The following is a 72,089-nucleotide window of genomic DNA, read 5'->3' as shown; positions in this document are numbered from 1 at the left end:
TACTCAACACTTGTTTTGCACAGTCTGTTTAAAAAAAAATTGCATCATATCCCATTTGACGATTGTGCAACACAGGGTGGATACCTAAGCTGAAAGTTAAGTAAGTCTGAGCTCTGGGCACCTTTGCAATTTAGACATCCATTTATACCCAAATGGAAAATAGCCAGCTGTTCTCAGTTTGAAAAAAAATGTGTAGAAAGCCAATGAAAATAGACCCCAATGTTCCTTGAATGTATAAAATACACGTAGAAAATTTCCCATCCTCATTTTTTTTCAGGTACTAGCTGTATTACATTCATGTGATACATATAAATGAGATTAGTTCTTGATCTTAAGGAGCTAAATTCCTCCTAACACTACTGGTTCACTCAGGGCTGTCTTTTAGTACAAAGGGTACCATGGAATTGCCTACTCTAAGTTCAAATCTTGGTGCTGCCCCTTACTAGTTAGATGACCTTGGAGAAATGGCCTAATCTCTCTGAGTGTGATTTGTTTCATCTTGAAGGTGAGGGTGATAATATTTAAGTCAGAAATTAATGGAGAATGGCTGTAAAGTGCTGGGACTACAGCCTGGCAAACAATGGGGATCAGTACATATTCATTTCCCTTCCAACTCTCAATCTTTTCCATCCTTAAATTTCTCACTATAATCAGTGCCTTTCCACACTCACTAGTGGACATCACTCCAGCCCAGAATAGACACTAGTACTGGTATGTGGGCCAAAGGTGCAGAGAAGAGTCAGGCTTGGGCACTGCCTTCATGGTGCTCACAGTTTGCAAGGGAACCAGGTGCATCTTCAAAGTGATTCCTATAAAGGCAGATGGCAATGCACACTGAGGCAGGTCTCCATGAGAGTGGGAAATATCCAGAGAGAGGGGAAAAGGAGAGATTCTTCTAAACTGAGAGATCCTAGAAATCCCTGTGCAAGAGCTGGGCTTGCATCTGATGGTATACTATGAGCAAGGCACGGTCTGAGGGAATCTGAGTCGTGTTTCTAAAAACAAAATACTCAGCTCACAATCTATTTTGCACAAGTGTTGCTCTACTAGGTGTTTCTATAAACCTGGCGTGTCATTTACCTCATTTACCCTCTGTAAGCTTCCATTTCCTCAGTCCCTAAAAAAAGGCAGAGACTCCATGCTTCTTGATGATGTGTTCTGGGGGGAGATTGGGCAGTGGAAGGGGATGAAACAGGCAGGAGGAGGTTAAGGCTGAATGACATAACTGGTGTGCGGGTTTGTCCAACTTGAAATCTTACGTGAATGTGAGAGATTGTTATGGTGCATAATTATGCACATGATGCAAAGAAAGTGGGTTTTCAATTAGATGAAGGACCCAGTGTTTCTTGCAGCTTCGACATGGGCACTTCAAATAAAAAGGGTGCTTTTTTACTGAGATCAGGGGAGAAACTGAGGCAGTCCCCAGCCTGGAAGTTTCCACAAGCAATGGAAGAGCATCACTCAGCCACCAGCTCGTTGCCTCACACAGAACAGCCTCTATTACACTCTCAAATGTCTTTGGCATGAGAAACACACACACATACTCTCAAAGGGCAAATGCCATGCAAATGACACATTTTCCCACAAGATGTGGGATTTATTGTGGCTGGGATAGGCCTGAAGGCTCGGGCTATCACCAAACTGGAACATTTCAGCAGAGTGGAGTCTTTCATTCCTGAAGTGAGTTCAGAGATAGGAACACAGTTTTTTAAAAAATTGTTGTACAACAAATAAACCTGAGATGAAGCCTCCATTAAAATAACCTGGCACCACCTAGAAACAGAATCTTTGGTACGGTTCCAACAATGGTAGTACTTTGAGGACTGGATGAAACTTTAAACCCAAAGTTAGTTTAGTAATTGTATTTCCCGAAACAGTAGAAGAAGGCTGTTATTGGACTTTGAAAGTTGAACCTGAGAATTTCAGGTGCAATTGTTATAGAAAGAATAATTCTGATGAAAGTAAGATAATTATTTGGGGGTACTTATTCATTTATTCCTTTGACCCAGTAATTTCATTCTGGGGCTTTCTTGAGAATGTTCTCAAAATTGTGAAAGTTGTAAGAATGCCCTCATAACTGAAATGGTGCAGCATATTTTCATGCAGCACTTGAAAAAATAGATACAAATTATATCTGTGATAAATATGTTGTTATATAATGAGAAAATTTTAAAACTTTCTATTTTGGACTAGTTTGAGTCTTACAGAGAAGTTGCAAAGAGAGTGCAGAGAGCTACCACATACCTGCCAACCAGCGTCCCAAATATTAATGTATTATGTAATGATGGTACAATTAACAAATTGTGATCAAATCCAGGAAGTTAATGTTTCCAAACTAGAGTTTAATTGAATTCCACTTGTTTTTCCAAGAATGAATGTATTCTGTTCCAGGATCCTATCCAGAATCCCACTTTGCATAAAGCTGTTATTTTTCCTTAATCTCTTCCAAGTAGAAGTTTCTCAGTCTTTCCTTGTCTTTTATGATAAGGAAAAACATTCATGGTGTAAGCTGGCTGAGGAAAGCAGGACACTGAAGGGTATATACACACACACACACACACACACACACACACACACACACAGATATACACACAGGCACACACAAACAGATATACACACAGACACACATTGGCACACACACATACACACACAGAGACACAAACACATAGACACACATGCAGACACACAGACACACACACAGACACCGACACACTACGATCTCACCTACACAGAGAGAGATAAGAGCGAAAATATATCAGGAAGAAATACTCAAAATATTAACAGTCCTTAGCTTATCTCTGAGTGAGGGTTTATAGGTAATTATTTCCCTGCTGCTTTTGCTTCCTCTATTTTTAAAAATATAGTTTCAAAAATGATATTTAAAACCAGAAGGGAAGAAACTCACAGAACATAAAACAAGAAGGCTAAGGCGAAGAATTTTACGATGCCAAAGGGTTTGTTCTCCCATTTAATGTGACTGAATGATAAGTCATTGTGTTTATAGGCATGAACAAAGTACCCAGACAGGAGTGGTTCAGAGGTACGAGGTAGTGAGTCCCCTCATCTAGACTATCAGAAATACAAAAGCTCTCTGGAGAAGATGAACACGGAAAGACTCCATCTGAACTGATCTTGATGGAAGGAGGAGCCATTGTCAAGGAATGGACCTCCCCTTCCCTGTCTGAAGTCCCCCTGCGAAATTTTGATGGGGATGCCACATGGACCTGGCAGAATAAAGACTGAAGAAGCATATTCACTGCAGTCACCTTCTGTTCAAAGGTTCTAGGAACAGAAGACAGATGTGCCTGATAACAGCTCACAAGGGCCACATAGGATACTGCACACTTGGCTGACTCTTCATCTTGGCTATTTTTGTCACCACTAGCTTGTCATCAAAGTGAATGACAGCAGAGTCCTGAAAAAGAAGAGTCCCTAGTCTTTGCAGGTAGAAAGGAAGAGGAGCTCCGATGAGAGGGGCCCACTCAATTCACAGCTTGGGAGAAGGGACCTTAGGAAAAGAGGCTGGGAAAGCAGTCTCTGGTGCCTGTGGCCATAGAACAAAGGACACCGGAGGAGGTCTGCCTGGCTGGACCCCAGAGGAGACTGCATGGTGAACAGAAAGCACCTGCTCTTTTGAGTCTATAGAACTTGGATTTGGATTTTTTTTACCCACATGTAATAACATTTACCATTTATTGAGCACCTACTATGTTCTTGACTTCAATGTTAAATCTGTAACTACATTGGGGAATAGGTAATACAAATCCTTTTTACCCACAAGGAATATGAGACTCTTACAGGGTCTGTAGCCTTGAATTTTGTAATCTGAGATTCCATTTCCTCCTTTGTATGATGGGAATAACAATCCCTGTCCCCCAAAGCTGTTGGGATTAAATGAACCACATAGAAAAAATAGTGAACACATTTCCAAAAACCCAGTAGGTTCTTTGCTGCCCAGATCTTTTGGTGATGCTGTGTCTGGACATTTAGCCTGGAGTGTGATCTGGTTTAGATTTTTTAAATTTAAGCCCAGAAACCCAAGAACCTGCCAGGGACAGAAACTCCTTTTGGAATCTTCCTGAAATGCAAACAGTTTAAAGGTCACTGAAAACTTCAGCCAGTATATATTTATATTTGTCTCGTAAACTCTTGAGGAGAATTTTCCAGCAGACGGTGGTGTCTCAGGAGACTTCTTGTCGAGGCTCCTGTAACTCATTTTTTGTTTTTTTTGGCTTCTGCTTCTTGAAAGGAAAAGGGAACTCAGTGAAAAATGTTAAACAAGGCCAAAGATATAAATGCATACAAAAATCACTAAATAAAATGTTTGAAAGCATTGCTGCAGGGGGATTTCTCAGTCATTGGTGCCAAGCAGAAGACTAGCTTTAGTACCCATGAATGTTCTCCCTCCAGACTTCCGAGAGCTCCAGGCATCTAGAATGTTTCCCTACAGACATGTGGTTGGGGGGTAAGAAGTGGGTTAATCATGTGATCTCCATGAAAATGCTTTAGCAGGTTAATGTGGGGTGTCTACAGACTTCTGTACCACTTCATCCTTCTGTAGAGATAATATAAAAATGCACAGGTTGAAACTCACAGAGTGATGGAGATTCATCTCTTACCAGTTGTATGCTTCCTTATTTATTTATTTTTACTTAGAGTAAAATTAAATTAAAAAAATTTTTTTAGCTCAGTATTCTATGAGTTTAACACTAAGATATTGATTCATGTAACCATCACCACGATCAGAACATAGAACATTTCCATCACTCCAACCTATTTCTTCATGTTATTCCTTTGAGGTCACACCCTCCCCTCCCCTTAAACCCTGGCAACTACTGATCTGCTCTCCATCATTTCAGATTTGTCTTTTTGAGAAAGTCATATAAATGGAATCATACAATATATGACCTTTAGAGATTAATTTCTTGCATGCAGCATAATGCCTTCGAGATTCATCCAAGTTGTCCATATCAATAGTGTATTCCTTCTTAATTGCTATAATCCCCCTGTTATGGACTGAATATTTGTGTCCCTCCCCAAAATCATGTGTAGAAGTCCCAACCCCCAGTGTGAATCTACTTGGAGATAGAGCCAGTAAGGAGGCAATAAAAGTTAAATGAGGTTATCAGGATGGGGTCTTCAGGGCCGGTGACATTATAAGATGAGGACACATGGATTGCCCATGCTCCAAATAAAGGCCTTGTGAAGACACATCCAGAAGGCAATGATCTGCAATCCAGGAAGAGAGCTCTCACCCAGAACTGCACTGGTCAGCACCTTGATCTTGGACTTCCCAGTCTCTAGAACTGTGAGAAATATATATCTTTTCTGTCATCCCATCTGTGCTATTTTATTATGGTAGCTGGAATAAACTAATGCATCCTTCAACTTCATTCTTTTTCAAAACGGTTTTGATTAATTTCTTTGCATTGCCATATGAATTTAGAATTCTGTTGGGATTTTGATTCTGATTGGTATTGCATTCGGTCTAGATTACTAGTTTTAGGAAAATCGACATTTTTACTATGTTGAGAATTGCTATCTGTGAACATTGTATGTCTCTCCAATTGCTTAGGTTTTCTTTGATTTTTTTTTATCAGCATTTTGAGGTATGTAGAAGAATACAGATCCTTACAAATTTTGCTAAATTTATATGTAAGTATTTTATTTGTTAATGCTATGATAAATGGTGTCGATGTTTTAATTTTGATTTCCCTATGTTTATTGCTAGTGTGGAGAAATATTTTTTCCCTGTGTGACAATCATGCATTCTGTGAACTTATCTAACCTACTTATTAGTTGTAGGAGTTTTCCTATAAATTTTCTGCAGATTCTATGAAATTTTCTATGTAGACATTTGTGTATTCTGAGAATAGGAACAGTTTTATTTCTTCCTTTCTAATCTCTGTCTTTTACTTCTTTTTTTGGCCTTAGGGTACTGAATATGTCCTTCGGGATAATTGAATATGAATGGTGAGAGTGGATTCTTCTCTATCATAGGGATAAAGCATTTAGATTTTCACCATTAAGTATGATGTTAGCTGTAGGTTATTTTAGATGCCTTTTTATCAGATTTAGGAAGTTTCCTTCTAGTTTGCTAAGAGTTTTTACATGAATGGGCGCTGAATTTTCTCCAATTATTTTTCTGCATCAAATAATATGATCGTGTGATTTTCTTCCTTATGTTGATAATTTTCAAAAGTAACCCAGCCTTAAATTCCAAGGATAAACCTTAATTTGTTGTGGCATATGATATATATATATACATGTATATATACATATATATATATATATATATATATATATATAGCTGAATTTGTTTTACTAAGTTTTTTAATGATTTTTCTGCATTCATATTCTTGAGGAATATTGGTTTGTAATTTTCTAGTATTACCATTTATATTTTTGATATCAAGGCAATGTTGGTCTCATTAATTGAGAAGTGTTCCTTTTCTATTTACTTAAAGAGACTGTACAATTGCTGTTATTTTTTCTTTATTTTATTATTATTAGCCTTTTTTTACATCTCATGCTAACATTTATTTTCTGTTATTTATTTTTCAGCCTTATTGAAGTATGACTGACAAAATTTTATAAATTTAGGTTGTACAAGATGATTTTAACTATACAGTGTGATAATTTAATATACATATACATTGGAGATTATTATTTATTTATTTATTTTTAATAAAAGCTGTATATGTTCAAGGTGTACTACTTAATGTTTTGATATACATGTATTACTAAAATGACTACTACAGTTAAGCTAATCACCATATCCATCTTCTTTCATAGTTACCATGTATGTGTGTGTGTGTGTGTGTGTGTGTGTGTGTGTGTGTGTGTGTGTGTGTCTGGTGAGAGCACCTGAAATCTGTTCTCTTAGCAAGTTTCCAGTATATAATACAATATTATTAACTATAGTCATTATGCTGAATTTTGTCTTTAAATGTTTGGTAGAATTCAGGTGTTATGGATTGAGTAATTAATAATTGTTAATAGCATTGTATAACTAACATTATCTCTCACAGGACACCAAAGGGCACTTCATATATCAAGACTCATTATGTTGACTGAATAAATGAATGAACAAATATGTCAATAGCTCAAATCTTCTCCCAGCAATTGCCAAATGCCATTTCCTTCTGATCTGTTGAGAGTCTGTCAGACTTGTTAGTATTAAGATAATACCCACCTTAGGTCTGAATATCTACAATATGCCTCATGGTTTATGGACCACTTACAGGTAATGTAACCATTATTATTGGGTTGTAGTCTACCATCTTGTCATTTGCTTTCTGTTTTTTCCTTTGGCTTATTTCCTTCCTGTCTTCTTTTGGCTTTGTCCAGTATTTCTTAGTGTTACACTTTGGCTTTTCAGTATGTATTTTTTTTTTATTATTTTGTTATTTGTTTCCCAGTAGTTGTTCTGAGTCCAGCACTATGTATCCTTAAACTTACTGTAATTACAGTCAATACTGTACTTCTATGTACCCTAAACTTGGTACCTGACTCTTCCAACTCCCAAGGTTTTGATGCACACTTTACATTTCCCAAAAGTATAACATTGAAAAGTATGGCACCACTTAGCACCCTCCCTTGATTATTGTCATATCACTGGTTTTCAGAGGCTGACTAAAATGTGCATAAGTTTAGTTCTTTTTTTAACATTTATTCTGCTTGAGGTTTATTGAAATTATTGAATCTCTGTAGCAGTGTTGTTTGTTTTATTTTGTTTTGTTTTTATTTTCATCAAATTTAGGAATTTTCTGTCTTTATTTCTTTATATATGTTTTCTTCCCCAATCTCTCACTTTGTCCTTTGGGTACTCCAATTATACATATGTTAGGTGTTATTATATTAACCCATGGGCCCTTGAGGATCTTCTAATTTCATTCATTTTCACCCTCTCTCTGTCCTTCAAATTTCATGATTTCTTTTGATCAATCTTCAAATTATCTGGCCCTTACTTCTGCTCACCCATGTGCTGTTAGACCTATAACTGAATTATTTGTTTCAATTTTTGTATTTTTCACTTTTAGTATTTCCATTTTGTTCTTTTATAATAGTTTCCATATGTCTTCCAAGTTTTCTTATCTGCTATTCATTAAGGTCCTTTGCTTCATTCTTTGAATATATTTTTATTTAGTTCATTAAACATATTTATAATTGTTGCTTATACATGTTAAGTTCAACATCTGAGACATCTTGGATTTGGTTTATATAGACTGCTTTTTATTTCTTAACTGTGAATTACATTTTTTGTTTCTTTGTATGCCTAGTGATTTTTGATTGACTAGTGGAAATGATGAATAACAGCTTGTAAAAACTGTAGATTCAATTATCCATGCCTGAAATGTTGATTCTTATTTTAGAATGAAGTTAAATTGCTGGATAATCATCTCAAATATGTGTACTCCTGTTTTTACACTTTATTAGTGAATATCTGTGCTAAGAACAAGGTATATCCAAGCCCATTTAGCTTGGCAGGACTTAACCTCTTAATTCTGTCTTACCTAGATATCCTTTTGGGACATTGTTTTGGGCTTTTTTAGGGTGAGTCTTGAGTAAATCTTACTCCAGGTCATGATCCTTCCTTCCTCTTAAGACCCTTTACATGTTCAGTAACTTTTTATTTATTAGGTGATTCAACTAATGCCTTTAGTTGGATTCTCAATTGTATGTGTTCTCCACTTTATGAAGCAAAGGATTCTTTCTCAAATAAAGGATTTCTATTTGCTTTCCAAAGGATGTCTCCCTTCTCCCCTTCTTCTAGTCTGGCATTTTAAACCCAGATGCCAGCTTTTCCATAAGTTGGAAAGGGAATATTTGCAAAAATATTAATAGGCTTCTGAAACGTTTCTTTGCAAAGCAATATCTGGGAAAAATTTTTTAAATGTTTTTATATGTTTATATTTAATTGGAATTTGGGTGACTATTTTTAGAATTCAATCTTTTTTGGTCTTTTAAAAATAAGATATATCATACATGCAAAATAATATATCTTGCATGCATGTTCAGTTAAAAATGATAAAATGAGCACTCATGTTCTCACCATTGGGCATTAAAAATACTGTCATAATCCTTAAATCCTCTATTTATCCCTCTGCAACTGCATCTCATTCCCTTCCACTAAGAGTTAAACACTAAACTGATCATTTTGTAAAATCATTCCATTTTTAAAAATAGTTATACCATATAATATTTTATTTCTAAGTAATATATTGTTTGGTTTTGCATATACTTGACCTTCACATAATGGAACTTATTGTATATATCCTTCTTTTTGTCCCTGAATTCTTAACTTATGAGATTCCTCTATTTTTTTTCTTTTTTTTTTTTTCAATTTTTATTGGAGTAGAGTAGATTTACAATGTTGTGTTAGTTTCCGGTGTACAGCAAAGTGAATCAGTTATACATATATATATGTATATATTCACTCTATTTTAGATTCTTTTCCCATATAGACCATTACAGAGTATTGAGTAGAGTTCCCTGTGCTATGCAGTAGGTCCTTATTAGTTATCTATTTCATATATAGTAGTGTGTATATGTCAATCCCAATCTCCCAATTTATCCCTCCCCCCTCTTACCCCCTGATAGCCATAAACTTGTTTTCTACATCTGTAACTCCATTTCTGTTTTGTAGATAAGTTCATTTGTACCTTTCATTTAGACTCCACATGTAAGAGATATCATATGATATTTGTCTTTCTCTGTCTGACTTACTTCACTCAGCAATCTCTAGGTCCATCCATGTTGCTGCACATGGCATTATTTTATTCTTTTTTATGGCTGAGTAATATTCTGTTTTATATATGTATCACATCTTCTTTATCCATTTCTCTATTGATGGACATGTAGGTTGTATCCATGTCCTGACTATTGTAAATTTATCTATTTTAATGTATATAGTTATGCACTCACCTATTTTCACTGATGTACAATATTTGATCATATAAATATACTATTCTTTATTCATTCTACTATTGATGGAAATCTGTGTCTTTTTGAGATTTTCTGCTCTTATGTAAAATGCATTTTCTGAATTGATAATATTTTATTTCTATTTTAATATGAAATATTGTTGATTATATTAATGGATTTTTTAAATGTTAAAACACTTTTACATTCTTGGGATATAACCAAATTGTTTATTGTAAATTACTTATTATTTAAGCATTTCTGAATTCAGTGACAATGTAAATTTTAGAATTTCTGCCTCTTGGTCCATGAGTACAATTGCCTTGCAATGTTTCTTTTTTGAAGTATTCTCTGATTTTGATATTATGGTAGACAAAATTCTAAAAATGTCCCTAAAATACCATTTCCTAATCCCTGGAACCTGTGAGTATGAGATATCACTGCTATGATTATTTCATGTTTTATGTCATACTGATTTTAAAATAAGATTATCCAGGTGGTTCTAATCTAATTGTATGAGCCCTTTTAAAAGCAGAGAGTTTTCTCTAGCTGGATGAAGAAGAATAAGTTAGAGAGATTGAAAGCACGAAGGGCATTTGACTCATCATTTTTGCTCGAAGATGGAAGGGAACATGTGAAAAAGAATACAGGTAGACTCAAGGACATGAGAGAAAGACACTCTCAGACAACCACCAGCAAGGGAAATTGGGACCTCATTCTACAACCTGTAGAAATTGAATTCTGTCAACCACCTGAATGATCTTAAAAGTGGATTTTTCTTAGAGCCTCCAGATGAGGACGCAAACCAGCCAACATCTTGATTTCAGCATTGTGATATGCTGAACATAAAACACAGCAGAGCCTGTGTGGACTAAGACTTACACAACGGTGAACTAATAAATTGATTGTTTTAAGCAATTAAGTTTGTGATAATTTGTTACGTAGCAATAGAAAACAAATACAAGTATCAAGGATACAATAATCTCATTAAATGAGTTGTGAGGTCTTTGATTTTCAATTCTCCAGAAGACTTTGGAATTTGCTGTCACTTCAATGTTTAGTAAAATTTGCCAGAGTCCATGCCTTTTAACTAGAGACTATAGCCCATTTATTATATATCTATCAAATTAATTATAAGTTTGATTTTGTTTCTACCATTTTATATTGTGACTTCTATTTGCCTCTCTTTAACTCAATATCTTTTTTCTCTCTCTTTTTTTAACTCCTTTTGAATTGATTGAGGTTTTAAAATATTCCCTTCATTTTATCTGTTTCCTTTGACTAACTTTGAAGTTACATACTGTATCCCTTCTTTTGCCATTATCCTAGAAATTTGAGCTTTTATATTTAATTTTAAAATATCCAAATGTAACCAATATTCACTATTCCTAAAATACAAGGATTTTAGACCATGGGGCAGAAACAGTACTCACCAAACATTCTAATTCTCACCCTTATATTCCCAAGCCTCCTTTGCAGATATTTGGAGGCAAAGTGACTACTTTTGGCCAATAGACAAAGGACAGAAGAGATATATGTCACCTCAGTGGTTAGACAGTTAAAAGCCCTCTTCTTCTGACCCAGGACCTTGGCTTGGAAGCTACTTGGAGGCTTTCCAGGTCTTTACAGACCACACAGCTGGTGTGAATTTTGTGCAGACTGACTGATTCTAAGCCCTTGTGAGTCTTAGCTAGTAGTTTAGGAAATGCATAGGGCTATTTTTTCCACCCAGGGCTGAGGAGGGACCTGGTGATTATTCCTAAGTTTCTCTCTATTGGGGTGGGAGTGGTTACTATTTCATCCCTTAAGAGTATTAGCTTTTGGGGGGGTTCTGTTTTTGTCCAGGCTCAGGATTTGTTCTCTTGTCTTTGTGCACATTTGTGGCCATTGAAACCCAAGCACTAACCCACCAGGGCTTGGGAAATACTGCCAGGGTAAATACCAGCTCTAAAGAGTTCCAGAAAGTAACCAGAAAGGTTACTTTCTGGTTTTGAGCTTCTCCTAATCTCTGGACTTTGAGCATTTCTCCTTTTTCTTACCAGCTCAGCCATCTATTTGAGAAATTTTTTCGTAATATTTTCACCTGAGATTTATTTATTTTATACAAAAAGGAGTCTTCTAGAGATATTGACTACCCTATTGCCCAATATGAGGCAGGTATCAAGAATCTCTATTTTTTTTTTTGCCTAATTACAAACAACAGAAGGTAATTAATGTCTTCTAAAACATATTTTTAAAAGCAAAAGAAGTACCAAGAATGGTCATTTACTGGAAGAGAAGTGGTGACGTTTATGGTGTTGGGTGTGTGAATGCCTATGTTTGTAATATCCATAGTGAGATATATTTATAAAAAAATTAACTCAATCCAAAAACCATTTAAGGCCATTGCTATGCTCATGATATTAAGTTGAAAGGTAACAAATTACTTGCAATTCCCCACTGCTTTTTGGCCTCATGTTTCTGAACATCTATTCCTTTGGCTTATAATCTCTTCCTTTGCTATTATCTCTTTAATTATGCAATGAATATCTAGTGTGTACCACCCAGTGGCTGATAGTTTGCACCACCAGGGATAACTGCTGAATAAGCAAGAGATTACTGGGGGTCATCACAATTAAAATAATAGTATGTGACATGTGCCAGGCATGGTAGTCATGATTTTCAGTTATTTTCTTTAATTCTTCTCAAAACAAAATCCATTAGGTAGACGTAGGTACTATTGCTTTAACTAGAGGAAACGAAGTCTTCAAGAGGTTAAACAACTTGCCCAATGCCACAAAGTTAGTAAGTACCAATGATGGGATTTGAGGTTGTGTGTCTTGAAACCAATGCCTATAACTCTCAGCTGTGGGGCTGCCTCTCTCAGCCCCATTCCGGAGGTTGGAGAGCATCACTCTACTATGACCCAAGCAAGCCTGCCCCACCAGAAGCTGAGGCTTTCAGGATAATGCCAGAGGATAAAACCATGATGACACACTATTGGGAATATTTTTTATAGAATATTAGAAAATATATTTTTCTTTTCTTGAAACTCTTAGCTTCCCAAAATTTACTGTCAATTAACATTTATTGGCTCCCAAATGGGAACAGAAGCAGATAACCATGATATGGTTGGAGCTTATCTTGTAGGCTCCAACCTTTGTGACTTTGGGCTAGTCACAGTGACAGAAGCTATTCCTAGGCAGACAACCTGGGTTAAAAATCCAGCCCTCACAGTGGTTTGCGGGATCCAGGGCAAATCCTACTATCTTTCTCTATTCACGTCTATGAAATAAAAGGCTGATCTTTATGTATGGGGCAGTTAAGGCAATAAAGGAGAATTGTACAACACTTAGGAGAGTGCCTGGCACATAGGAGATCTTCTTAATTGGTTGCTTTTTTATTATTAGTTCCTGATTTTTGTATTCATCAAGACTTTAGTGGAAGAATGGGATAGTATTTGTGTTTAAAATCAAATAAAAAAAAGGTAAAAGTGATTATTTGCTTATTCAATATTCATTTATCCAATTTTCATCAAGAACTTACTACATACAAGTATAGAATTATTTGAGTTATGACACTGGCTTTTAAGTAAAGAAAACATGAGATAAAGAAGCTTAACTTTGGATATTTACTCTGAAAAATGGGGGGAAAGATTTGAATACCATTTCACCCTACCCTGAGGGAGGGGCTGAGCGGCCTTGTAGGCTGATTAGATACGAATTCTCAAGGAGCAGGGTGTCAGGCTGGCTGGACATTTCTGAGCTAGGCCAACCTGGAAAATAAGGAGACCTTAACCTTGAAAGAGAGGAGGTGTAGGAGTAACAATGATTTTTTTTTTCCCCTGGAAGAAGCTGATGAGTTCAGATTTAGACCTGAAGACTGTGAAAAATCGAGGCATCTCTCAACATGATTTGCCATTGCAAAATTAAATTGTAAGTGAATAAATAAAGTACATTATGCCTTTATAAGAAGAAACTAAACTAGATTTATTAATTGTCCAATCTAAACTTCCAACAGTCAAAAAAGACTAATAAAATGATGGCATAATTAATTGTATTTCTTTGTATGGGAGACAGTGCACAGAGCAAAAAGAAAAGAAAAAGATCACAAATTTATCCTCTCACACTGACTTGCTATGTGAGTTTAGTATTGAGATCATTTGCCCTTGCTATCCCATTTTCCTTTAATACTAAAATGTGGATGATAATACTTATGAGAATATTTTGAGGATTGAACTAAAATCCAAGTTAAAAACATCTGATGTAGTGCCTGGTGCTGGTCTCCATAAATGACAGCCATGGTTATGTTTCTGTACATATAGTTATCTACTTGCCAATCTACTTAATCTATTAGTCTTACTTTATGTACAGTACAGAGGATGTAAATTCGGTGTGGGCAGCGATTGTGTTGGCTTCCTTCAACACTGTATTCCCAGCATACAGCACCTGACAGAGGAGGCTCTCAATAAGTATGAATGTTGATAATAAAGCACAAGTGTTGGGCGCGATGGAGAATGGAGTAGCGATTAGTTCAGGGCCAGATGTTGATCCACGGGGGTTTTTCACAGTGACTCTCAAGGCCCGAGTGGGGACCCTAGGTGGGGAAGGTGCTCTGCTTCTGCACATGCGCCCAAAGTAGCCCATGGCTTTGGCTGCTGCCACCACCCGCCTTCCTGAAAGCATAAAAGGAGTCACCTGTCATGAAGCTGACATGATAAAAAGCAACATGAACAGACAGAAAGAAATGAAGTCCTTGGCAACCCCACGGAGCCACTAGATCAGCCTTCTCCAGAAGCCCTACTTACTTCTATCTTTTTAGGTCCCATTAACTCCCATAACAGCTGGAGCTGAATTTTCTGTTATTTCCAGCCAAATACACCCTAGATGATATCCCTATTGACCTGGAATTTTCTCACCTTTTAAAATGGGAAGAATGATGTTTACTATAACATAGATTATATGTTCATTTGTATCACTCCACTACTGCCCCATTCACGTTGTTTTACAAACCACCCCTAAATCTCAGTCATTTATCCGTAAACTTCTGTTCTTGTGCTCATAAGTCTGCAGGTCATTATCAGCTTAGGTGATTTAGGATGGGCTTAGTGGGGTATAAGACTGCCCTAGAGTGTATGGACAGCAGACAAATATTTTGCGCAGGGCCCTGAGTAGATAAACACTTGGAGTCACTGTAAGTCAGTGTGTGAGTACCATTCTGGCAGCCCAGTCACACGTTCCACGAAAGAAACATGGCACTTCCCCGAGAGCGTGCCTGTGTCCAGGGGCACAACTGACTGTGCAGCTCTGCTTCCGAGCACAGTTGCCTGGGTTTGCTTCTAGGCTGTGGGATGGAGGCCTGCTAGTATTGGTTCATTTTGGTCCCAGACTAAACAAGGAGTTCAGTCTAGAAAAGGAGTCAATCACATGAACATACAACTACAATAAAATGAATCTGTGCTAATAATAATTTACTGAGCAGGTAGCATAGCCAGAATCTTGCCTTAATTTATTTAATCTACTCAAAAGTTCTATGAGGCATCATTTACCCAAAGCTGACACAGCTAGTTAGTGGCACGAGATTCAAAACCAGAAACGTCCCTCTAGAATCTTCAAGCGCCATTGCCATGGTGTGTGTATAATGAAAATAGCACCAAGCAAAAATTTGGATGGGAAAGTAAATTGTCAACTATTAAAAGCCCCGTATAGAAGCCAATTGTTATTTTTATTGTCTTTCATCTATTCCTCCAAATAGATTAGTAGAAGGTCAAAGTTGGAAAATGTCTTAGAGAGAGTCTGGTCCACTCATCAGACATTTTGTAAATAAGGAAACTGAGGCCCAGAGAGGAGGAGAGACTGCCTTCGTCATGCAGCTGGTTAATGTTCTCATCTCCAAGCCCAGGGCTCCAGTGGCTGTAACAAATACATTTCTAGAAGATGTCATGCCACCTGCACTGAGAGTTTGGGTTGACGCTGTGGAAAGAGATGCGGTCCAACTGCCCAGTAATGTGGCCCTGGGCATACAGGACAAATGTGCATTTATCGGCCTTTGGCTATCTAGAACCATACTGTAGACATAAGACCATTGGCTCTCCAGGCTTCAGTACCCTGCCGACCAGCCACACATCTCTGAGTCAGTACCACGGGAGTGGGGCTGAAAGGTATTAGGTAACAGAAACTGGGCCATCTAACCCACTCAGTCCATACTAATAATGGCTTTTGGAGATATTTTTTGCATGCTCAAAGATTGCTAGAGTGCAGTGGTTTTCAAATTTTTGGATGTCAGAATGCTTTCTCACTCTTTAAAATTATTAAGAATCTCAAAGGCCTTCTGTTTGTATGAGTTATGTCTATTAATACTTATATTAGAAATTAAAACTGAGGAAGTTAAAATATGTGTATAATTCATGCAAATATAACTATAATAAGTCAATTACTTATTGACATAACATTTTTTTTTAAAACATTAATTAATTTATTTTTGGCTGTGTTGGGTCTTCGTTTCTGTGTGAGGGCTTTCTCTAGTTGCGGCAAGCGGGGGCCACTTTTCATCGCGGTGCGCGGGACTCTCACTATCGCGGCCTCTCTTGTTGCGGAGCACAGGCTCCAGACGCACAGGCTCAGTAGTTGTGGCTCACGGGCCTAGTAGCTCCACGGCATGTGGGATCTTTCCAGACCAGGGCTCGAACCTGTGTCCCCTGCATTAGCAGACAGACTCTCAACCACTGCGCCACCAGGGAAGCCCAGACATAACATATTTTAATAAAATAACTATTTTTAAAATAAAATACTTAGTAGAGAGAGATTGTTTTACACCTTTTGTAAATCTCTTTAATGTCTGGATTCTCATATCTGCTTTTGCCTTCAATCTGATGTGTTGTATTGTTTTGACTCTGGTACATGAAGTAACAAAAGATCACTTACGTGGTTTCAGATTCTGCATTACAACAACTGCTTAAGAAACTACAGCGTGTCGAGTTTTAGTATAGTATCAAGGGTGTGTTTGGGAAAGAGTGAGAAGGTACAAGGTCATTGTTGTTTCGTCTCTGCCATCAATAAGGTTAATAGAGGCTGTGTGCATTACGGGGTTTCCCCAGACCTCTGGACAGTTGTACAAGCCACAGGTGATGTCAGAACTAATATGTCTCGAACACAATGAGACAACCTCCATCGACCTCGACAAAGAACTCTCGGGACAGCTGTCTATGTCCCTTCTCAGAATCTCCCTGCCCTGTGCAGAGCAGCGGTCCCTATTCAGCGCTGGGGGTGGGCGGGAAGGAGTGGGTGGGTGGTGATCGAGAGGCAAAGGCAGGTCACAGAGCCCTGCAGTGAACGACCACGGAAGGTTTGAGGGTATAATCCTAAATCAACTCACACACAAGAGTGTCCTCAGAGTTGCTTAGCCGGCAGTTCACAGATGGTTTGCAAAAGAAGTCTGTGAATACTCTGAAATTTTATGCAAAACTTTCCTTGTACACAGGTGCAATTTTAGGAGGGAGTCGGGCTTTATTTCCCAAGTTTTAAAAGAGATCCCCATAACCCCAAGTACTTGAGATGCATTGGGAGGGATGTAGGAGATTCAGAAATAAATAAAACCTTAATCTGTAGAACCATTTTCCCCACTTGGCAAAACAAAGTGTAGAACTGAAAAGCAATTAGACTTAATTTCACTTCCTAGACCCAAGTTAACTCTGTTACTCATTAACTGTGTGACTTCAACCAATTACTCAACCTCTCTGTTTCCTGTTCTGTAATCACACCTACTTAGATGTTTGAGAGGGAGGGAGGAGGGGGAGGTTTGAAATAAAATAATCTAAACAAATGTCTAGCGCATAGCAGGCAATCCAATATCACAGTGAATTACTTTTACTATTATTATTACTGATATGCTGGGGGTGCCCAGAGAACAGAGAGATTTTTTGGCTGAGTTTTTTTGGCGACAGTACTTAGAGAAAAAAACACTGTCTGGCTAGAGGCCTCTGTCTCCGTGTGTTCTGGCAGCGTTGTTCTTGGCTGTTCCTGGCTGGTGTCTGTCTTTACCTTGAACTGCCCTAAGATTAGAATTTCTTGTAAACAGTGACTTAATTATTCATCTGCATCCTTTTGCAATGCTGGGCTGCTTCCCCCATGAACAGGGTGTTGCCTGCCTCTCCTGAGGTTGCCAGGGGGACTGGAATTAACTTGTGTGATCGCCCTTCTTAAAGGGAACTACCGGCAGCCCCCTTGGGATGAGTGCAGAAAAGCCCACGGATTCCAGGTCACACCACTCAGCACACCTACCTTCTCCCAGGGGCCTCGTGCAGGGACCCGCGTGAGCTCCAAGTGGGCTTTTCGGGCACAGCTGAGTGGTCAGAAGGAAGTATGTTGGAGGAAGAAGCAGAGGGGGTCACCAGGAAGAGTGTTAGCCAGCAGACCAAGGGGCTAGCCGCAAATGAAAGGGAATTCCAGTCTGATTCATCGTGGGTCAAGGTAGATTCTTCTGCTAATTAACTCCTGTGGCCAAGCTCTGAGCTAAGGAGAGCCCTCTGCAGCTAGAGGTTCCTGTCACCCTCAAACGTCCTCTCCTTCTGGAAGCCTTGCCTGTCTCCCCAGGCAGAGGTAGATGTTTCTTCCTCTGTCGATTGATGTAAAAATGTACCCCCAGTACTGACACCTCCCAGGGCAGCCTATTCAGTGTTTCTCTTCCATTAGACCCAGGCCCTGTGCCTTCCACATTCCTCATCTTCAAAGCCTGGCATCTGTCTGATGGTAATGAGAGAGACCCAGGCAGACAAGAGGGGAGGAGGGGAGGGAGGGAAGGAGGGAAGAAATCTGTGCTGGTTCTGGAGTGAGAAAGACATGTATTCTCTTCCAGCTCCACTATGTACTTGATGTAAAACCTGAAGCAAACGGTTAACCTTCTCCGGGATTTAGCTTCTCTATCTGGAAAAGGCAGGGGGAAGGGGCATGCTCCTTGCCTTGCAGGATTGTTTTGGGGATCAAATAAGCTTAATATGTGCAAATGAAGAGAGATGGGATTGAGGTAATTATGATGCAGCTTCCACTTAAGAAATAATGTGTTCCACCCTCTAAAATTCTATTGTTCCTAGGCTTTGATTGCAACAGGACATCTCTAGACTAAAGTTTCTGCTCTTTTGCGTTCAGCATCTGCGGGCTTATTTTCCCGGTGCTCTTGGCACGGCCCCTGGGTTATCCTCTGATCAGGCTGTGGTCACTGCCCTTGCCCAGACCCGGCCATCTCTCTCCTATGACAGCTGGGGCTTCCCACCGAGCTCCAGAACTCCAGTCCCTTCCCTCCTGGCCATCCTCCACCAAGCATCCTGAGTGGTCTCCTGAGAACCCAAGTCCACCCATGAGTTCCCCAAGGTCATCCCAAGTCCCTGGCATGGCCCACGTGTTGTGGTGGTCCTGGCTCCTGTGAGGTGTGGTTCACCAGTTTCCTCTCCTGTCATTCCCACACCAATCCTGGGTTTCCTGAAATCACTGCACCACTTCCCGCCTCCCTGCCTTGCTCTGCACGGGCTGTGGCTTTCACTGGGACACCTTCTCTGCCCCCTTTTGTTCACCCATCCTCCAGGAAACTCCCTTTCTCCTTTAAGTCTCACTTCCGAGATTTCTTCTGATTTCCTCCTAGACAGATTTCACTGTGCTGCACCTGAGATCCTATAACCCTTACGCGCATCACTATCTGAGCTCAGACTGCCTTGTTTTCTGATTAATTATTTCCTGATGTGTCTATCTCCCCCAGTAGCTCCTACAAGGCAAAGGCCTGGGACTTATTCTCGGTTGAATTCTCGGTTACATGGTAAGCGAGTGGATGAATAAATGGATACACTTTGAATGCATCCACCCCTTCCAAAGACCAGTGAAGGGTGTGATCCCCTGAGAGGATCATTGACTGGTGTGTGGATTAAGGCCTGGTAACCCCTTTATTTCAAGACAAAGGGTCCCCACCTTTCAGTTAGCGTTGCTTGCTTTTTGTCCAGTGGAAGCTCTCTGGTCCACACTTCCTCTCCTGTTATATCAGCCTAGGGCCCCTTCACCCCTGGACTGCAAGCCTTGTGAGGGCGGGGCCCCATCTGACTCGTTCCTGCACCCGCTTCCCCAGTGTCCAGCGTGGGGCTAGAGCCATACCGCCCTTCTTCCCCAGAAAAGGCTATTTCTTTCCTTCAACGTCCTCGGGGAACAGCAGAGCTGACACTTAGGAGCCCAGTGTTATGAAATGGCCACCCTGCCCGGCAGGGATGGTGCCTCCCTGCTTCCTCCATCACATGCCGTCAAGTGACTCCATCACTATCCAGACACCTCAGGCCGCTCCTGCCTGCTCCCTGCTCACAGCAGGTGGCCCAGGCCGCCACACTCTCCAGTTTTCGGCCTCTCTCTTCTCTTTCATTTTCTTCTTCCTTTCTCTAAATGCAGTCACTACAATAAATTAAACTTTCATGGCTCCATTTCCTTCTTTCCCATCATGGAACCCTGACATATTTCCTCAAGGAAATACTTTCAAAATCATAATTGAAACGCAATCATTCATAATAGAAATGGGAGGAGGAGAGTCATAGATTTAGCTCTCGTTTCTGGTGGCAGACACGTTAATGACATTTTCTATTTCCTCTCATTACCACATGGCACGTCTCCAGCAGGCCACGCCCACCTGCCTCTCTCTCTCTCCCCAGGCTGAACCCACTGTCCCTCGCGCTCACAGCAGCCTGAAGGCAAACTTGGGGACACAAAACCCACCATGTCACTCTAGCGGTTTAAAATCCAACAGAGGGGCTTGCCTGGTGGCGCAGTGGTTGAGAGTCTGCCTGCCAATGCAGGGGACACGGGTTCGAGCCCTGGTCTGGGAGGATCCCACATGCCGCGGAGCGACTAGGCCCGTGAGCCACAACTACTGAGCCTGTGCGTCTGGAGCCTGTGCTCCGCAACAAGAGAGGCCGCGATAGTGAGAGGCCCGCACACCGCGATGATGAGTGGCCCCCGCTTGCCGCAACTGGAGAAAGCCCTCGCACAGAAACGAAGGCCCAACACAGCCATAAATCAATCAATCAATCAATCAATCAATAATAAATGGATCATCACATTTAAAAAATAATAAAATAAATCCATCAGAGTTCTGCCCTGCTGTGCACAAGTCCTTGGTGGGGGTCAGAAGGTCCAGTGCTTCACTCTTCTGTCCTAAGGGCCGGCCGTACTAAGCCGGTTTACTCCCCTGAATGCACTTGACCTCTTCCTGCTCCGAGCTTTCCATAGGCTGCTGCCTTTTCCAGGAATACCTTTCCCCTTGAGCGTGTCAGGAAGACCACCTCCAGCCGGTGCTCGTCTCCCTGTGCACCTGCTCTGCGGACAAGGCCAGCTCCCTGCCTCATGCTGGCAGCACCGGCGTCTCCGGTTGTCCTCCACCTAGTAAGGCTGAATTCCTGGCTTCCTCTTCTGTGTCCCTGTGGTTGCGGAGCTTAACGCTGCTGTTACACTTACGACACCAATTATGATTGTGATAATTATGATCATCACTTTCTGTCTCCTTATCTCCTGCCCCTTCCCCTCCCAGTAATGCACAGACAAGTGCAGTAAACTGTCAGCAAATTGAGGCAGGACCTTTGTTTATCAGGATGTAGCCCAGGGCCTGTTCAGAGTAAGTCTTCTTTGAAATAACTGAAAAATGCAAACCGAATAAAAAATAGTCCTATTTTGCTTATAAACAAAAGATGATATAGAGAAACCATCATGAAGCAGTTATTAAGACTAATTTATTTCTAACTTAAAAAGAGGAGGAATTGATATTTCCAGGGGATTCTGAACTGACTAGGGTGGGAGTTGTGATTTGAGATACAAGAAAGGACTACACAGGTCTCCATACAGCCAGACTTCTTGGATGGAGACCCTCTCATGGAGAGTTGATGGAGACCCTCTCAGGAGTTGGGGAAGATTCCTCAGGGTCCTTTCCAACTTAACTAAATTGTCCCCATGCCGTGATCCTGAAGCAAGTGCCACTTCTTCCCAGAACTAGAGCCTTGCAGAGATGTGGTTGAGCCTGGGATTAAAGGAAAATCTACAGATGTGCACCTTTATGCATACTTTTCGAAACAGTCTCCTATATCTTGATCCAAGTAGAAAAAACAAATGAAAACTGACTACCTATACCCAAAATATGACTACACATAAAATCCTGTGTTACCCAATCAGTTTTCACTTTGTGGTTAACCCTCTTAATCCTCCCCAGCAGGATGCACAGCTTAGGAACTGCAGGCTGATTGGAAACGCCTGTCTCCCATCATATTGCTCAATGATCCGGGGTCATAAAACAAGTACATGGACAGCAGCCTGTCTTTTTTTAAACTTTAATATTTTGTTCATCAAGGATTTTTGAATTAATTTTGATTTTTAAAAAATACTGCATTCAAATATTTATCTTGACTTCTGAGTTTTAATTTTTTTTGGTGCATACTTAAATGTTGCACCCAAGATCAGTGCTTTCGGGGCCTCCACTCATCCCACTTCTGCCCCTCAACTACCCCTAATGACATCAGCCCGGTTCCCCCTTCTCCTCTGAGCTCCTTTTCCTCAAGGAGCATTCAATCCAACGGGGAAGATAAGCTTGTTAACAATTTTTTGCCAGGTAGAATGAACGATTGCGACAAAAACAGGCGTAACTGAAGTTCATCTGAAAGGGCATAACTAAGCGCAATGGTGGGTTTCAGGGAGGACTGGAAGTGGAAGGGGGTGTTGGCATTGAAAGAAAAATAGATCTTTAATAAACCAAGAAAGAGAAAGGGCATTCCAGGTAGAAGGAGTAGCATGGACAAAAGCTTAGCGATAACACTGTTTAGGAAAGTTCTATGCGAGCAGAGGGTCTGAAAAGCTCCCTTATATGGATGTGGAGAGTGGTGCAGGGCTAGGATGCTCGGCTTGATGGACAGGTTCCAGAGCTGGCCTGAGCGCGACAGAGAGGATTCCAGGCTTCTAGAATAGACGCAACAGGTCAGAACCGGTTCTCCTGGAGGTGAGCTCCTCAGGAATAGAGAGGGCACCCCGTTGCTGACAAGGCCAGCTCCCCCTGCAGGTGCCAAGTGCTGGAGCTCTCAGCCACGCTGGGCTTCTTTCTTCTGGGCCCAGGGGCCCTCGCTGTCCCAGTCAGGAGCTGCCCACTAGACCTCAGGCAGCAAGGGGAGGAGGAGAAAGTTCTGCTTCTCAGGATGACGTTAACAGGAATGGGGCTGCCTGAAAAACAGACATTTTGAAGGCGTGAGAGGAAACCTGTGATGCATGGAGTATTGCGTTGTAACAGGAGGAGACCTTCCAGCCCCACCACCCCCTGTGCTGTGGCATCTGCAAGTCAAGGCAGGATCCGGGTGCCCGCTTGGCGCTTCAAGGCCTCTGTGCTCTCACTCGCCCAGTGCCATCCTCTAATCAGGACGTGAGTCTTCTCCCCTTCAGAACTTTTTTTTAAATTGAAGTATAGTTGATTTACAATGTTGTGTTATTTTCTGGTGTACAGCAAAGTGACTCAGTTATACACGTATGGATAGATAGATGATAGATAGATAGATTCTTTTCACTTTCTTTTCCATCATGGTTTATTATAGGATATTGAATATAGTTCCCCATGCTATACAGTAGGATCTTGTTGTTTATTTTGTATTTAGTAGTTTGTATCTGTTAATCCCAAACTCCTAAATTATCCCTCCCTACACCCTTTCACCTTTGGTAACTCTGTCTATGTCTGTGAGTCTGCTTCTGTTTTGTAAATAAGTTCATTTGCAACATTTTTTAGATTCCACATATAAGTAATATAATATGATATTTGTCTTTGTCTGGCTTACTTCACTTAGTATGACAATCTCTAGGTTCATCCATGTTGCTGCAAATGTCATTATTGTATTCTTTTTTTATGGCTGAGTAGTATTCCATTATATATATATACACCACATCTTCTTTATCCATTCATCTGTTAATGGACATTCACATTGCTTCCATGTCTTGGCTATTGTAAATAGTGCTGCAGTGAACATTGGGGTGCAGGTATCTTTTCGAATTAGAGTTTTCTCCGTATATATGCTCAGGAGTGGGATTGCTGGATCATATGGCAACTCTATTTTTAGTTTTTTAAGCAACCTCTATCCTGTTTTCTATACCGGCTGCACCAATTTACATTCCTACCAGCAGTGTAGGAGGGTTCCCCTTCGGAACTCTTAATGAACAACAGGACAACCTCAATCCAGTAACATCGAGAGGGGTGTCTCTCTGCTGTCCTCACCGATGCCTGTGGAACATTTCTCTCCCAAGAGTTTGGCAGACAGGCTGCTTCATTCCTCTCTTGGCTTCCTTTCCCTGTCACACCGCAGGTGGCTTTCAGAAAACACATTCCACATCTTTATCATCTCTTGTGCAAGTGGGTGGCCTCCTTTCTGACCCTGGCTGATAGTTCTGCCCTGGGCTGGGACCCTGGGGGGACAGCACTCCAGATGCCCAGGGGAGGAAAAGGGAGCCAGAATTTACCAAGTGCTCTCTGGGTTGGGATTCTAGCTGTATTCTTTCTCCTGTGTGTTTTATTTAAATCACATCAATGTTACACTAGAGAGTTTTAGTCCTTTTGGACAAATAAGGAAGCGAACTCCTGCAGAGGAAGTAATTTGCCTAAAGTCACTCACTTAGAACCAGATCCTCTGACTCTTAAGCCAACACGTTTTCTTTTTTTAAGGCACTGTTTCATTCCTGAGGTGCCTAGGTCTTTCCTGGAGAGAGACTGAGACAGATAAGAAAAAGAGAAAGAATGTCTGAAGAAAAGAGAAACCACTCCAAGAGTAAGTGTGTCAGTTCGTCTATCATTTCATTGAAATCATACTTCAGGAGCCTCTCTCATAGGCCTGGCTGTGCCGCAGTCCCCACGCCACACTTTCCATCTGGAAAACTCCTCCTTCAAGGTGTGCTCCAAAGCCAACCTCTGAGACGTCTTCCCTGACACTGCTCCAAAATGAGGCAAAATAAATGGCTTCCTCCACCTGGCTCCCTAAATGGGTTGTACGAATTTTGCACTATAGCTGTTAACATTAATTCAACTATGTGCTGTCAACTAAAAATGAGAGTCAGACAGACAGACAGGCAGAGACAGAGACAGAGTTAATTTTATGTGTCAACTTGACTGGGACGTGGGGTTTCCAGTTATTGGGTTAAACATTTTTCTGGGTGTGTGTGTGAGGGTGTTCCTCCATGAGATGAACAGTTGAATCAGTACGTAAGTGAAGCAGAGTGCCCCTTTGGCCCTCATCCAATCCACTGAAGGCCTGAATAACAAAAAGGTAGGGTCAGAAAGAATTCTCTCTCTGCCTGACTCTCTTAGCGTTGGGACATAGGTCTTCTCCTGCCTTCAGACTTGACTCAAATTGGAATTATACCATCAGCTGTCCTGGGTCTCCAGTTTGTGGACTGCCGACCTTGGGATATGTCAGCCTTCCTAAGGAATTAGCTCCTGTAATTTTTAGATATATCTTGCTAGTTCATTTTCTCTGGAGAACTCTGACTGAATACAGAGAGAAAGAAAGAGGAGAGAGAGAGAGAGAGAGAGGAGAGAGAGAGAGAGGCTCACCCACTGTTATACTCAGTGAGTGTGTCCCAGGGTGAGCAAGAGATGGGAAGTGAACACCTGAAGATGTCTCCATGGCTCTGAGCTCTGGGGGCCTCAGTATGAGCCCCTCACTCTGCTGTGGGTCCCTCCAAGCCATATTCTTTTTCACACACACAGGCTCGGAACCAATGTAACTGCTTAATTGGGGGCCCAATCGAAGAAAGGATGACCCAGTGTCATTTTGAATACATGTGTTTTTTGCCACATAGGCATAATTTTAGAATATTGTCTTCATATATAATGTGGTTCCATTGTGTGTATACGTGTGTATGTGCGTGTGCACGCATGTGAGTATAGCAGAGTGTGGTAGGTATGTATGTGACTCATTGGAATTTTTTCATTGACATCGAAAGCAATATTGGTTTCTTGGTTTCCTGAGAGAGTTTATGTACGATCAGATTATATGAGTGACACTTTTCCAAAATAGCTCAATATATATATATATATATATATTTTTTGGTACCTACCTGAAGTGGATTATGCCCTGAGACCAGCCTTTCCATCCATCCCAACAGTTCTCTAAGAAGTAAAGAATGTAAGTGGAAAGTATACTGTCTGCTCTTGTCATCAGCCTAATCTCCTTTACCAGGCTTGGTAACACTTGGATTAGAAATTGTGGTTTAGGCTTGAGGTTCAATTTGGACTTTGGTCTCTGAATCTAAAGTTTTAGATCTGCTTACTCAGGTATGCCTGAAGTCTGGAAAGAAAGAAGAGTAAAGAGAGAGAGACCTGATCATTCAAATTAGTGATTGTGCAGAAGATAAGAGCCTGCCTTTGGAGGGACCAGGATCCCAAGGGAGAACTGGCTTTGATTGAAGAGACTCTGTCTATTAGTAACACGTGGCCTAATAAATTCCAGTTCTTACCCATCAGATTAATAAATCCTCTCCCTTTGGGGAAATGTTTGAGTGGGTAGTTTATTTTAAGTCATGCTCCACAATGGAAAGAAGGGAAAATTATTTTCCAGAGTTTACATTCTTAATGAGGAGAAGTAGAAAAGTCTTCACCCTCTAACCCCTGTCCCTCCAACTTCCCTCCCCAACCCATCAATGGGAGAACATCTGTGGATATCCTGCAAATGGAGGCGTGGCTCAGATATGATAGACCTTGTGAGTTGGGTCAAGGAGTTTGGATACAAATCACTGGTAATTACTAAACAGCATAGTTATAGGATCAGATTTGAATTTTTTTAATTTTTTAATTTTTTGGCTGCATTGGTTCTTCATTGCTGCGCGTGGGCTTTTCTCTAGTTGCAGCGAGCAGTGGTTTCTCTTGTTGCGGAGCACGGGCTCTAGGTGCACAGGCTTCAGTAGTTGCAGCATGCAGGCTTCAGTAGTTGTGGTGCGCAGGCTCAGTAATTGTGGCTCGTGGGCTGTAGAGCGCAGACTCAGTAGTTGTGGCGCACAGGCTTAGTTGCTCTGCAGCATGTGCGATCTTCCCAGACCAGGGATCGGACCTGTGCCCCCTGCATTGGCAGATGGATTCTTAATCACTGCACCACTAGGGAAGTCCCAGGATCAGATTTGTATTTTTAAGTCATCACTCTGATTATGATTGAAAAATACTTGTCAGAGGAGCAAGAGAGCAAATAAGATTCTTTTACAAAGATTTAGGGAACGGTTGACCATGGCTCGGTCTGGGATAGTGGCAGTGGGACGGGGGAAAGTGGTGAGTCTGAAAGGTCCTCAAGGGGTGACTGGATGGGAGTGGGATGAGTCAGAGAGAGGAGTCCTGTGATGCTCTGTGTTTCTAGATTGAGCAACTGTGTGGATTGTGCTGGAACAATGGCTGAGTTGCTGTTTTGGATAGCAGGAAATTATGAGATCAGTAGGAGATACACCAGGTTTTAATTAACTCTGAGTCACCCAAGTGAAGTTGCCTTAACATGGTTGGATATATGGGTATGGATTTCAGGAGAAAAGACTGGGCTGGAACCCAGCATTGGAGAGATGTTGACATATACACAATAAATGTATCCAGGGATGAACGATTTCCAGGGAAGAAGGACTTTCCATGCTCAAAGCAGGAACATTTCAGGCAAACCAAGAGAGTCGATCACCCTACTCATAAGCAAATGTGCTAGAGAATGAAATACTAAAGAGACCAGTAGAAAGGGGTTCTCTAGCTAGCCTCAAAAATGAGTCAACAAACAAAAAATCAGGGCTTTACTTACAGTCAAGAGAGTAGCCCCAATGGGGCAAGACTGTAGAGATTTCGGGAAGCACTCAGGCCCTGTGCCTATTTAGATGCCTGACTATTGTAATTAGTCTTTATTTGTTCACATGAGAGTGTTATTATTTCACTCAAAACAATAGTTTTAGGATCTCCATTGCTTAGACCACAGTGTTCGAATTTCTCATTTAAACACATTTCTCTACAGTTATAATCTAGCCCTCCTTCTTCATTTCCCCTTCTTAATCCCAATGCTCTAGCCACACAGAATCACTTTCTACCCAAAGAGGATCCATTCCCTGCCCCTGAGGACCCAGCAGCCAGAGTCCAGCTCAGGGCTTCTCCTTCCTAAGGCCTCCCCTCCCCATCCTGTGCTTGTCGTCTGCCCAACACACATTTGTGAGGCTCTCAAGTTTCAGGCTCTGTCCAAGTTCTGCAGATAAAGACATAACTGCAAGGACAGTCATGGTCTGAGAGGAAACTTCTGGGTTGAGACTCCCTGTCGATGCTCCCAGAGCCCTTAGTTTCTATCTAGCAGAAGCCCTGTGTCTTAGTTGCTTTCCTGAGCATCAGAAGGAAAGAGGGTGTTTTGGAAAGAACACTGGGCTCAGGAGCCCACGAGCCCACTCCCCCAACTCTGCTGCCCACTTCCCTCCACTCACCTTCATTTTTGAACCTCCATTTGCTCATTCCTAAGATAACCTCACAAAGTTGCAATAAAGATCTAATAAAACAACTGATATAAGCATGCCTCGTTCACTACGGAAAAAAAATTCTTTTTCTTACTTACTGCCCAAGATCAGAGAGCGTGAGTCAGCTTTACATGCATAAAACAAACTTGCCGTAGCTGTTTCTGGTATAGATTCGGTCACTCCATTAATGGTAAATAAAATCTGAGGGGGTCGGGGTGGGGAGGAGGGGGAACTCGGCACTGAAATGAGATGCAATCAGGCTAAAGGACAAACTTTGCTGCTTTTCTTTATTCCTAGGCAGAAAACTTGGCGATTTTCCTTGGGTTTCGAAAACAAGATGAAAGAGAAGGAAGGAGAGAAGTTCTGACATGTCTGACGTCTCATGCCTACAGGGGACTCATTCTTCTATAGAAACAGGGGGGCTGATGGTTTTTTCTTTTTAAGCTGGATCTTAGAATTGTAGACATGCATATCCCTATAGCTCTAGGGGCGCTAAAGAGACTCTGACTTCCTTCCAAAGTGCAGGTGAGGAAACTGAAGCCCTGAGAAGACACTGAGTGATCTGAGCTGGAAACAATGAAAAGGAACGAAAAGACCAGAAAGTTGGGCTCCCAGCTGGTGATCCAGGGCCCCTTCCTTCTGCCCCAGTCGTGCCTTCTTCCCCAGGCAGCAGGCATCCTTAACTGCCTCGCAGCAAGCACTGTCAATGATTCATCAATTGGCAGCTTTCTTATTTTTTGGTCTGGAGCCACTTTAAATGTGATCAACAAAGTTACTTTTTAAAAATAATGCCATATCCAAATAAAAATGTCTCTTGTCCTGTCCAGACCAGGTGGAGTACGTCTTTGTCTCAGGAGGGAGAAAAGGTAATTCATGTCAGAGATAATATGTTAAATGAGTGAAAATAAGTAATTTTAACAATCATTGTCTAAAGCTGAGTAGGATGCCAATATTTATTGATGTGGTTTTCTTCTCTGGTAGTGTTTTTGTATTGCTGATGGACCCTTGCAATCAATCAGGCACTTTTGATTTGTTAAAAGAAAAAGAAAAAAAATAGAGAGGAGGACAATTTAGGAAGTGGAAAAGATAGTCTTAAATTGGGTATCAGGGTAAAGGCACATAAAATGCATGAAAGCCCTCGCCTTTTGTTTGCAGGCCTTGTGGCTGGTGCAGGTCTGAGGTCTCTGCTGTTGTGCAGGAAAAGGTGGGAGCTCCCCTCCACCCTTCCCCTTCCTGCCCCTCCACTGGTTGAACAAGCAAGAGAAGGTCAGGACAACTCATACCGAAAACCAAGGAACCCAGGGCCATGCAAATCAGGGTCACCTAGCAGGGCTGCTGCTTCTTTAAGCCTAGGTCATACCAAGCGTACAAAAAGCCAATAAAATAAACACAGAGAAGATTTAGAGCCAGGTCAATTAGGCAGAAGGGCATATCTCAGTCATTAAACATACGCTGTAAATAGAGGAATTGTATGATACAAGAATTTTATCTCGATAAAGCTGCTACCAAAAAAATTACAACATCCTCCTATCCACATGCATATAGACAACTGTTACACTGTATGCAGGTGTCATAATATCACCTTTCTGAATATCAAAGCTACTTTGCATTTGTGCAGCTTCTTGTTTACACAGAGCTCTCATAAACTTGACTCAAGGCTTCCTCACCACTGAGTTGAACAGAAAAATAGGGATAAGGAAACAGAGGCCTTATCCCTACAAAAGAATTCATTTTCCTAAGGCCACACAGCAAATGAATGCCAGAAGCAGAGCCTCTGTTACTCCACCTGCTACTAGGGTCTATACGGAGGTGAGGATATGGGTTTCACTAACATTTGGATTTTTTCATGGCTACTATGAACTCTAATGGTAAAGAGGGAGTGCTAGGAAAGAGCAAGAAGTTATTTCTTAGAAGGAAATTCTAAATAGATGGTTTCTATTAAGGTCCAGAAATATTCAACACAATTGAAAAAAATTCTGGAGTCTCTATCATGTATCAAGTCTATGCAGCCCTCAGTTACCCCATGTGTAAAATGAGGGACTTTTGGGGGGACCCTGCACAAGTTGAAGATTTGCTAAATCCAAATTTCTTTTTTTATTGGAGTATAGTTGATTTACAATGTTGTGTTAGTTTCAGGTGTACAGCAAAGTGAATCAGTTATATATGTACATATATATTGAATATAGATATGTATTTATATCAATTTTTTTCAGATTCTTTTCCCATATAGGTTATTATAGAATATTGAGTAGAGTTCCCTATGCTACACAGTAGGTCCTTATTAGTTATCTATTTTATACATAGTAGCGTGTATATGTTAATCCCAATTTCCTAATTTCTTAGAGAATCAACATTCAGAGTGGTGAATTCTAACATGACCCTGAGTCACTGAAGGTCTCTCCCTGAGAGAAGGAGTCATTGAGCCGTGAATAATGCGTAGGCTCAGAATTTGGGAGAAGATAGCACCGAGGAGAGGACTGGTATATACAAGCCTATGAACTCAAACATTCAAGAAATGTATTAGCAGACCTAAGTGGATATAAAATATTCTGGGAGGGGAAAAATTTGACAGGAAGTGGAAATCATAAAATTTGGAATTGCAGAGAGAATCTGAGAATTGGAAAATGGTGGAAAGCTTTAAATGAGAGGTGCAGAGCTGAGGCAGAGGAAGAAACTGACCACCTCAAAGCCACCCAGCAACAAGATAGCACCAGAAGTCGGGTTTCTTGATTCCTGGCCCAGCTCTAATTCGACCCCTCCAGACTTTATATCTGAACATGAGAGTACAGCCCAGAAATCTTTGCTGATTCAATCTTTCTGCCTCTGCACCTAAATGCCACCCATGCCTCCCCCAGAAGCCGCTGGTTTGAGGTTTACCAGTGATAGCTCCAAAACCACAAGTCTAAGTCAGTGGAACCCAGAGTTGTCAAAAAAATCACCCAAAAATCCAGGGAAAAGGAAACAGATGACTTGAGTTTCAAACATTTTCATTGTACTCCATAGATGGTGTTTTCATATAAGGATGCAACAAAAATAGATAGCGTGGAGGCCATTGTTTTTTTCTATTAAATAATTACCCTCCAAATTGTCAGAACCCTCAGCAGGAGCCTACTTTTAAAATTTGAGGGCTGCCCTGCAAAGCGAACTGCTGTTCTTTCTGTTATTAGTGATGTGGGTTTTTTTTCCTTTCCTGTGTACTAATGATTTTATGAAAGAGAGAGGTATTTAATATTGAAATCTCTGCCCTCAGTGCTCTGATCTGGGAAACTCAGTTATAAAAGTACTAGCAGGACATCTCCACCTTCATGTCCCATTGGCACTGTATCCTCATCGTGGGGTGAATGGAATTAGTCTCCCCCGTACAAGTTCTACCCCTGAAGTTCCCGTCTTAAGGGGAGGAGTCCCCACTGCTCAGCCATGCCATCCAGAAAGACAGGAGTCGGGATTGACACACTGGTTACGGAATAGATTTTGTACCTGAACATCTTGGGTTGGCATCCTGGTCCTAACATTTAGTTACTTCAACTGCCTAAATAGTAATTTCCTCATCTTTAGAATTAGAGCAATAATACCTATCCATGACTTTGTTTTGAAGAATAAGTAAGAAAATACACTTACAACACTTAGCGCGGAGCCTGGTCCGTATTAAGTGATTGATAAGTGCTAGTTACACACATTATAGCTCTGATTCATAGCTTGCTGAGTCCTGCCGTGGAGCACAGGGCATAGCATATAGTAAGCACATCATAACTATCTGATCCCTAAAAGAATGAATGAATTTGAATCCTAATGACATTCCGTGAACTTGGTATTTTACATCATATTTTATTTAACTTCCCCAAAACACTAATGGTGGATATTATTACTCTTATGTCTTGAGGAAACCAAGGCTGTGTTGGAATACTTGAAATACCTTTTTCTGAATAATACATTTGCTGGCTTTGAACCATGAAGACAGATACATCTGTGTACTGTAGAAATACTAACAAAGGTCTACTTACTAAGTTAGAAAAAAGATGGTGTTCACCCCATATTCAGAACCTGTGGAAGATTCAGGAAAGTTGTCGCAGTATTCCTTAGGAGTATGTACCAGAGTGAGTGTGCTCTTAGTGTGCCAGACGCCATTCTAGTGCTTTCTCATGCCACCCTTGTAGGCACCCAACATGACTTGGGGGTGGGTGCTATTGTACCCATTTGACAGAGAAGGGAACTGAGATTCAGGGAGTCAGCATAATGTTTCCACCTTACTCCGCTTGTGAGTTTTACAGTCAGATCTCAAACCCAGGTCTGGGTGACTCCAGTGCCCTCATTCTTTTCCACAACAACACACTGCCTCCCATGGGTTTCCTGAAATAGAATCAGAAACCTGTATGACTCATAATCCTCCTCGTCACAAAGCCATCTCAAAAATGTCTGGCTTGAAAAAGACTTTAAGGGCAAGAGGTCAAGCAATCCTCCCGGAGGTTGGAATCTCCTCTACAACATCTTCCCTCAAATACATCCAGGGACAGAGATCCGACCATCCCCAGGGATGGTTAGTAAGACCGAGAGGCACAGAAGGTCTCTGGTTCAACCCCTCATTATACGGATAATGACATTAAGTCCCAAAGAAATGATACATCACCCAGGATCACCCACAGCGTAGCAAATGCCCAGATGACTGAGGGTAGTTTTCTAGAGCTGCTTCACCAGACCCCGAAGCCAAACTGAACAGAGTTGAAAGATAACACTACCAAAGCACAGACTATTCAACCCAAGGTTTCATTAAAGTAGAAGAAGATTTCTCCAACTCATGTTGGACAAGATCTACACTTTCCAGATTGGTCTCTCACCATGGAATTTATAATTCCTCTGAAATGATTTCTTTTCCCTGCCCAATTTCCTGTAAGAAAAGGCAGCAATAAACTCAGATAAGATGGGTTAAGGAGGTTACAGTTGACAAAACCTTATCCTGATGTTTACATTAACCCTGTGAAGAAGGCAGTGCAGGAATTAGGGTCTCCATTTGTCAGACAAGGGACAAGATGAAATATTGTATTTGTCAGTATGGTAGGCAAATGGCTACAAGAGGAAACCTTGAATATGTGAAACTACTGAGCTGTGAGATCTTTATCATTCTTATTGGAGTCCGATGTGGTTTGGCAGCAGGAAGGTAGAGCGTGTTCTTCTCCATCCATTCAGAGATCCTGTTTCCTCCCCTCTAATGGTCTATAACCCCCTAGACCTTGGAGTCCTCTGCCATCCTGGTCTAGCACATGAAGGAAGAAACAGTATGTGGAGGATCCCATGAGAGGTTTGAATGGTCCAGGCTTGGAAGCAGAAAATAAAGCTTCTGCTCAGGAGTACATCAGCCAGAACTCAGGCTTATAGTCATACCTGGTGTAAGAGGGTGGTACAGGTAACCTAACTGTGTGCTCAGGAGGAAGAACAAATTGGTTTGGTGGTTTTAATAAACATTTGATAGATTCTGTCGTAATCATCTTGATTTCCCAGTATATCAGGTAGGGATCTGAGCTAGGATTTCAACACAATTATTCTAATGACTAGTATAAGGTCCTTTTCAAGTCTCCATCCTGCAGGAATATGAATCTTAAGTATCACCTTCAAGGTAGTAAATCAGGTTCCTATGATTTTGTTTTCTTCTGCTAACCTTGCTTATTACCATCTTTGGTAACTTGCAAGTTCTGGAGACACTTCTCACCCCACAGAGGGCTTGGATCCATCCCAGTGCAGTCTGGGACCCACATATTTCTCATTATTCACTGTCCAAATTCAGATTCCTCTAGCATCTTTTTGGGAATCTTCCCGAGATTATCTTTGTTAAATATTTATTTAGTCAACATTTTACCAAGTGCCTGTTTTGTGTTAGGGGCCATCAACATTCTGGACACCAGAGATCTAGAAATAAATTAAACACAGGATTTGTGTTATAAAAGCTTACACACTGCTTAATAGAGAAGTAGGAAGATAAGTGATTAAAAACGAGGTTGACAAGTTTTGTAATAAATGTGGGCACAAAGAGTAATGTAAATACAGGGAGAATGAAAGTAATTGTGCCTGGGGAAGCTTTCAAGGTGGAAGCAATTTTTAAGGTAAAATTTGAAGGGTAAGTAGTGATTCCCAACGAGAACACATTATAGGCAGAAGCAAAATGTTGTACCCAAGGCTAGAAATATGAAGATATTATACTTGTGCAAGTTAATTCCAAAGGATCCTTGCTTTATTGAATTCCCCAGTGGTGTGTTCTTATTTTGAAGAGGTCCTTATTGCACTGCCCTACCCAATAATACGTTTGCCGATTACATTAATCTAAGACCTTTAGACAATCGGAGTTAATGGAGTGACAAATGAAAGGATTTGTGACATTCCAGTATGGCAGTGAGGGTATCTATTTTTGGTAGGGGGTCCTTATGGTGCCTTTTCAATCATTGATCAGTACACATTGTACTGATTTCAAGAAAGTCTGCCTTTGACTGCTGGCCAAGTAGATGTAGAGAAACGGTCTGGTGGGAGGACTCAATGCTTTCTGCAGGAGGAGCACTCCTCAGGAGCCACAGAAGTGAAGCTTCACCATCCTGTGCCCTCCCGCGCTAACGGTGCCTCCTGGTCCACAACCTTCTCTCAGAAGCAATGACACTGAGCTTTTTTGTCTCCAGTGTGTGCCAACCATGTCCCTGTGGTTACCAGATGCATTGGTTTTGCAATGAAAGGCTAAATGAGCCTGAAAGGAAACCATGAGTCTGACCTTAGACGATTTCATGTTCTCAACCTCACTGAGTCATCAGTGAATTTATGGGCCAGGTGAGGAATTTCCAGAGATGAAATGTCATGCAATGAGTCCCCAAAACGTGACTCTGGGGAAAAGGGAGAAGAAAAAAATGTTAGGACGACCGGTCTTCAGATCTGGAAACATTCTCTCATATTCCCATCCCTAATTTTTTTACCTTGTGAATTTTTCAGGGGTTCTGTATTCCCTTTTTGACTCTTCAGCTTGTCCTTAGGGAGTATGGATTTTATTGTGGCTGTGAGCTGACCCTTCTTATTATAGCTGAAATGAAAATCCTTGACTTAAGAGCAATGGCATCTTTAGCTTGAACCACAAGGTTATCCTGGATCATTGGAAGGAGAAGCACTTTTTTTAATGGAATATCAGTGGGAGCCAGTTGATTTTCTATGCATGTTGTTTTCATTAATGTGTTTACCTTTACACAACTATGTGCATTTCTTTCTTCACGTGTGCTAGTTGTCTTAGCAGAATGTGGCTTCCCTAATCTCATTTCTATGGCTTCCCTAATCTCATTTCTAACAGAAATCTTTGTGTATCCACAGTTTACCCCATCTAACATTTAGAAATTGTTTCATTCTTCATCCTGTTACCTTGTTAATTATACATTCTTTTACTATTCTTTTAGTGACTATCCGAGTATTACACCATGCATCTCTCCATATTACAGTCTAATGCAAATGATGACTTTTACTACTCCCAAAGTACTGCTGGAAACTTACAGCTCCCCGAATTCCTCTCTTCTCCTGCCTTGTACATTAATGCCTATTAGGCCTTTTCATTTAAATTCCCAGGACAATCCAGCTACTGTATTTTTTACAGTCCTGATTGACTCAATTGCCTCCACATTTACTCTCTGCTGTGTTCTTCATTCCCTCAAATATTCTCATGTTTCTATTGGGAACTATTTTCCTTCTCTCAGGTGATAAATCTCCTTTGCTTTTGTTTATCATAAAAACTATTCATTTCCTCCTCATGTTGTAGGAATATTTTTATTGGGTATGAAACTCTAGGTGAGTATTTATTTATTTTTTTGTATTTAACCTGCTTGAGGCTCATTGAGCTTCCTGAATATTTGGATTGATGTCTTTCATCAATTTTGGAAAATTCTTGGCCATTGTCTCCTTGGCTATTCCTCTGGCCTGTTTCCTCTTATCTTTCTAGGACTCAATTACACATATGTGAAAATGTCTGTGCATGCCCCACTGTCTCTTATGCTCTTATTCTGTTTTATTTTTGTTTTCTCTTCTTTTTTTTTCTCTCTCTACTCTCCACTTTGGGTATTTTCTCTTGACCTGGCCCTCAGTTCATTAATTCTGTATTCCGTTGTTAAAATCTACTGTCAAATCCATCCACTGAAGTTCTAATATAGTGCATTTTTCATTCCTAAATGACCACTTGGTTTTCTACTATAAATCCCACTTTTCTGGTGAAATTCTCTATCATTTTGTTTATTTTGCTATCTTTTTCACTCTCGTCTTAAAATACTAACACTAAATATTTTAAAGCCTTTCTGTGATAACTCCAATATCTGAGATCAATTGCAGGTTTGTTTCACCCACAAGGGCCAATCTTAGTTCTTTCACTCATGCCCAGAGCCTGCAATATCCCAGCACAGGCAGGAGGGAAGGGCAGCTGTCCATCATCAGCTCTCTTCGGAATGACTCTCTGTTTTCTGGAATTTTAGAACTTTTATTTCTTACCCTTTCCACAGCTCTCTGATACCTTTAAAATATGTGGGTTTTTGGAACTTGCTTGGCTTTTTGTGGTCATTTCCAGAGGGAACGCTGGCCTATGTGACTTACTCCATTCTACACACTATTGTTCCCTGAATGCTTCATGGGACTGCTCCCTTGCTGTCTTTGCTTCTTCTCTACCCTCCGCCTGGAAATCTGAAAAGTAGTTTTGTGCTTATGCCTCCTGTTGATGAACAAGCTCAGGATGCACAGATTTAAGGGATTAGCTGGGATGCAGGACTTCCAGTGCTAAAACTGGCACAGTCTTGTGCAAACTAGGATGGTTGGTCCTCTTATGGCTTGCCCTCCTCACATTCACCACCTGTAAAAAATCTGACAAAGTCCTATTCATACTTCAGATCAAAAGTAAATGTCATTTCTCTGTGATGCTCTCTCTACCCTCCAACATGTCCTCCAAGGTTGAGTAAGGTACCCCTCTGGCACCTCTATCATGACCCATCTCAAGGTCTATTTTGATGATTTGTTATTTTTTTTTGTTTCCAGGCATATTATAAGCTGCTTGAAGCTGGAACTCTTCTTTTTATTCTATAGTTCCACTGTAGAGCCTTGTACCTGGCACAGAATATGCTCTTAGTAACTTAATGACTGTATTCATTTACTTATGCATTACTTATTCATTCATTGAATTTATGAATTCAGTGCTTTTTTACTGAGTATTTTCTGTGTGCCTGGTTTGGGGCAACTGGAAGGAAAACAGCTGTTGTCTTACTTTCATATACTATCAAGTGAAGAAGCAGGTTTAATAAATGGCTCTCATTTTCACTATTTCATTCAATAAGTACATATTATCTTTCCTATTATTTAGAAAACAAAACCAAGAATTACAAAAGGGTTGGGCAATTTGCCCAAGACTTTTTGGCTAGTAAGTTATACATCAGAGTACAGGTTCAGTGGTTTCATTTTATAGGTGACCTCAAATAAATTAGCTTAAAAGGGGGAATGTCCCTTACAGAAATGATATCATTACTTTAAAAAATGACTCTCTTCATGATTTCTTATGACTTCATGTTTTGGCCTAGATCTGTGCTTTCTGAAAGGACTCTTCACTGGGATGAAAATGTCCTATTTCTGCATAAAACATTATGGTAACTATTTGTCTCATGTATCTGTTGAGGACTTGAATTGTGTCTAATGTTACTGAACAGTGAACTTCTCATTTTATTTAATGTTAAATTAAGTAACTGTGTAGCTAGTGGCACCCCTATTGGATAGCACATGTCTAAACTCTAAGTGAATGCCACTTTTTTAATATCAAAGACAAGATCTGGTATCAAAGAGTCAGCAGAGAAACAAGACTTTTTTATGCTAAAAAAAAAAAAAAAAAAAAAACTCCTTGTTGGGAATCTGGTTTTTCTCAACACACAGCTTGGCTTCTCATCACTTTAAAATATTTTATCAGCTGAAAGGTCAGGAAATCTTAGATCTCTATGTTCAAGGACCCAATTTCAGTCAGCCTTAGGCCTACACAGGGAAGTTTATGTACTAGACACACATTATGAAAGCCAAGAGGAAGTATGTCTACAACAAATCCTTAGAACCAGGAGGCCAGGGCTTAACAGAGAGGAAACTCATAGATTCTACTTTTGAGTTAAAAAGGACATGCATAGAGTAAACTCTCTGTAGACGTGAATTAGACTCCAATGCCTGAGACCTTAATGTACTTCCTGTCAGCTGCTTTCATACATCTTATCAGAGATACATTGGTACCTTTGTATTTTGGGGAACCATAACAGTAGTGGATGAGAATCGGACTTTTTCATACAGACACACAGCAACTAACTCCCCATCGAGAGGATATAATAATTATCACTGTTTATACATTTATATCATTATTGCCCCTACTCTAAACATAAGAAAATTATAATTCAGAGAGTTTAAACTTCTCGTCCAAATTAGTCATGTGTCACCTGCTCTTCCGGATTTGATGCTGATTTTCAATAAGCCATTCTTCCTCTGTCTCTACCAGTGCCCTGCTTTGTTGGGGCTCCGGATTTCCACATTGAATATAATAGGTTAGAATGTACAGCCATGTGTATCTGGGCACACAGAAGTGCTTTGTGATGGGCACCCTTGGTGGGGAAGGGAAGCACTGTGAGCTGGGGCAACACCTGCCACCTTCACATGGGATGCCTTTGAGTCCCAGCTCCATGATCACCCCTTCTGGAGAGTCTGGAATCAGCTACCTGCTACTCACCATTAGTTTCTCTTGAGTACTGAAAATGATATTCAAATCCAAACAATAACAGCTAGTATGAATACATTAAACAAACTGGTATTGCTTATTAGTTCTCACGCAATATATATGACTCTCCTGTATCATCTCTTCTTTAGAGATGAAGATGGGGAGGCTGCACAGAATATAACAATCTGATCTGGCTTCAAATCAATGTAGCCTTTCAAACTAGCTACGAAGAAAGAGGTTTCTTTGGTTTTAAGTACTTAGATCATCGTCATTGACTGGATGCAACTGGAACATTTTACTCCTTGGGCTGTATCTACACAGCTGCATCAGGACCAAATCTTCTATCTGGAATGACTTGGCAGACCTTTTCTTGCAGTGAACCACAGCCTGACACTTGATTACTCGAAATTGATTCCAACAAGAGACATTTGTTTTTGTTTCTTTTGATTTCACTCAATTAGGTAAGGTTTCTTTTTCCATCCCTCTATTTATTGTTTGTTTGTTGTTTAAGAAAATATTTTTTCAGATACTCAGAATTCTTTTCTTTTTAACATTGCACAGATACTTTTCTATTTTAAAATCACATCTCCAGAAAGGCAGGAGAAATGGGATGGGGTGCCAAGTTTGGTTTCACTGGTTGAGACGAGTATGTGGCACAAGAACTTAGTTGAACTGAGTAAGTCCTGTCTACCCTTGACCGCAGCATGGTGACCTTCCAAGGTAGCCACAATGGGCCTGGGAGGTCACATCAGGACTGAACCAGATTTGCTGAGATGATGTCCTAGTTTCCTAAGACAGCTGTAACAAATGACCACAAACTGGTGGCGTAACACAACAGAAATTTATTCTCTCACAGTTCTGGAGGTCAGAATTCCAAGGTCAAGGTGTCAGAGGGCCATGCTCTCTATGAAGCCAGTCTGAGAGCCTCTATTCCATGCCTCCATCTAGATACTGAGAATTCTTAAATCAGAATAGGGAAAGATTATTTCAGGACCTCTAATGCTATCCTCACTGCCTCTGAATCTTCCAGAAGAAATGTGGTGGGCTTTGGTCTCAAAGGGGCTGGCTTCAAATAACAGTTCTGATATGAAGTAACTGTGTGACCTCAGGCAGGCCACAGCACCTCTGTGAATCTGAATTTCCTCGGCTGTGTACTGAAAATAGTGCTTGCTCTGTAGATTAAATAAAATTATTAAAGCAATAGAAGATTGAATGGCCCAGAGTAGGTTCTTATTACAATGTTATCAACTCTGAGAATATAAATAATATATTCCAGATGTTTACAGAAGAATCCAAATAGCAAATATTTGCCTCATTATTGAATAATGTGATACTATGTCCCAAATTTTTGTTTGGAATATGTGGTTACTCCTTATATCAAATAAATAAATAAGTGAATAAATAAACAAACTACTTTATCCCTGAGGGTTTTATTTTCCCCAGTGTTTGTCCCTAAGCTTTGAAATCATGACTACTGTTGATTAGTTGGTCGACAGGCTCTGTTCTTTGGCTATCACTGAGTTGGCTTTCTAGAAGTGTCTCTGTATATATATTCACTGCAGCCTCCAGTATAACTAAGTACACAGATATAGCCTTCAGAGTCAAGCCTGTGATGATAAATAAGACCTTCCTGTTATCTGTTAATTATAAAATAAAAACATAGGCTATCAGATTGGTAGAGGTCCTTGATGTTATTTGGTCAAACCTCTCCATTTAAAGAAGGGAAAATGAAGCTAGGAAGGGAAAATTCTTAGGCAAGAGTGTAAAATTGTGGGTGAGCAAGAGCTAGAACTGGGATTCGGTCTCTCCAGTCCTGACTATCAAAATGCTAAGCCCTTCCCCCAGAAGGCATTTCAAGTTCTGCACATCTTCTGAGCTATGCCTGTGTTCAGCTTTGATAAGGGTATTTCTACTAGGACTATAATCATCCTGGATCCATAGCTCTGAGGACAAACTCGGAAGTTTGCTTCAGTGTCCCTGTACCAAATCCCAGGGACAGTTACGTCTACACAGATGGTCTCCTGAAGACACCAAACTCCTACAGAGATGCCATGCTCCACGGACTCCTGTCACTAGCTCTGTCTAACAACTGGAACTTTCCCTGGTGCAACTGGGAGAAATGCCATGTGTTCCAAGACAACCTGGTATTCTTGCACTAGACAGCTTGGCTTGAGGCTGTCCCCAAACCACATAGTGACGCCAGAAGACTTGGTTTCCATTCCATTTAATTCATGGTGACATCTACTTGCATTTTACTTTGACCTCAGCCCCTACATATAGTGAATCACAAAATCTTACTGTCTCTACCTCCTAACTATTCCTCATCTCTCCTTTCTTTCTTGTGTCCTTGCAAACCAACAACCTGTCTGGCCACTTTGGTCTCTTGTCCGGGCTACCACATACACATACCACCCTTTTCCCTCCCTCCAATCCATCCTCCTCATAGTAACCAGATAAATCTTTCTAAAACATAATAGCAATGATGTCTTGATTAAAGCCTTTCAAAGGATCTTCACTGTTTGTAAGGATCTGCATGATCTGGCCTCTGGTAATTCCTCTAAGCCTCAGATGTTAGCATTATTTCTTCCCTCCCTACAATCCGGCTTATTCATATCACCTTTGTAATCATCTCAAGCTCTGTCTTACCCTCTGTCCTTCACACACTGTTCCCTGTTCTTGAAATATGTTTGACCACCTCCTTTGCCGTGTTTCATGCTGATTTATCATTTGAAGTCTTAGCTTAAATGTCAGCCCTCCCAGTTTTCATTCTGTGGACTCTTTAGATTATATCCGCAACTAGCTATATAGTCTTAGAACACATCCTGTACTGTAGCACTCATCACATTTGCTTATTTAGTTGCCTCTCATTATGTCCTAATTATACTGTAAACTCAGAGGTGGGTAGGGACTCTACTGGATCTCCAGCACAAGTCACAGGGCTTAAAACATGATCTCTTCCAGGGCAAGGAATATATATAGTTACCACTGTACCTGTTGTACTCACCCTACCACAGAGCCTAGAGCAGAGTCTGATACCCAGTAAACCCTCATCACAGTTTGCTGAGTAAAGTAAATGGAAACATTAGTTGTTGTTGTTGTTTGAACCACCAAAATATGGCATCACATTAACAAATGCCAGAGAGCGTGCGTGTGGTCCAGATCCACAAAAAAACAAACCTCTGTCCAAAGCATCTGCATCTGGCACAATTTTCAACTCAAAGAGCCTTGATTCAAATGCAGTGTGAACCACTAATCCTCAGAGTTAGCTGGGGATGCTGAAAGGAATCACTGGGGAGAGAAGGGAGGTCTGGGACAGCTTAGCCTCTTAAAAGAAGAAAACCAGAAATGAGACTTGAAATCTGACCTCAATCAGATTCATGCAGGTAGACAGGCTCGAAATGCTGCTTCTTCTCAAGGGCTGTATGATGGAAGGGCCTCGTCACCAGAGCTGAGCTCTCCAGGGCCGCTCAGCATGAGGACATGGTACCAAAGTCTGGCTTGAAGTTTAATGGAATCCATCACTTTTACTAGAAGGTGTTCAAGCAACACAGCATAGAATATCCTTCAGCAGTGCCTGAATGGCTTTAATTGATGCTGAGACAGAACATTCAGTTCGTTCTCTGGAAGATGTAGCCTTGGAGCAGATGAGGAATGCAGTGTGTGGTGTGTGTGTGTGTGTGTTTCTTTTCCTTCCTTCTTCACACTCCTACCAGTTAAATTCCACAAACTGCCAGCAAAGAACTTCCAAATCGAGAGATACAATCAAGTGTCACACCCCGTGGGGCTGGGTGGGCGGTGTCTCTCTTGTTTGGTCTTGGCTTAAATGAACTGCGATGTTCTGAGGGATAACTGTTCAGAGGAAACTGACAGTTAAAGATGAAGGTCAGCTCCCAGCATCTATCTCTGCTGAATGAGATAACATCAGAACACACTTGAAGTGCTGCAGGCAAGGGTGAGAACCAGCTTATGACGGAGGCCGGCAGAGAAACCTCCCAGCAGCTTCAGGGATATCTGGCCAAAGAAAGACTAGAGTTGAGGACCTGCTATATGCAGACATCATACATTGATTTAATCTGGATAACCATCCTAGTATCATTCTTTTACAGATGAAAGATCTGAGGATCAGAGAAAGTAAGTGACTGGCGTCAGGTCAAACATACACTACTCAAGTTGAGGTCAAGTTTATCCATCCAAGGAGCCTCTCCTTTTCACTTCGCCAAAACACTAAGTGCTCACTGACCCCTGGCTGACCCCAGTCTCCTGTGATGTGTTGGCTTCAAGGTGTTTGCTGGAAAGTCTCTGAGGAGCAGAATACCTTGCACATCACAGGGCACCTGGAGAAACCCCAAGTCTTTGCTGTGAGGCACTTTCCTTTCCAAAAAATAATACAACAGATGTAATATAGTGATAAACCAGCTAAGGCTCAGAGACACTCATTAAATCACTTGCCTAGTGTCACACAATCAGGATTGAACTCAACTGTAGCTGAGAAACGATTCTGTGCTCTTTCCACCATTCTTCACTGCTTTTAGAAGACATAGAAAAGGTTCTGAATTTTCATAGTATTTTCCATCCATAAGTCTCTATGCGTGTGTGTGTGTGTGCATGCATCCGTGTATGTCGTTTCCATCTTGTTGCTTTTCTCTCTTAAATTAAAGGCTTGGAACTCAGAGCTCTAGCATCGTGGGGACTAGGTATACAGTTTCTTCTCCCAACTGATGGCCTCCAAGTCCAAGAAGCTGTTAGTGAGCCCCTCACTGCTCAAACCCTTGACTTTCCCTGGTTTCACTCACCATTGTGATGGTCTGAGCCTATAACATAATTAGAGAAATTAGTTCAAATCTCAAAGGAGATAACGCCTTTGAATAAAAAATGTAAATTACAACAAAGAGAATGGTACTTGTTGTAATGATGTTTACTCCAATCACATAGGATATGATTCTACCACTGATTAGTATTTGTAGGTATTGTTGCAGGACTGTCTGCAAATCATTTCAAAGCAGACGAAAATCTCCCAGAGAAAGTTATAACTTGACTCCCCCATTTCCTCATTCCTTCCGTGATGTTACTTACTGCTCCTTCCCTCTCCACAGCCCCGAGGCAACTTGACCCTGCACAAGATACCAGAATTTGCTTCCTTGAACACAATCAAATCATGGTCAGATTTACTTACTTGGTCACATATGTTTGATCGTTTCTCATTGCTTATACAATGAAGTACAAGTGCCATGGCCTGGTAACCTGGCATTTGAGACCCTTTATGAGCTGTCACCTTGCTCTGTGCCTGCCTCATGCCCCGCTACTTGTTCCTACAGACCATAAGTTTTAGTCTGGACTAGTCATCGTTTACTGAACACACCTGTAAAGATAATCCCTCCTCCCTCTGACACCTCTTCCACCATCTGTGTCTGTCAAAATCCTACTTATAGGCTGTACTGAGCTCAAATGACAATCATTAAGGCTTCTTCTCAAGTCAAGCTGGAAATCATCTTTCCTATCTTTGGATTCTTCATAGTGCATAGTTAGGAGGCCCTTTGCAGAATATATATATATATATATATATATATATATATATATATATATATATATATGTGTATATGTATACACACACATATATATGTATGTATATATACACACACACACATATATATATCTGAATCACTTTGCTATACACCTGAAACTAACACAGTATTGTAAATCAACTATAGATCAATAAAAAAACCAAAGTATCCATGGTTGTCATGCTATTAAAACTATTCATCTATAGTCTCACTTCTTTGTAAAGTTCCTTTTATTTATTTTACACAACTTCTCTGTACTTTCATCAGGACACTGTGACTTACACATGGTAGGAGCTATGTAAACTTTGCTTAAAAATACTTTTCCCACTTCTCAAATGATTACATGCCCTGCTCTTACCTTAACACCACATTTTGAATAATCCAATGTTCCAGTTTTATGTATACCTAAAAAAGGAAATGCATTTACTTAATTTCTGGTGATTTAACTGTGGCACAATGCTTTTTATCACAGAGAATTTGTATTTTATATTTATCACAAGGGTTCTTTTAGACATGTGAGACACTGTTTTTAATCTTATACCACTTATGCAATCATGAGAAAGAAAATATGTCAGGTTAATTTGCTAAAGGACCCTCAATCTACTTCCTACTCAGAATGACTTGTCTGAAATAATTTTCAACTCAGTTATTGATGTCCGTTTTTTTCTCATACAATATCATCCTCTGTGCCACCAAGAATTTTCTACTGTTGTTTCAAGATTTGTAGCCACTTCGATTACAGCAATTCTACAACTTTTAATCAAGATATAGAGAATAATATTTTTTCTGCTTAGATGATAGTCAATCTCCTTTTAATAAGATATCTCTGTGGAGGAGCAAACCTCCAATGCCCGGGATAGTTTAGCTGTTTACACAAAGAAATTTGGGCACAATCAGTACCAGAAACTAAAGAGAATAGAGAATTCTTATTTTGCTTTGATAGTGGAAAGACTACATGTCAGCAAATCTACTGATGGGCTTTTCTTGGCATAAAGTGTAGACCTTGAAATTTTTTCCATCAATTCAATAAAGTTGTCTAAAAAAAAAAAGGTTGTTCATCAAACCATAGAAGGTTAGAGCAGAACGGGAATGTACAAATCTGATCACACCCATCCATTGCAAATTTCACCTGAAGTTTCCTTGTCGGGATTATCAAGTGATTATGATCACTTCCAGTGATAAGAAACTTACAAGACAAACCATTTCCTCTTTGATTATTGATTAAATAATCCTGTTTGGCTGAAATCTCCCTCTCTGAATTGTCTGCCTAATGAAGATACCCAGAGTGAGTCAAAATTTTCTTTCTCTCGGGGCTTCAGAGAAAACGGAATTAGGGTCCCCACTGAGTTTTCTTTCTTCAGCTAAATAAATTTCCTTTCAATATTGTTAACTCCTTTGAAGTGGTTTTTTTGGCCTTATGAGGCTCAGTATAGGGACTAGTTGCTCTCCACTGGATAAACTCCTATTAGTCGATCTTACTTTTGCATTTTTATGCTCAGAACTGAGTAGGATGCAGTTGGTGTACGTGATGGAGGAAACTTATGCAGAAAACAACAGAGTTCATCTCCAGGGATTGTGCCCCACTGTCTGAATAGGCTGCAGTGATGCCTGGGAACAGGGCAACATGGCGTCAGGTCAAGGTCAGCTCCTGGGTTTTCCTGTGGTATAAAATGCAAAGGTGTTATTACACCTGCTACCCCTGTCAGAAGCAGATCTCTCTCCCTCCTTCCCTCTGTCTCCTCCCCCTCTCCCTCCTCGTCCTTCTTCTCCCTCTCCACCATTCTCCCTCCCTCCCTTTCCTCCTCTTCCTCCTTTTCTTCTTCTCCATTTTCATCTTCTATTTTTCTACCTCTTTCTTTCTTAAACCTCTCTGTTTTAAGTTGTATTTTGTTGTGTTTGTATTTTGTTTTAAGTTGTTATTTCTGAGTTTGGAGAAAGCCAGCCTTCTGAATAATAGAATTCACTAAATATGAATTCCAAGCACTACTTACTTGTAAAGCAGTATTTATTATACTTGGAAAGAGCTTTCCTGAAAGTAGCTTTTCCTATTTATTGATGATATAGCCATGATTATTGATGCTATGTTTGAGACTTTGAATCATACTGTTCTAGTGTAGGTTAGACTGTCTGTGTGATGCCATATGGGATCTAATCATGACAAAAATTAGTTTTCAACTGAGTCAAGCTTAACCCTACAGCACACAGGCAAATTTTTATGAAGAAACCCTACTTGAATATCATCAATTGTTGGATGCCTGGGTTGTGTTTGCCACTCTATATTTTCAGGTCCAAAGAGAAAACTGACTTAGTTTCCAGTTCCTTAGGAAATTAAGAGATTTTGAAAAATTAAAATGAAGGGTTTCAATGTACAGAGGGTGTATTCTCTTCCTCAAGGTGAAATACCTACAGTACTTTCCCTCTGGCGAAATGCTCAACTTCTTTGAAGAATATGAGGATAGTTTACCATTTCCTTTACCTCATAACTGCATAGATATTTCCAACACAATATTTAATAAAGCTGTTAAAGGACCATGGCATCAACTTTGATGGCATAGTAAGGAGAGAGGTCTGATGAATGCAAATACCCATGGCAGGAATTAGATGGCGGTACAAGAAAAGTATCTTTGTTTTTTTGCAAAGGCACCTTCCTTCATGACACAGAACAACTTTCAGGAAAGATTTTCAAATGCTTCAAATAAAAAACTACAACACCTACACAAAGACCTACTGACTACTTAGCTTGTTTCCTCCTTAAGATGATGGTTCACAGCCAAGTCCTTGCTCTGACAGTTTGGAGGATCAGAGTGACGATGGACAAACAAAATTGGTCTCTATCTTCACCCTCTAACAGAAAAAAAAAAAAAAAAAATCCACCTTGGAACTTACTCTGAAGATGTCCTGGTCTCACTGAAATGAAGAAAGAAGCCACCCCACACGCTAGAGCAACATGGTTGGCCAAGCTTCCCACAAAACCAACGGCCGCGTGCCTGAGAGGCTTTCCTTTCACTGGAATAGCTTAAGGAGATGTCATCACTGGCTCATATCTCATAAACATGATTTACAAAAAAGACTTGGTGTCAGCTGGGTTTTATTAAACTGTAAATTAAAAAAAAAAAATCTTGCATCCAGAATATCCAACAACTCAACACGCACAAATTCACTGGCTCTCTTCTCCCAGCTTCTTTTGGTGGTCGGTAACCCTGGGAAAATATACACCTCATCAACTCCCATCAACCACTCTCTGCACTAAGGGGGGAAGCATCACACTCACGGAATTCCTCACCACAGATACACGTGTGAGCGTGTGTGTGCACACACACCACCAGCACAAGCATAAAACACGAGGATTTATATGGCGATTCCAAAGAAAATAAAATGTTACATTTATACATGACAAAGAAAAGAAAAAGGCATGCTATGTCAAGCTAGAAATACACATTTTTAAAAGCCAGACTTGTTACTTAAAAAAAAAGGAGAATGTTTTGGCTGAACTTGCCAGGGAGACACACTGAAAAACTGGAAGAAAATAGGATGCCTGGTCAATGCAATAATTCAATTAAAATGCATTGTTCTGACTCTGGCAACCATTCATTTGCTTGCAAATATCATATAAAACTCTGTTCTCATTGGTTCTCTGAGTTCATGGAAAGCATCACATCATTTCATTGGATTGTCTTGTCCTTTAGATGATTACGTTAAAGGGCTCCTGGGAAGATGGAGAGACGTTGAAAACCTTACGGACCTCTTCCCTTTACTTTATATAATAGTGCATATAAAATCATTCAAAAGAAAAAAAGGGTGTGTAACTAGTAGCAGAACCTGAAATAAGTGACCCAAATTCTGCACTTGAGGTTCTAAAAAGCATTTACGCAGCTTCTCACGTCAACGGATGGGCTGGATTTGAGCAACAATGATAATAAGTGATCTAGGATTCATGAAGAGACCCACTTAAGCTATTGTGTTAATAGTGTATTTTATTACAGTAGCAGTACTTGTAACAGACAAATGACCAAAAAAGTACAAAGGGAGAAACATGATAGAAATTTATTTTTTGTTCACATAAATCCCCAAATTTTTGTTCCTCATTGGTAGGGAAGACTTTCTGAAACCTGGTCTGCTATCTTCAATACATGTTTTCCAAAACAATTACAAGAGCCATCCGTATGACGCTGGAAAAGACGGAAAGAGCATAAGAATGATATGTAGTAGAGTTCTGGGCACCAGGATTGAGCAGGATGGACGTGGCACCATTTCTGCACACATAGCACTGGTCAGAGCTCAGTTAGAAATGTCTCCTTGCTGTGTGCTCGGGAGAGAAAGGAAGTGGGTTTGGTAAACAGCTAGTCAGTCTCTGCTGCCCAAATTAGAAGAAATCCTCGCTTCTGCCATCCCTCCTCTAGTTAGGAGGCATGATAAGTATCACAGTTCCTTTGCATTCAGCATGCAGTTGGCATTTAAGGTAGATTTTCGGTAGTGATTCCAGGGACTGGCCTATCAGTTCCTCCCTAGGGAATCCCTCTTCCAGGGAGCAACAAAAATGGGACTTCCAACCAGTCTACTATGGACTAGGGTTTGGGTACCATAGGTAATAATTACTATGACTCAAATGGCTTTAGAAGTGATGTGTTACCTCAGAGAATGTCTTTCCAAGATTTTTTTTTTTTTTTAACTTTCAAATCCATGTGTATTCAATCGTGTGGAAATTCATTCATATATCTTTCCATTTCTTTCAAAAAACAAGTTACGGAAGTCTATAAAATATCCAAAAAGAAGATGTTAAATCCAGACCTTGAAAAGGTAATATTGACAGTAGAATTAGATGAAGCTAGAGGCGAGGGTATTGCCCTTAATGTATGCATGTGTGTCTTTAAAAGAGGGTTAAGCTGAGTGTTGTCAATAAGCTCGTTTAATAGCGGCCAAAATAAGGAAGGCAGCCTCCAACGTAGGGCACATAATTACCTTCCACCCGCACTGGTCTGCTGTGCTCTTTCCTGCCAGACGCTCCCTAGTGTCCCCAAACCCATTAATAATGAGAACAGAAGAGAACATTGCTGGGGCGCATACTTATATGATGGATGAAATCAAGTACTAAGGAGAAAGGGATGATCTGGACAATTATTTCAGCAAGAAGGGGAAAATGCTTAGTGAGGAAGAGAGAAGGAAATCTCTGGCAATCTAAATCATTTCATGGTTGGATTAGAAACAAATCACAAGAAGCAAGTTTCTTTTCTTTTTTTTAAGGAGGGATGTCAGACCCTGTGCTGCCCCCCCAAGACTAAACTAGTGAAGAATGGGAACAGAGAAGGAGCAGGAGAAGAGCCAAAGTGCACAAAAATCCATAAAAGGGAGCCCAGTGTTGGTGTGTTTGACTAGATGGATATAAATAGAAGATCACAGTATTTGGAATGTTTGAGGAATGTCTTAAGATAACCATGAGGACTCTGTTGAAAATGGTGGACTTACCTTCCCAAATCTATCAAACTGTAAGAGGAAATAAATATGAGCCAAGTGCCAAAAGGCATCGTAAAAATGGAATGAATTATTATATATATTTACATGAATATTTTATCACAAAATGGGAACTTAACTAAGAAAACAACAGAGCAACGGTTCAATAATTTATGGTGTGTTCCCTGAATAAAATATTATGTAGCTATTAAAATGAACATTGTGGAAACGCCATAGCAACAAGTAACTTTGTTTAGCATGCAGTAATACAGGAAAAAGCAAGGGGCAAAATGACGTATGTGCTATGATCACCGCTGCGTGAAAAACAGTTGTGGGAAAGAGATAAAAGGAAATTGTGCAAAAATAGTATCTATTGAAGGTGATGGGGATACAGAGGATTTTTTATTTAAGTAGTTTCACTGTTATATTACTATTTCAATAAGAACCCATGGAGATGGGCGGGCCGGGGGCAAAAATAAAAATTCTCCCCGACTTCTCGTGTGAATTACAACTGCAAGCACCCGGACTGGCGCGAATGTGCGCGTGCGCGCAGAGCTGGCCTGGGCCGGTCCTGCTGCCACCGCCGGTGCCCTGACCCATCCTGGCTCAGGTGGCACAGATGTTGATGGGCAGTGCTCACGGCACGGCTAGGGCATTAAGTGCCCCGTGCTGGTCCTGAGTCCCGTGGCCATCGCTTGGGCTGCTGCTTTAGCTTCTTCTCATGCCAGAACCCATGACAGAGGTAACTCCGTCCTCTGGGCCTCAGTTTCCTCCTGTGGAGTGCGGCATTTTGTAAACATGTAAGTATCCTACCGGTAGGTACAAAGAGGGGCCGCTGCTGAGAGTGGCACGGAACCTGTAAGACGCCATAAAAATGTTTCTGCCTTCTTACTTTACCCTCCCCCTCCTCCTCCTTCTGACCGCTTTTCCTCTCTGTCAGTCTCTCTGTCTCTCTCTCAGTTTCCCTAAGTCTTTATCTCTCTGTGTCTTTGTCTCTCTCTGTGTCTCTTTTTCCCTCCCTCCCTCCCTCCTCCCCCACCCCTCTCTTTATCTCCTGTTCTCTCTCTCACACGCCCACACACAGGCATTTACACACACGCATGCACGCTCTCTGCTCTAGGCACCTTCAGCTCTGCCGTTAGTGAGCACGCCTTGCTCTCTCTTGCCTCTAGGAAGCACGTGCTTATTTCATCTTTCAAATCTCCTCAGGGAACACCGAAACACCCCCTTCTTGTGTCCATCTAATAAGCACTTGAAATGAGTGCTTTTTGTTGTGCCATTCATAGGACATAAGAATATTGCACTGTGCTTAAACTGCCCTGGATTTCAGATATCCCCACATAGCCTGTGAGACCCGTAACTAGGAAATCTTTGCATTAAGGTATTAACACTATGTGAGGCGCTCTCAAAGTTGCACAACCCTTTACCAATATTTATTCTATTACTTAAAATAAAATTTATAGATAAACAACAAGGTCCTACTGTATAGCACAGGGAACTATGTTCAACATCTTGTAATAAACCATAATGGCAAAGAATATGGAAACAAATATATATATAAAACTGAATCACTTTGCTGTACGCCAGAAACTTAACACAACATTGTAAATCAACTATACTTCAAAAAATTCTTGTATTTTAAATGTATTATTTGTTACTAACACCATAATAATAAACTCAAGGAGTTAAACAGAGCAAATTATATTACTATTACCTTTTTACAAATGAGGAAAATGAGGCCGAGATATACCACAAAAGATGCCTAAGATAAATATCTAACCAATGGCGGAACTGGGCATAGAATCCAGGACTGTCTGAGCCCCAGTCCTAAACTCCCTGTAGGACACTTGCGTCTATCTAACACTGATTATGATGGTTCCACAAGGTAGGAAGATAAGGTCCACCCCAGTGGTTGTCAAGTCACCAGATGGCAGGGCTCCAGCCCATCTGATGAGTTTCTGATGAGTTTCTGACTCAGCAGATTTGGGGCAGGGCCCAGCAACTTGCATTTCTAACACACTTCCCAGGCAATGCAGACGCTGCTGACAAGGAGACCACACTTAAAGCACCACTCAACTCTACAAATCTTCTGAGCTTCTTTGTATTAACCACCGGCTTGACACCCATCAGGCCACCAATTCCTTCTGCGTAAATGACATTTTCAAAAATATCATCCTGCACAATTGTTAACGGTGCTACACTTTTCCCGATAAGCTTTTCTAAGTTGTAAAATGCCTTTGGAAATTGTGTTTAATGGAGTGCGTGGTGGAGAAGGAGTCGCCGAGAGCTTGGATCTTTGGCCCTCATTAATATTTAGAGCTTCCTGAATCCCGAGGAATGCGGGGCTCAGCGGCCGGGTGGAGGGACACGCTGAAACAGACAGACCTATTCAGGGAGAAGAACCCGGGCTAATGTGCCCATTAAATGTTAACTCCCTTGAAAAATAAAAATACCACAGAAAGCAATCTTCACTGGGGAAATAGGTCATTCTAGATTAGGCGAATGTTGTTGTTTCAGGTGGCTAACCTTATTGCTCCCAACCTCCTGCACTTGGAGTTAAAAAATAAAACCACAAGCCCGAGGGTCAGTCCACAGCGCAGTTGTCTGAAGGCAGCACTATTAATGGTAACTTAATACCATGAATTTGGGAAGTTTGCACCGTGGTCCTCTTACTGCCCAGGAGAACTTAAAAATAAAGCTAACTGCACAGAGAACAGGAGCAGTTCACTGGTTTTCCATCAGGTAACTGGTGGGAGGTGTTTTTTTCACCTGTTGTCTCCTGAATGATTATTTGTGGAGGTCAGGGGTACAGTCGTGCGCTGGGTACAGAGGATGGAGGTCGGTTGGCGGAAGGGTGAGCCCAGGATGGAAGTTTGGACAAAGTGTATTTGGAAACAGTTGTGCATAATCCATTCATCTGGGACTTTGGCTTCACTGATATAACCTCAGTCACGTGAAACGCTAACCCAGGTAGATGGTCATTCACTGGAGAGCTTTCCCAACTGTGCACCTGTAGGGCCGGCGACACCAATACTGTCACAGCCGATGTGTTTGCTGAGAAAGTTATGACGGTCCAACCAGTTGAATCCAGGGTTCAGCTCTGAGAAACCCGACAATCCTGTGACAGGCACAGGGAATAGTCCTCTGGGGGAGAGGGGAGATGTGTACCCCAGTAATTCAGTTTGATGGCCTTAATGAGACGCAAACACACAACCGCAAAACCTGGCTACAGCTGCGCTCTCACAGGCCTCCACATTTAGCCAAGCACCCACACTGTTGGTTTCCCAGGGATGTTAACTTCCGGGACCTTCATTAAGATGCCCAACTATGCTGCCCTCATCAAGTTCTTTGTGTTCCATGAATAAGCCTGAAATGTACGGAATATCTTCTGTATACCTAGCATCCTATTAGTGAAATTCCACGATATCATTTCATCTGTATCAAGACCTTTTCGGTAGATATTATTAGAATCGGTTTCCAAATAAGGAAACTGAAGGATAGGTCTAGTAATTTACCCAAGGTGAAATGGGTAGTAAGGAGTGACAACCAGAACCAGTCAAAACACCTTGGTTGATATTTTAGGTGTTGTTCTCTTTGCCCATAATGTTTTGTTTTGTTTTGTTTTTTCCCACTTTTCTACCAGGGCAACATGGTCTCTTCTTCCAGTGTCTTAGTCCGATGCTGTGTCTTCCATGTGACTTCCCTAAACCCATCCACTGATGAAGCAGAGCTGCTTATACTGTTCTCCTCTGTGCCCTCATAGCCCTTTGTATGTGCATTTCTTATTTATCACACTAAGATATTATTTACGTGCTTATCTTCCTGACTACAGAAATTTTGCCCTTATTAAATCTTTATGTACATAAAATCAGGTGTTCAGTGAATATTTGTTGAATCAAACTAAGTTGTATTTATAATTATAACACTATTCAGAGTTGGCTTCTAATTACATCTACTAAGCAAAATAGTCCCTCAATAAGGCTTAAGTTTGTGTACCATCTAAATATGGCAGACCCAGAGGTGCTATCACATGGAATCCTCTTTCAAGGCACTGACTTCCACTGAATGTGACCCAGATGGAAAGCAGGAGCCTGGAAGTCAGGGACAAGCTGAGTGATGACCACTTATGGGTCCATCGTTGGGGAGTGGCCCTCACAGGGACAGCAGCTGGCATGTATAATACACATGGTGTTTCCACCTGTTATCATAGAGTCCTGTGTGACGCTCAACACAGCCCTGGGATGCAGACCGTAACATCTCTCTTTTACATATGAGAACATTGAAGTTCAGGGATGTTAAATAAATCATCAAATGTCACATAGCAAATATGTAACAAGAGTGTGACTTTAACCCAGGTTTTACCAACCCTCACACTTCCTAATAAACAATTCTGTCTTGAATAAAATGCAAGCCTGAACAATAGGATCCACTGTGTTAACAAAAAGAAACAAAAATCATAATTGTGAATAACAGGTGGCAAAGAGTAGATCCAGTCAAGAGCCTCGGAACTTCAAGATACCCGGCTTCTCAACTGGTCTGTCTTGCATGCTAGCAAAGCAGCACTGGCCAAAAAATTTACCTGATGGAAGCCTCCATTTTCTTTTGGAAACTTTACTAAACAGAAATAATCATCTGAGTCCTTCTTTCCTTAGAGGCATATATATAGCTGGTGCACATGAAGCTTCCTAGTAACCTGTAGAACCTTCTAGAAGTCCAAGGGACCATTACAGGTATTTTAATCTGTAATTGGGGAACAGTCACATTGATCGGGACAGTCACAGTTCAATCATTTCATTATAAATAAAAAATTCATTTACCCAAAGCCCCTCAAGGGAAACACTTTGACTTATTTGCAGAGTCTCTTCAGTACCTTTAAATTGCATCAAGCACACAAAGTGAATAGGCCTGTGCTAAATTTGAGAGAGGAGAAGGTTCTGGACGTTTTGTATAAGACTGAGACTAGATTTTCTAGAATAAAGAGGAGCAATATATTGGCAAGTGTGTGCCCCAGTGGAATGTGGTGAGGGTAGCCCAGTGATCTATTCTTCTCTGAGTCCAAGGTTCTCGCCAGCCATTGCCCCTCCTTCCCATGCAGAAGAGTATCTCTGCCTCTGCTTTCTATGGTAGCTGGACCCAAGTAAACATTCTATGGATCTCAGACGACCCTGGAGTCTGAGATTAGGAAACCACACCTTTGCTCACTGGGTTTTCCTTCTGATGGCTCCTGAGTTAACACCATAGAACCTTGGTCTCTCCAGATCACAGGCCACAGAGATGCATCAAAGTATTTGTCTGTTTATTGTTTAAACAGAGGAGTGATTGACGAGAGATTTGTTTTAAAAAAAAAATCCGGAAATTTTGTGCAGGATATCTTAGAATGAAAGAAGCCATGAATAGAAAAGCTGTTTATGTGGGTTTCATGACATAGTGCAGTTTTTAAAAGAGAAGAAAAAATTCATGATAACACCAGATGTATAGTGTGGGAGAGTTAATGACCAGACTTAAGAAAGAGAGAAGGATTAGGTCATGGGAGGTACTGAGAGAATTTAAGCAATGTAGTTTTAGTAATGTTGAGTTTGAGGACCTGTTGCACATACAGATACAGATGCCTATCAGATAATTAGATATATGCAGTATGCAGTTGAGGGAAAATGCTGGACTGGTGATTAAAACATGCACATGTACACACATACACACACACAAAACTGAGAGTAATCCAACCCCAGGAAAGCAAGGAGATACAACATGAAATACAATAGGTATCACAGATTACAAGAGCATTAAATTGGCTCTTCAGGTCTTAATCGTAAATTAATATATGCTTTGCTAATGTTAATCATGTTTACGAAACACAGTATAAAGTTTTCACAAATTGTGCTTATAATTAAGACATAGTCATATGTTCACATTTCATTTCCAGGTTGGCAAAGACCATAGTCCATTATTTCTTAAGCGAGGTAGGAGGTTCATGAGGTTTTTTATTATTATTCTTTTACACAAATATTATCCCTTAAATTGTACATAAACATGTATATTCTTTTACATATATTTCAAAATAATTTTAAAATCCCAAGTACATAGTATCAAAACTGAGAAGAAATTTATTCACATCTTAATTCTATTAGGCAGGTAAGGATGAAATGATTCGATCCACTATTTCAAATGCAGTTCATGCTCCTGACCCTTCATTTCATGAGGATTTGGAAAACCCTAGACATTGTGATTCTGGAAAATTTGAATAAATTGGACAAAACTATTATGGATTCATACCATTCACCAGAAATATGTACATAACTAATAACTTTTCAACTGTGATCATTTATTCATCCACTAATTTATTCAATTAATAATTTCTGGGTGAATACTCTTTTCCAGATGCCATGCTGGCTCCTGGAGTCACAGAAATCAATTAGTCAGGGCCATTCACTCAAGGAGTTGGTATCTAGTAGGGCAGTTACAGTTCCATCTGAGAGCAGTATACATATGGTGTGTAAATAAGGTATATATAAGGTATACATAAGGGAGGGACATGTGATGTGGAATGGATGAAGTTCCCTGAGGTGATATTTGAGCCAAATATCAAGGATGAGAAGAAGTTAGCAGAGCAAATATAGGTGGGAACATTATTTTAGGAGTGGGACTGCTGGTGGAAAAGGATATATTTTTTAAAAGCATCTATGTTGGGACTGGCACAGCCTTAAATAAACACAGCAGCATAAGGAAACACTCTTTAGCATGTGTGACTGCTTCCTTGCACCAACAGGCAATGATCATTCTCAGTCTGAATGGGGACCATCCCCACGGACTGTCTGCCCCCATAGTTCTGATTCGCTTTGGTTCTCTCCCTCTTCTCAAGCTCTTCCAACGAGAGAATTTAATGTGATACTCATTAAATGCAATGTGGAAGAAACTCACCTATCATAACCTATTATCCAGGTGTCTGAAATAAGTGTTTGGGAACTTACATAGAAGGGAAGGAAGAAAAGCAAGAATGCCTCCGCTTCCCCGGGGACCTTCTCAAAGCCCTGATGAAGTGTTGCTCTTTCTGGTTTGCAAATTCAGAACCTCTGACAACCCTTCAACTGTGATTCCACGAGAATGCCACAGCGGATGGTTTGCTAAATCTGTGTTTAGTATGTGGCAACACATGGCTCAGAATTTTCAAGTATTTCAGAGCTACGGTGATTGAGCAACCAAAAGTGGTTCCACATGGCTGGTGAACGTCTCATCAGGCAGAGACCAGGATGATTCCTCCTGCTCTAGATTCTTGCAATCCACAGATTGTTTTTGCTATTATAGAGTGTCATCAGCTCTGGAGGGTATCGTCCATCAAAGGGAGGGAGCACAGTATCACTCCAACCAAGCACAATGACTTGCCTTTCTAACCAAGAGAGGGACAGCGACCCTGAACCCTAATTCTGCCTCCTAACCATTTTCATGAAAAAGTTATCAAGAATCTTATCTGTCCTTGGCAGGTCGGTTTTCTCAGGCGATCTGGAAATTATGCTCAGATTCTACTTTAATTTAAAGAAAATGAATAGAAACAATTGTGAAAGTTGTTTGCTCTTATGTCTTAGTTCTGGCTGCTGTAACAAAGTACCATAGACTGGGTGGCTTATGAACAACATTCATTTATTTATTACAGTTCTGGAGGCTGGAAGTTCGAGATCAGGGTGCCAGCAGAGATGCGTTCTGGTGAGAAACGCTCTCTTCCTGGCTGTACACATCCAATTTCTCCTTGTGTCCTCACGTGGCAGGAAAAGGGCAAAAGAGCTTTCTGGGGTTCCTCTCATAAGAGCACTTACCTCATTCATAAGGGCCCCACCCTTATGACTTAATTACCTCCCCAAGGCCCCAACTCCTGATAGGGGGTTAGGATTTCAACATACAAATTCACAGGGGTTGGGGGGCACAAACATTTAGTCCATAACGTGTTATTATTTTAAGTTTGCATCTCTAGAACGTTTTCTATTAAATAGGCTCAATGTGTCTTTTAAAAAAGAGTGAATAAATAAACGAATGGATGGAAACATACAACCTTGGTCACAGCAATGGACTACAAGAGATCACTCCACTCCTGTCAAGGGTTTCTTTGTTGTCAGAATCTGCTTCTCACAGGAGAAAGAAACACTGTGGTGTAAACAGGTCCTTGGTCGTGAAGAGTAGTAAAAAGGTGATCTTAGATGACTCACAGAATGAACAAGCTGCAGGAGAACTTGGAGACCTGTTGCTCCTTTGCAGACCCTGCCCAGTGGTGCAGTGGAAAGAACACTGTCAAGAGGCAGTATCTAGAATTGAACCACAAAGGAGACTTCCTTCTATCACACCTGGGGTAGGTGTCTAGGTCCACCAAGAAACACATGTGAAGAGATGGAAGTGGGACAAAAGCAATGATTACAAAGGTCCTGGATGGTGGTACAAATATCAGGAAATTTGGAGTCAAGCAGCCCTGAATTTAACTCTCAGCTTGGCCACTAATTAGCTATTTAACTCTAGCAAGGTTTTTTTCTCTTAATTCCTTGAAGCATCATCTCCCCATTTGTAACCCCCAGAATTTTTACAAGCACTAAATGAGTGAATGTATGTAATTAGTACTATGATGGGCTCCTAGTTGGCACTTCAGAGTTGAAGAAGTCAGTAGTGAACTGTCTCTTTGACAAAGTTGTAAAGCAACTGGGAGCTAGCCATAGAACCCAGGGAAAACCAAAATACAGTGAGAAAGGCCAAGTTGGAGGATATAGTTTAGATTTTTTGCAACAGTGAACTTCCTGTACAGACTTCTGGAATTGGGCAGATTTACTCACCCAGTTACTGTCTGTGACAGGCCTGTTTTTGCAAGGACACAGCTGATCCCTAAAAGTCTCTCCTCTCTGCAGGTAGGCAGATCTGAAGAGAAAATAAGGAGGAAGAGGGCATTCATAGCTTCTTCTAAAACTGCCAATAAGATGCCTGCCTGTGCTGGGTGCTTTGGGGACAGTGGGGAGCTAGAAGAGGAAGAAACAATGGGACTCCTTCTCTCCCTTTAACAAATTTTACAGCCTGGAAGGAGAGGGGCTGCTGGGAGAATTAAGTGAATAATTTTCATGAAAGATGCTAATACTTTTTTTTTAACATCTTTATTGGAGTATACTTGCTTTACAATGGTGTGTTAGTTTCTGCTTTATAAAGAAGTGAATCAGCTATACATATACATACATCCCCATATATCCTCCCTCTTGCATCTCCCTCTCACCCTCCCTATCCCACACCTCTAGGTGGTCACAAAGCACGGAGCTGATCTCCCTGTGCTATGCGGCTGCTTCCCACTAGCTATCTATTTTACATTTGGTAGTGTATATATATGTCCATGCCACTCTCTCACTTCATCCCAGCTTACCCTTCCCCCTCCCCGTATCCTCAAGTCCATTCTCTACATCTGCATCTTTATTCCGGTCCTGCCCCTAGGCTCTTCAGAATTTTTTTTTTTTTCAGATTCCATTTATGTGTGTTAGCATATGGTATTTGTTTTTCTCTTTCTGACTTACTTCACTCTGTATGACTGACTTAGTTCCATCCACCTCACTACAAATAACTCAGTTTCGTTTCTTTTTATGGCTGAGTAATATTCCATGGTATATATGTGCCACATCTTCTTTATCCATTCATCTGTCGATGGACACTTAGGTTGCTTCCATGTCCTGGCTATTGTAAATAGAGCTGCAATGAACATTGTGGTACATGACTCTTTTTGAATTATGGTTTTCTCAGGGTATATGCTCAGTAGTGGGATTGCTGGGTCATATTGTAGTTCTATTTTTAGTTTTTAAAGGAACCTCCGTACTGTTCTCCATAGTGGCTGTATCAATTTACATTCCCACCAACAGTGCAAGAGGGTTCCCTTTTCTCCACACCCTCTCCAGCATTTATTGTTTGTAGATTTTTTGATGATGGCCATTCTGACTGGTGTGAGATGACACCTCATTGTACTTTTGATTTGCATTTCTCTAATGATTTGTGATGTTGAGCATCCTTTCATGTGTTTGTTGGCAATCTGTATATCTTCTTTGGAGAAATGTCTATTTACATCTTCTGCCCATTTTTGGATTGGGTTGTTTGGTTTTTTTGATATTGAGCTGCATGAGCTGCTTGTAAATTTTGGAGGTAATCCTTTGTCAGTTGATTCACTTGCAAATGTTTTCTCCCATTCTGAGGGTTGTCTTTTCATCTTGTTTATGTTTTCCTTTGCTGTTCAAAAGCTTTTAAGTTTCATCAGGTCCCATTTGTTTATTTTTGTTTTTATTTCCATTTCTCTAGGAAGTGGGTCAAAAAAGATCTTTCTGTGATTTATGTCATAGAGTGTTCTGCCTATGTTTTTCTCTAAGAGTTTTATGGTGTCTGGCCTCACATTTACGTCTTTAATCCATTTTGAGTTATTTTTGTGTATGGTGTTAGGGAGTGTTCTAATTTCATTCTTTTACATGTAGCTGTCCAGTTTTCCCAGCACCACTTATTAAAGAGGCTGTCTTTTCTCCACTGTATATTCTTGCCTCCTTTATCAAAAATAAGGTGAGCATATGTGCATGGGTTTATCTCTGGGCTTTCTATCCTGTTCCATTGATCTATATTTCTCTTTTTGTGCCAGTACCATACTGTCTTGATTACTGTAGCTTTGTAGTATAGTCTGAAGTCCGGAGCCTGATTCCTCCAGCTCCATTTTTCTTTCTCAAGATTGTTTTGGCTATTTGGGGTCTTTTGTGTTTCCATACAAATTGTGAAATATTTTGTTCTAGTTCTGTGAAAAATACCATTGGTAGTTTGATAGGGATTGCATTGAATCTGTAGATTGCTTTGGGTAATGTAGTCATTTTCACAATGTTGATTCTTCCAATCCAAGAACATGGTATATCTCTCCATCTGTTTGTATCATCTTTAATTTCTTTCATAGGTGTCTTATAGTTTTCTGCATACAGATCTTTTGTCTCCTTAGGTAGGTTTATTCCTAGGTATTTTATTCTTTTTGTTGCAGTGGTAAATGGGAGTGTTTCCTTAATTTCTCTTTCAGATTTTTCATCATTAGTGTATAGGAATGCAAGAGATTTCTGTGCATTAATTTTGTATCCTGCTACTTTACCAAATTCATTGATTAGCTCTAGTAGTTATCTGGTAGCACCTTCAGGATTCTCTATGTATAGTATCATGTCATCTGCAAACAGTGACAGCTTTACTTCTTTTCTGATTTGGATTCCTTTTATTTCTTTTTCTTCTCTGATTGCTGTGGCTAAAACTTCCAAAACTATGTTGAATACTAGTGGTGAGAGTGGACAACCTTGTCTTGTTTCTGATCTTAGAGGAAATGGTTTCAATTTTTCACTATTGAAAACGATGTTGGCTGTGGGTTTGTCATATATGGCCTTTATTATGTGGAGGTAAGTTCCCTCTATGCCTACTTTCTGGAGGGTTTTTATCATAAATGGGTGTTGAATTTTGTCAAAAGCTTTTTCTGCGTCTATTGAGATGTTCATATGTTTTTTTTTCCTTCAGTTTGTTAATATGGTTTATCACATTGATTGATTTGCATATATTGAAGAATCCTTGCATTTCTGGGATAAACCCCACTTGATCATGGTGTATGCTCCTTTTAATGTGCTGTTGGATTCTGTTTGCTAGTATTTTGTTGAAGATTTTTGCATCTATGCCAGACTCATCAAGAAAAAAAGGGAGAAGACTCAAATCAATAGAATTAGAAATGAAAAAGGAGAAGTAACAACTGACACTGCAGAAATACAAATGATCATGAGATTAGTACAAGCAATTATATGCCAATAAAATGGACAACCACAAAGAAATGGACAAATTCTTAGAAAAGCACAACCTTCCGAGATTGAACGAGGAAGAAATAGAACATATAAACAGACCAATCACAAGCACTGAAATTGAGACTGTGATTAAAATCTTCCAACAAGCAAAAGCCCAGGACCAGATGACTTCACAGGTGAATTCTATCAAACATTTAGAGAAGAGCTAACACCTATCCTTCTCAAACTCTTCCAAAATATAGCAGAGGGAGGAACACTCCCAAACTCATTCTACGAGGCCACCATCACCCTGATACCAAAACCAGAAAAAGATGTCACAAAGAAAGAAAACTACAGGCCAATATCACTGATGAACATAGATGCGAATACGTTTTAATAATGCACCTTCAAATGTTTCATGATATAATGAATAGAATGATCAAATCTAAGGTAATTTAGGATAGAAGAAAACTCTCCAGCTTAACTTCCCCAAATGCCAGGACCAGGGCAGAAGGGAAGGTGTTTCTGTAACTGTGTGGACCTTACCTTCTTCATAGTAGTTTTTCTCTTCTTTCCAGCATGCACTCATCTGATGCCTTTTGTTTTTGCAGAACCTATTTCAGACTTTTGCATTTCAAAGGGTATGAATTAAGAGATAAAGATGGCGTCAGGTCTAAGAGGAGGGATTTTGAATCTTAGAGTTGGACTTAAAGTATACTTTGATTCACCTTGACAATGACCTTTTCTTCTTACACCATCTCCATGTAAAACAACTCCCCAACTTCCCTCTCAAAGTTCAACTGGCTGATAGCTACATTTTTACATCTCCTAGGATGCTGGCATTTTAATATATTGAAACAAATGTAACATAAAGAACAGTACTTTGAGACACAATAAATCCTGGTTCCACTGGGCTGGTGGGGGAGGCACTAGGTGACAATAGGCAGCAAGGTTGATACTTTTGGTTGGAGAATCCGAATACACTTGACCAAAAGATGGTCTTGCTTTCCCTGTCTCCTAAGTCTTGGTCAGCCCATTAAGTAAAAAACAGAAGGAAATACTTACTCCTATTTTAACTGTTGCTCTCAAAATGTGCAGTTGTGTCAGCAAAGCAAAAAACACAAATAAGAGATAGGCTAGAGCTAAAGATAAAGTCATTTTTTAGCTGAGTCTGTGGATATTGAAGGCAACGGAATGGTGCAGTATCTTTTACCTTCTAGAATGTTTGGTCAAAATATCTCATTGATAGGACAACCATAGGGGGTGACCTGCTGCTGCCATAGCTCAATACCATGTCTTTAAAATGTGCTCATAAAGTAGACCCAGGTTGAAACTGCTGGTGTGACAGATTCTGTAGCTAGGATAAGAATTCTTGACTGATTGTTCATGGCGCCATCCTCTCTTTTCTGGAGACTTTTGTTATTATGTAATTGGGTATGTGAAAGTATTTCGGTTAGGATCACAGTAAGAAAAAGAATAACTTTAAACAAAACTGAAATAGAAACTTTAGAAACTCAGATTTTAAAAGGATCTTCGGGTTCATCAACTTCACCATGATCCTAAGCATGAAACATGCAACCGGGACGCCCTAGGAGACCATCACAGGACAGTGACAGAGTCTCAAACCTCTCTACACCAACACGCCTGGGCTTCATTCCTTCTCTGACAATGACTGGTGTGACTCGGGTAAGTTACTCAGCTTCTCTGATCCTTGCTTCTTCGTCTGTAAAATGGGCACAATAAGACCTAAAGGGAAACCATGAACTACCCACACAGGGCTGAAATTGAGAACAGCACCTATCAACAACAGGGTACTCTACAAATGTCCCTCCCTTCCCTTCCACTAGTACAGGTAGAAGATAGATGTGAACAAAAATGCACATTTATAGGTATGTGTGTGTATATATAGATTTCTCCTAGTGAAGAATAAACTGAAACTTTTTAAATTGAAAGACCAAATAGCAGCTGAATGGTAGTGTCCAAAATCTCTGCTTCAGCAGCTAGTTTCTTTCGAACATTCTTTTTCCTCAAGAAACAATGGTAAATCTGGAATATGATTAATGCTCAACAGAAAAACACCAAAAAAAAGAAGATAAGATGGAAGGATCCATGACTTTCTCTAAGGCACTAAATCTACTTCATTTTTAAAACAAGGAAGTGAAAATCCTATAAATATATATGGTGCAGCCAATGTCTCTTGAAAGTACATGAGATTTTGAAAAGCGACATACTTCACTCTTCAGCTTCAGAGAGACCTCTATCTAAAGTAATAAAAATCAGCACTTTTTTAGGAGAAAAAAAAAAAAAAAAACCTCTGGGTTTCGTAGGTGTATGTATAATTCTTTAAAACCTGCCAGTGCCTTGTCACTGAAGAAATAGAAAAATGTAACCACCGGCAATGAGAAGTGTGTTGAGACAAAAGTGAGTTGCTTGGCAACAGATTAACTTATTTAAACTTTTACTGCTGCTTTGACAAAGAGGCTGAAAAGAGACATGTGAAGACAACAGTAAAATCCTCCAGGTCAGAAGCTCCCAGAGACCCTCCAAAGTAGAAGACACACTTGCCTATGTGCTTAAGCCGGGAGCTTGCAAACTGTATTTCCAAGCTCCCTTGCTGATAGCAAGTGCTGGCTGGGGATCACTAGACAGGGGAGAGAAGCTGAGGTTTGTGCCTCTGACAGTGTAGAAGTTGATGGATGTAGTTGGCCGTGAGCATAAGGGGGTTGCAGACTTCAGTGGCCTGAGCAGAAGTAGTACCTATTTGTAGCTCCAGCCCTGGCCCAAGCAGTGCCCCTTAGATAGAGTCAGGATTGGCTGTGATAGTGTCTCCAAAAGCTTGGTAGCAGGTATAGTCCTGTAGACTGCTGCGTAAGGGTGTCAGCATATTCTGAACTCTGGGTAATACCATTTTTTCCTTTTACTGTTTCACCCCCTTTATTTTCTCTTCTGTTCTCTCTGTCCTTATAACACCTTCTCTGTATTAAATTCTCTCTGTGAAACACCTGAAGTGGTTGGTTACTAGACACTGACTAATAGAATCTTAAAGAAACTTACAGACTCCCTAATTAGACTCAACACCCAGAGCAATATGATATGGATAAAAATAAAAATAGGCATTAGCAGTCAACCTAGGAAAGGTATTGTGATGGTTAATTTAAATCCAGATAGATAGATAGATAGATACATAGATAGATAGGAAGAGCATACATGATATAGATATAGATAGTCTTTTGGATCTGTTTCTCTGGAGACCCCTGACTACCACAGGTATAGAGGTGATGGTTACTGCAGTGTGAGATAATACTGTTGTCAGACAAAGGCTAGATAATGAAGACTCTGCATGTCTGCTGAATTCTTGGGACTTTATTCTAACATGCATTGGAACCATTGCTAGTTTTAAGGGAGAGGAATGAAATGGTCATATTTTCTTTTCTTGAAAACCACCCCAGTTGTAGGAGTGTGGAGGACGGATCTCCAAGGAAACTAGGAGAGCAGAACCCTCAAGGGAACAATTCCTTGGAGCATTCAGCTGAGACTCTGCACATCCATGAGGCACGTTTTCCCCTTTTTCCAGCCATTCAGACCCTCATATAGTTAGAGCCCAATTCACTCTTTCCTACCGATATCTGGTTGTTTTACAGTCGGCTTGGGCCACTTTGGGGTCATGATTCCTTCAAGTCTTTGCTTTTGATCAGATTACAACATTGAGGAACTAGAGGTGAGGATTGAGCTACATCCTGGCAGGCTGATTTAGAGCACAAAGTTGTAATTCTTTACCCAGAACCATTTAAATGACCGCAGCTATAAATCGACAGTTGGTACCAAAAAGTACGTGGAAAGAGAGATGACTTTTATGTCCGAGTCCTGACAGGCTTCATGATCACAAGAGATGTGCCTATTTTTATAGAAGAATCTAGGTCCTGGGTCATGGTCTGGGGCTTACGCTGTGTTCTCGTTATCCTAGTCAGTGCTTGTCAGAGTGATGTAAGCTGGTCCTTCACTTTGCAAAGGCTCCAGACATGGGGCCAGGCACGTGCTTCCCATGAATTGAATGGAACTTAAGCTTCAGCATCCTCCTTTGCCTGGGCCCCTCCCAAGGCCCTCGCAGGCCCTGGCAGCTTGCTTAGGTAGTCATATGGCTTTACAAAATTTGCAAAAGTTAAGATTCTTTAACCACAATCAATTAAGACCACTATCTCTGCCCATTCCATTTTCTCTGTCAAACTTTCCCTCGTGTTGGGTGATGTTACAGTGGCAGTGGCCATGGGAATTTTGAGCGTCTAACTGGGAAGAACTTGAGTTGGGGTTAGTTTGAGTTTCTTGAAATGAATCTATGTCTCACACTCACTTCCAGAACAATTGAGTTACTGCTAACCATTTTTGTGTAGGAATGATGTCTAGAAATAGTCCTACCACCCAGGTGTCGACTCTCCCAGTGCCATGACCCAACAAGCAGGGTCGAAGGTTAATTCACAGTATAAACTTACTCCATAAACCCAGCAATGTGTGGGGAGTAGTGGAGAAACAGGTCTCAAAATGCACAGAGCCAGGAGCTAATCTGTGGAAAATCCTCCCAATTATCAAACATATAAAATTATAAGTGGATAATTTGAAACAGAAGTTCTACCCTTCCAAGAATACACTTGATAATGCAGCAGATACAATTAAAATACCCCACACTTTTTAGAAGAAAATCAGATGAAATAGAATTATTAAAATAACTTTAAATTCTTGCTGATTTGAATGAAAATACTGACATCCACAAAAATAACAAACCCATAATACACCATTGTGACATTTTGACAAGCTGGTTAATGATCATTGTCTAATCAAAGTTTTTAAGAATCGTTACTGCCAAGAAAACTTGAAATGAACCCAAATTGTATAGTTTTTAAATAAAAGGAACATGATGGTGGCTTTTCCACATTTGACAATAGTAAACATTTTCACAGCATGACTGACAAAGAGTAATGATGCTGAAAGAAGTTTTTCTGATCAATTAATAGCTAAAAGAAATCAGCCAACTCTGTGAGAGGAAAGACGGGATTATCTTTCTCTTCTCTTTATAGAAAATCTTACAAAATCATTGTCATATGAAGATGTTATCAAAGTTTATACCACTTGCCATACTATTTTGCTAACAAAGGCCGATTGATTCACAGCTCCTTTTGGAGTTTAGAGATGTAAACTCTTTCTTGAAGGATGTAAGCTTTGATCTGAAAGGTCTAGAGAATATTGATGCTCAGGGAATATTGGCTGAATGAAGAAATGAGTAAATTAAACCAATGTAATACTTTGTTTTAAATTCCCATTTACCTACTATATGTGAATATATATATATATATGTATATATATATATATATCTATATATATATATATATATATATATACACACAGACACATATATTAGGGAAAACAAAATTTTCTTTACTGTGTGTGTGTATATATGTATATATATACACAATTAGGAAAAATATAGCTTTTATTCGTATTAATAATAGCCAACATTTACTGAGCAACTACTGTATATAAGGTACTGGCTTAACACCTTATGTATATTGTTTTTTAATATGTAAACTTGCATTTTTCGCATTAAAGTAATCCACTTCAACTTGCTCAGGGAGCAGAGAGTCAACAGTTCCAAAGTAGAATTGTTTATTCCATAGGTAATTTAGGCAATTGTTGGACATTTTCCTAAGGTCAGAAAAATGTTATCATAATACACTGAATTGCTTCTATTTCTTTATAAAAATTCAACATCTGAGGGAGGGAACATGGTTGAGGAGAACAGCTTTGGAATCAAAGATCTGAGACTAAATCCATGTTCTATTATTTATCCAATGAAGGATCTTAAAAAGTTGCATAGCTCTCCTCCCTGCATCTTGATTTGATGGTGGAATTGTCAGTGAGAGCATATCCATGAAAGGCAAAGTTTAATTTCTCTATTTTTTTGTGCCATTTTACACTTTGGTACCAGCGTACACTTAGGAGAGGGGAGCAAGGAACTGTGTTTTACCCAGGTCTCCCTCCCCCACTCCAGGAAAGTTTCTAGTAAAAAATCATTATGTCTTTCATTTGTCATGTATTGCATTCATATTTTCTCAGAAGAAACGTGGGCTCAAAGAGCCCAGGAACTGCTCCTTCCCCGTCTGGAGAACAGTTTGCTAATTGTACCGGTAAATCTGTAGTAATCACATCCTCTGTGGCGCTCTTCCCCTCCTAAGGCAGAACCCTGGGCTGTAACCACAGAAGCCCACTTGCCCTTCCTCACACACGCCTCACTTTCCCACACCTCCCCACTGCCTCACATGCCACTCCTCTCACTGGGACACATTTTTCTCTCTTCTCCATCCGTGAACTCTTACTTACCCTTCAAGGTCTAATTCACATGGCCTTTCCTCAAGGTATGCACATCTCTGGTATCTCTTCCTCTTCTTATAAAAACACCAGCCCAATCAGGTTACGGCCCCATTCCTATGATCTCATTAAGCTTATTACTTCCTGAAATACTCTATGTCCAAATACAATCACATTGGGGTTTAGGGTTTCAACATACAGATTTGGCAGGGTGGAGGTAAGGGGAATACAATTCAGTCCATAACAGGAGGAGACCACTTAAATTGGAAGAGGGATACAAGCTATCCAGCTATGGCACCATGGAAGCTCGGAAAAAGATGATCTTCCTGGGACTTTTGGAAAACTCCCAGGTAGTGGCACTGACAAGGCATTGCTCCTGACACAAACAAGCAACCCAGGGACAAAAGGCAATATAGCTGCTTAGAAGCTGCCTCAGTCTCATACTCTGGCTACTGCCCAGAATAAGGGAAAAGGGTTAGAGCAAGGCTGGGGTGCCAGAGGAACTGTAGGTGGGGCTGGGTAAGAAGTTTGTCCTCCTAAGACCAAAGCAGCTCAGAGCCATGGATATCACATTTGTATCTTTGATTCCTGGGAGAGATCGGGACACAGAGTAAGTGTTCAATTATTAGTGAATTTCTGATGGTTGTTTACTTGAGCACGTAGTGACTTCCCAGTAACTGGAGACTTACTTCCATTCAGAGGCTGCATGGGTCCAAGGGGCTACGGAAGGTGGCCGTGCATTGGGTGAGGCCTTCAAAATCCTGTCCTGACCTAATAGTCTGATTCTTTGTTTATGTAATAAAGTGGACCAGAAAAGTCTTCCCATCTCTCTCCATCCCCGAGTACATTTTCTTAGTTTACGCTCTAATGATGTTGAACCATGCTGCTATTTTGCATCTGAGTTTTCTTCATTTTTCAGTGGCATTTTAAGAGGATGACAGCTTACAGTTTTTCTTTACTAGAAACATTGTACATCAAAAACTTTTTCTTTGCTCTTTGTCCTTTGGATGCCCATATATAGGAACGTTAATAATATCTCACTAAAGGCTTTCTCTTCTTCCTTCATCTGGGGCTGTGGGTTGAACTCATCCTCTGAATCCAGCTCCGTTGCTGCTCAGAGGTCATCCTGTCTGGCCCTGGTACAGGGAGAGCGGCTGACCGCTGGCTCTAGCTTTTTCTAAGAGGCTTGCTGGTTTACATTGTTCAGCCCAAGAGTTAAAAAAGACAAAGTGGGCCCAAACCTAATAAGACAACCCACTCGAAACATTTTCTGTGCTTACATCTTACTGACTTTTATCATAAATTAGAGATTTTGAAGAGAATGAGTCATAGAAAAAGAAAAAATAATAACCTGGTTCGGCAATCAGCATATTATTTCTCCCCAGTGACTCATAATATCAGACGCAAGTCAGGACAAACAGAGTTCCTGTCAGAAAGAAGTGCAGTTAAAAATAAAAGCAAAATAGGAAGGGGGGAAAAAATCCTTTTTAACTATACCTAGAACTCTCCCCACCCTGGATTCCCTAATGAGAGGTTTGGGGGGCAAATGATCTAAAAAGCTTGAGTCATAAGTCAGGAGGAAGCAACCCCCAAGAAGCAAAGACAAATGAATTTCTGAATAAAATCCTCCAGGAAAAGGACAGCATAAGCCAGGAAGCATGTATTATCCTTTAAGTATAAGGGCTATGTGAAGGGGACTCTTCCCAACGGAACTGGGGAACGACAGAAGGAGCACAGGTTTCGGAGTTAAGCAAACTTGCATCTTAATTCTGGTTCCTCCAGAATGAGCTGTGCAACCCCAGAAGGTCAGGGGTTCCTTAGCATCTCTGGTCCTTAGTTTTCATACCTGTAGCCTGAGGACAGTAAACCATGTCACGGAGCCATTGTGAAGATGAATGGTTATGAAGTGTGTTAAGCACTTAGCTTGATGTATCAATTTATAGATGTAACATTAAATAGTTATCTGCAATTATTTGTCTTAAAACATGTGTATGAAAACCAATCTGGACAGAGATTTCTAAATCCCTAGTTAATAAACTCAGAAGAGTGTGTATCTGGCATGTTGCATAATTCCAGCTTCCTAAGGATGGTTGAAAGCTGTGTTCACTCTTGATGATACCCTCCAACATTTAGTACAGCAGAAGAGTTTAAGGGGCCCAGGCCCATCCAGTAGTTCCCCAGACAACAGAAGGTCCTTCAGTCTCTCCCCAACCAGCCTGGGCAGTCTTTCAATGCACATTTGGAAACCCAAAAATAAGTTTCCAGCCAGTCAACTTTGGCTAAATTCTTGACTCTTCCGCTTGCTATTTATGTGACATTGGAAGATGACAGCCTTTCTGAGTCTTAGCTTCCTCACCTGGAAAAATGCAGTAGATAACTACTACCTTAAAATGTGAAATGTTAAATAAGGAAGTTGAAGTGCTTAGCAGAGGTTAGGGGCACAAAAGTCGTTGATGGACTATTTCCATTCCTTTAGAATAACTTATAGTTGGCAAGGAGTTGGTTCAATCTCTAAGTGCTTCTGTGAAGGAAGGAGCAAATGTCCCTGCCCTCAGACCAGCCTCTCCAAGTCTTTATTGGTCTCTGCTTTCTTGTGCCCAGGGAGGGAGGACGAACGTGCCCTTGAAGAGTGGAGAGGCCATGGTCTTCTCAGACACCTGCCCCAGTGCACTGCTGTGAAAGGTCGCAGCCTTCGGGAACAGGCTTGTGTGGTTTCGTGTCCTAGTTTTCTGCTTCGTAGCTGTGTGAAGTTGATCAAACACGGGAGCCTCAATGTTCTCATCTGTGACACAGAAAGGTTTCTCCCAGGGTTGCTGTGAAGATTAAATAGTACAACGCCAGGGCCTGCCCCACTTGTCTCCACTTCATGGTTGCGTGGCTGTCCTGGCCATCCACAGTCCTGCGCTGTGATTCTTGGCTGCAAGACCCACGATTTTGCTCTTTGCACTGCCTTAGAGAGCAGACACCCCTCATGCTCTCCTTTGAGGATCTAGCTCTATAAATAGCTGCAGTATGGAATCAGTCTATTGCTAATACTCTTCCTTGTTTCTCCTGAAGTCAAGTCCAAGGGCTGACAGCAATGGCAACGTGAGAGGAAGTGGCAAAGTTTTAAAAACTTTTGAAATCTTTACAGCTGTAATCCCTGGCTCAGAGTTCCTGACTCCCTTCTGAGAGGGTCTCAAGCTTATCCTTATCTTTCTGGATGGGGTTCACCATACCATCCCTATTCTCACTTTCAATCTGCTTGTGCCCCAGTGTTTTACGTCTAAAAAAAAATTGAAGTCCTGAAATATTAGTTAGGACTCAGTGTGGTAGATTATATTCTCCCAAAATGGCCACAACAATAATTCTGGTCCCACATGTTCTTCCAGAATCTTCTCCTCAAGAAAACAGAGTGTATGTATTCTCACCTTGAGTCTTGGCAGGCATTTAAGGCTGGCCCAACAAGTAGAAGACTGTGGAAGTGACATGTGTGACTTCTGAAGCTAGATTAGAAGAGGTGGACAGATTCTGCCTCTCTGTCTGTGTCTGTGTCTCTCTTGGCAAACTCACTTTGGAGCAAAGATCCATCGTATAAGAATTCCAACTACCCTGAAGCCTCCATGCTAAAAAGACCAAGTGGACAGACCACATGGAGATAGAAACATCCAAGTATTCCAACCATTCCAGTCCCCAGCAAATAGAATCTTGCAGCCATGTCACCATACATATGGGAGAGCAGATCTTCAGATGGTTCCAGCTCCTGCCACACTAGACTATACCTACGTGAAAGGCAGTGGGTGAGAATTGTGAGAACCGCCCCACTGAGCACAGTCAACCCCCAGAAATGTGAAAC

General features: G+C 40.6%; 1 long non-coding RNA gene across 1 annotated transcript; it reads left to right on the top strand.

The window, feature by feature from the left end:
- The first annotated feature begins 22,868 nt into the window (after window positions 1-22,868).
- Window positions 22,869-29,215, top strand: LOC309612592. The gene is made up of 3 exons (XR_014235309.1): window positions 22,869-23,319; window positions 26,001-26,062; window positions 28,689-29,215. It is a non-coding gene; the product is annotated as an uncharacterized lncRNA (long non-coding RNA).
- The last annotated feature ends 42,874 nt before the right edge of the window (window positions 29,216-72,089 follow it).

The sequence above is a fragment of the Balaenoptera borealis genome (assembly GCF_965194805.1).
Source record: "Balaenoptera borealis genome assembly, chromosome: 15".
Lineage (NCBI taxonomy): Eukaryota > Metazoa > Chordata > Mammalia > Artiodactyla > Balaenopteridae > Balaenoptera > Balaenoptera borealis.
Note: the sequence above shows the minus strand (reverse complement) of the source record. Positions and strands in the feature narration are given on the sequence as shown.